Source organism: Elgaria multicarinata, chromosome 6 (assembly GCF_023053635.1).
Source record: "Elgaria multicarinata webbii isolate HBS135686 ecotype San Diego chromosome 6, rElgMul1.1.pri, whole genome shotgun sequence".
In the NCBI taxonomy this organism is placed as follows: Eukaryota; Metazoa; Chordata; class Lepidosauria; order Squamata; family Anguidae; genus Elgaria; species Elgaria multicarinata.
Window position 1 is genome coordinate 28,203,700 of NC_086176.1, and position 72,089 is coordinate 28,275,788.

At 41.6% G+C, this 72,089-nt stretch overlaps 2 protein-coding genes across 3 annotated transcripts; one reads left to right on the top strand and one right to left on the bottom strand.

Annotated features, from left to right (window-relative positions):
- Positions 1–20,789: 20,789 nt before the first annotated feature.
- On the bottom strand, positions 20,790–28,124 carry LOC134400398 (nexilin-like). The gene is made up of 5 exons (XM_063128730.1): positions 28,083–28,124; positions 25,818–26,560; positions 23,187–23,327; positions 22,560–22,674; positions 20,790–20,882 (listed from the first exon to the last, which is right to left on the bottom strand). Exons 1-5 carry the CDS (start codon positions 28,122–28,124, stop codon positions 20,790–20,792), a joined length of 1,134 nt encoding a protein of 377 aa, XP_062984800.1.
- Positions 28,125–34,459: 6,335 nt separating this feature from the next.
- Positions 34,460–59,624, top strand: LOC134400697 (E3 ubiquitin-protein ligase RNF38-like). Of its 2 annotated transcripts, none has more exons than XM_063129188.1 (11): positions 34,460–34,718; positions 41,589–41,782; positions 44,496–44,706; positions 46,138–46,305; positions 46,749–46,919; positions 47,611–47,772; positions 49,479–49,585; positions 50,667–50,751; positions 52,019–52,140; positions 53,547–53,646; positions 56,020–59,624. In XM_063129188.1, the coding sequence occupies exons 1-11, from the start codon at positions 34,581–34,583 to the stop codon at positions 56,080–56,082; spliced, it is 1,521 nt and encodes a 506-aa protein (XP_062985258.1). In that variant the 5' UTR covers positions 34,460–34,580; the 3' UTR covers positions 56,083–59,624. The 2 variants fall into 2 exon arrangements, with proteins under 2 accessions (XP_062985258.1, XP_062985259.1); XM_063129189.1 differs by lacking the exon at positions 34,460–34,718 and adding an exon at positions 35,986–36,112.
- Positions 59,625–72,089: the final 12,465 nt, after the last annotated feature.

Below are 72,089 nucleotides of genomic sequence, written 5' to 3' on the forward strand. Positions count from 1 at the left end.
AGTTCTGACATGAGCCAAACTAGGCTTCCTGTCATGCATCAAGCAACAAGGTGTATTGTTAATCACACTACTCCAAGTAAGATTACACAATACATTGGCAGCTCTAAAAGCTTCTGCCCACAGACCTTTTTCTGCTCCACTGTCTTGCATTAGACTATCTTTTTTACTTTGCAGATAGCCAATTCTGCTCTCAACGACTCCATTTTGCCATGGGGTTTTCGGATTAATAAGCTTGTGTTTGATGCCAAGCTTATCACAGAATTTGTGGAACTCATTCGACACAAACTCCCCTCCATGATCACTCTGAAGGACTCTAACTTGTTTAAAAAATCTTTCTACGTATCTTAACCAAGACTTTAAAGATTTTAAACAGTCACTTTTCTTCTTAAGAAAATAAACCCACGAGTACCTGGACTAGTCATCCACTAATACAAATGCATACTTAGCACCAACAAAACTTGTTTGAAAAGGTCCACATAAATCCATGTGCACTAAGTCCAACTTTTGTTTTGCTCTCCAATCCCTGGACTTTGGAATATCCACAATCTTTGACTTAGCCATTTTACAAACGGTACAATCTAGGAACTTGTTACAGCTTTTCAATTTATTTATTTATTTATTTATTTATTACATTTTTATACCGCCCAATAGCCGAAGCTCTCTGGGCGGTTCACAAAAATCAAAACCACAATGAAACACCCAACAGGTTAAAAACACAATTACGAAATACAGTATAAAAAGCGCAACCAGGATAAAACCACACAGCAAAATTGATATAAGATTAAAATACAGAGTTAAAACAGTAAAATTTAAATTTAAGTTAAAATTAAGTGTTAAAATACTGAGTGAATAAGCTGGCGACGAAAGCAGTACAGTGTAGGCGCCAGGCAGACCTCTCTGGGGAGCTCGTTCCACAACCGGAGTGCCACAGCGGAGAAAGCCCTCCTCCTAGTAGCCACCTGCCTCACTTCCTTTGGCAGGGGCTCACGGAGAAGGGCCCCTGTAGATGATCTTAAGGTCCGGGTAGGTACATATGGGAGGAGACGTTCCTTCAAATAACCTGGCCCCAAACCGTTTAGGGCCTTAAATGTCAATACCAGCACTTTGAATTGGGCCCGGACCTGGACTGGCAGCCAATGAAGCTGGAAAAGGACTGGTGTAATGTGATCTCGCCAGCCAGTCCGTTAGTAAACGTGCTGCCCTATTTTGTACCAGCTGAAGCTTCCGGACCGTTTTCAAAGGCAGCCCCACGTATAACGCATTGCAGTAATCCAAGCGAGAGGTTATCAGAGCATGGATAACTGTAGCTAGGCTATCTCTGTCCAGATAAGGGCGTAGTTGGTATATCAACCTAAGCTGATAAAATGTGCTCTTTGCCACTGAGTTCACCTGTGCCTCAAGTGACAGTTCTGGATCCAAGAGCACCCCCAAACTACGGACCTGATCCTTTAGGGAGAGTGCAACCCCGTCCAGGACAGGGCAAACATCACCTCGCCGGACAGATGAACCACCCGCTAACAGTACCTCCGTCTTGTCTGGATTGAGTCTCAGTTTGTTAGCCCTCATCCAGTCCATTACCGTGCCCAGGCACTGGTTCAGAACAGTCACTGCCTCACCTGGGTTTGATGAAAAGGAAAGGTAGAGCTGGGTATCATCCGCATATTGATGACACCTCAGTCCACATCTCCGGATAACCTCCCCCAGCGGCTTCATGTATATGTTAAACAACATAGGGGATAAGATAGAGCCCTGCGGAACCCCATGGCTTAGGAGCCACAGCACAGAGCAATAATCCCCCAGCACCACCTTCTGGAATCGGCCATCCAAGTAGGAGCGGAACCACTGCAACGCAGTGTAACGGAAGTCTGAGTTAATCAGCCCTTCCCAAGGGTCCCTCCAGGGTATTTTCCCCAATTGTTCCCGCCCAAAGAACCAGTACTTCCTTGGAATAAAACACACAAGCACCCGAAGTAACCAAGATAAAAAGTTTATTGTAAAAATACAACCACTAAATAGGCACTTGGTCGGTAGCAGCTACAAACAGATAAATAAAAACGGAAAATAAGAGGGAATAGGGGTAGGGAATGGATAAGGCAGATATAAGTCAGGCAAAACCACCCATAAATCCATTCATACAAGAACAGACAGTCTGTCCACTAGATTTCCCTTCCCTGGTCAAACCGACCAACTTGCCTTCAGAAAAACCAGCTCGCAGCAAAAGTACGGCTCCCTAACGCTCTCCCAGTTCCCCAAATGGGGCAACCGCAGACATCCATAGCCTTGGGGCTAAAGACCTGCCCCAGCTTAATCCCATCAGCCTTTTATCTATTTGTCTCTTAATGAGGGAGTCGGCTCTTTCTTCTCACACAAAGCCCAATTAGCCCAGGCAGGAGATAGCCCCCAGGTGTGAAGCCTTAGCCTGACCTCGGTAGTTTAACTCCCACTTTTTCTCACATACCAAAAGCTGGGTCCTGGCGCCGGTTTGCACCATAAACAAGCTGGCCAGATTCCTCCCATAAACATATCAAGTAGGTCCCTTCTCTATCCATCACCACTATGGTCTACTGCCTAACAGGAAGACAAGGTTTACTACCTACAGAAAAACAAATTACTTCGGAAACAACTATATCCCAGGACTTATTGCATTTTATAACTTTCCCAGTCCTTCACACGCAGTACCTCCAACTCCCAGCTCAGACAACCTATCCAGAAGGATACCATGGTCGATGGTATCGAAGGCCGCTGTTAGGTCCAGGAGAACCAACAGGGTCGCACTCCCCCTGTCTCTCTCCCGACAGAGGTCATCCCACAAGGCGACCAAGGCAGTTTCCGTTCCAAAACCAGGCCTGAAACCCGATTGAAATGGATCTAGATAATCTGTTTCATTCAAGAGTGCCTGGAGTTGTCCTGCAACCACCCGCTCAAGCACCTTGCCCAGGAAAGGGATATTAGCCACCGGCCTGTAGTTGTTAACATCCTCCGGGTCCAGATTAGGCTTCTTCAGGAGTGGTCTAATTACCGCCTCTTTTAGAGAGACCGGCACCACTCCCTCTCTCAAGGAGGCATTTACAACCTCCTGGACCCAGCCGTTGATTCCCTCCTTATTTGATGTAATGAGCCATGAGGGGCAAGGTCAAGCACACAGGTGGTTGACCGGACTTGTCCAAGCACCTTGTCCACATCCTCGGGCCTCAATAACTCAATAGCTTAAATAATTTAAGCTCTTCAGTACACTCATCAGTTTTATTAAGTACCTTGATGTTAACATGTCCCATTCTTCTGTGCAACAAATGCACACAGCCATCATGAGGAGGTGTGTTGCTGACCAAACGATCTGTCTGTGCCACGTACAGCTTTTCCCCTTCATCTCCTCGCTCCATATGGAATAGACCGTTCTTCTTCACTGCTGTTCCTTGCACCACTCCGTCACGCTCCACGAAACATCTGTCTCCCACGAACTTCACTGTGAAACCGAGCTCCGTCAGCGTCGACACACCGAGCAGGCAATACTTCAACTCCGGCACGAACAGAACATCTGTCAGCCTCATCCTCAAAGAAGACACAGCGCAGGTTCCTCTGCCAACAACTTTGGCCACTTGCCCGTCTGCCAGACTGACTTCCTTCAAAGAGGTTTTCTCCACTTCATCAAACAAATCCTTCCGATTACTTATTGTTCTGCTACACGCAGAATCTATGAGCCAAACTCTACCACACTTATTGGAACCTAAAAGAAAACAAACTTTCCCTTCTTGTGCTTCCACACAAGCGGTATTAGGTTTCAGACTCATACGGCATTCATTTTTTACATGCCCAATCTTGCCGCACCGAAAGCATTTGAGCTTAGACTTCCACTCCTTCCTTTTGCCTCCGACAGAAACACTTTCAGCTGCTTCTCCTCTCGGCAATGTGTTAACTCTTTCATTTCCAGTCAATTTGCATTGCTGGACCTCAGCAGCTCTCCTTTCAAGCCTTTTCTGCTCTTCTCCAAGTAATCACTCATAGACGTAATTCAGCATCAGATTTTGCACTGGAATATTCTAAAGAGTTGTCCCTAACACATCATAGGAAGTTAGCAAACTTGACAAGATAATATAACATGTTTTCGTCAGATAATCGCATACCACAGGCACTCAACTGGTTAAAGCAATCTCTTAACATTTGCAAATGCTTTGTCATGCTCCCATTCTCAGCCATCCTGGTATGATAAATCTGCTTCGTCAAGGTAATTCGATTCCCAGCCGTCTCTCTCCAGCCCGAATCTGGCTTCTTGTAACTTGAGCCCGTTATTCCGTGTCCTGCACTCTGGGAGGATCGAGAAGAGATCCTGGCCCTCCTCTGTGTGACAACCTTTCAAGTATTTGAAGAGTGCTATCATGTCTTCCCTCAATCTTCTCTTCTCCAAGCTAAACATGCCCAGTTCATAGAATCATAGAATAGCAGAGTTGGAAGGGGCCCACAAGGCCATCGAGCCCAACCCCCTGCTCAATGCAGGAATCCACCCTAAAGCACCCCTGACAGATGGTTGTCCAGCTGCCTCTTGAAAGCCTCTAGTGTGGAAGAGCCCACCACCTCCCTAGGTAACTGGTTCCATTGTCGTACTGCTCTAACTATCTGGAAGTTTTTCCTGAGGTCCAGCTGGAATCTGGCTTCCTTTAACTTGAGCCCGTTATTCCATGTTATTCCATGTCCTGCACTCCGGGAGGATCGAGAAGAGATCCTGGCCCTCCTCTGTGTGACAACCTTTCAAGTATTTGAAGAGTGCTCTCATGTCTCCCCTCAATCTTCTCTTCTCCAGGCTAAACAGGCACAGTTCTTTCAATCTCTCTTCATAGGGCTGTGTTTCCAGACCCCTGATCATCCTGGTTGCCCTCCTCTGAACACGCTCCAGCTTGTCTGCGTCCTTCTTGAATTGTTGAGAAACTGGACAACTTAGAATCAAAGAATAGTAGAGTTGGAAGGAACCTATAAGGCCATTGAATTCAACCCCCTGCTCAATGCAGGAATCTACCTGAAAGCATCCCTGACAGATGGCTGTCCAGCTGCCTCTTGAAGACCTCTAGTGTGAGAGCCCACAGCCTCCCTAGGTCATTGGTTCCATTGTCCTAGTGCTTTAACAATCAGGACATTTTTCCTGTTGTCCATCCAGAATCTGGCTTCCTGTAACTTGAGCCCATTATTCCATGTCCTGCACTCTGGGATGGTCAAGAAGAGATTTGACTTCATAGAATCATAGAATAGCAGAGTTGGAAGGGGCCTACAAGGCCATCGAGTCCCACCCCCTGCTCAATGCAGGAATCCACCCTAAAGCATCTCTGACAGATGGTTGTCCAGCTGCCTCTTGAAGGCCTCTAGTGTGGGAGAGCCCACAACCTCCCGAGGTAACTGATTCCATTGTCATACTGCTCTAACAGTCAGGAAGTTTTTCCTGATGTCCAGCTGGAATCTGGCTTCCTTTAACTTGAGCCTGTTATTCCGTGTCCTGCACTCTGGGAGGATCGAGAAGAGATCCTGGCTAGGGGTGTGATCCGCTCTGATTAGGAGCGTAGAAGCAGTAGCGGATTGGCCTGCTCCGCCTTACCCAGAGGCGGAGTAGGAGCGGACCGCGAACCCCCTAGAAGCAAGGCGAAGAGAAGCGGCCATTTTTCGGAGCTCCTAGTTCAGGCAGAGCGCTCCGGTCGCCATCTTGAAAACATTTCGCCATAGGATTGCATTGCGGCAAATAATCGCGCATAACTAGGTTGTTTTTGAAGCTATCATTCTAGAAATTCTTGTGCTCAGAGAGTCGTGGATGGGGGTCATTTTGAGACCACTCTCACCTCTCTGCGTTGTCTGGGTCGCGTGCTATATTTTTGTGAAAATCGGGTCAACCGCGCGGCTCAAACTGCGTTTTCGGCTTTTCGCCCATAGGATTGCATTGAGGGAAAGAATCGGGGATAACTGGGGGGGGGGGTTTAAGCTATCATTCTGAAAATTCTTGTGCACAGAGAGTCGTGGATGGGGGTCATTTTGAGACCACTCTCACCTCTCTGCGTTGTCTGGGTCGCGTGCTATATTTTTGTGAAAATCGGGTCAACCGCGCGGCTCAAACGGCGTTTTCGGCTTTTCGCCCATAGGATTGCATTGAGGGAAAGAATCGGGGATAACTGGGGGGGTTTAAGCTATCATTCTGAAAATTTTTGTGCACAGAGAGTCGTGGATGGGGGTCATTTTGAGACTACTCTCAACTTTCTGCATCGTACGGGTCGCGCGCTAGAAGTTTTTAAAAAATCGGCGGGAAAAATACCTTTTTCAAAGGGCTGAGGGGCAGAGTCAGCTCCCGGTCATGATGATCCCAAAGTTGGAGGAGGGCATAGGCAAAACAGGTAACTTGGGATTCTGGGAAACTTCTCTTTCTTCATCTGAACGGGCTTTTCCCCGTGTTTTTTAACACAGTAGCCCCACCAAATGCACAAACACAACCTGAAATCATATACTAAGCCAAGAATAAGAGATAGAAACACAGCACTGCTCCCCACCCTAACCTTGGTGAACAACTGAATAGATGTGGTGCAAGGGGATGAGCTCCCCTAGGGCATCTCATCGTGGACGTGCCCCCACTCTCTCCTGCACTGGAAGGCCATTAGAGCCTTCCAAAGAGAGTAAAACGGTGGAGCAATGCCTATCATGAGTTGAAGTGAATGGTCACTTTTCAGTGGTGGAGCAATGCCTGTTATGAGTTGAAGTGAGCGTTTTACTTCTTCTCAGAGCTGTTGGTGGCTGTCTTGAACTGGCAGCTACTTCCCCCTCCCCCGGGCACGTCCCCCTATTGCTGGTAAAAGACAGATATAGCCTTTTTAAAAAAAATCTTCTTGCTGTTTATTGAGCAACACTGCTGCTTTTAATTCCACCCCTCCTTTGTTTATTTATTGATTTATTCCATTTTATATGCATTACTGGCTTATCCTTGGCTCACTTCCTTATGCCCCCAGAAATGCCAGCTGCATGCCTGCCTGCCTTCCCTCCCTCCTCCCCTGCCCACCTCGCAGGGATGTTGTGTGTGGGGTGCCCGATTTTCAAAAATTCGCCAAAAATCAGGGGATGATGGGATTGCTTTGAAACTTGGCGTGCGTGTGTATATCCCCATGAGGTGTCATGGTGCCAAACATGAGGTTTCTAACTTGAACAGAAAAAAAGTTGTATAATTTTTTAGCTTTCAATGCAAGCCTATGGGGGGGGGAAACGGAGCTCCGGATCCGGAGCTCTGAGCGGAGCGGAGCGGAAGTGGGCGGAGCGCGGGCGGGGCGGAGCGGCCCGATCCGGAAAATGGCGGATCTGCAAGTGAAGCGGAGCGGGGGGTCCGTGCACACCCCTAATCCTGGCCCTCCTCTGTGTGACAACCTTTTAAGGATTTGAAGAGTGCTCTCATGTCTCCCCTCCATCTTCTCTTCTCCAGGCTACACATGCCCAGTTCTTTCAGTCTCTCTTCATAGGGCTTTGTTTCCAGACCCCTGATCATCCTGGTTGCCCTCCTCTGAACATGCTCCAGCTTGTCTGCGTCCTTCTTGAATTGTGGAGCTCAGAACTGGACGCAATACTCTAGATGAGGCCTAACCAGGGCCGAATAGAGAGGAACCAGTACCTCATGTGATTTGGAAGCTATACTTCTATTAATGCAGCCCAAAATAGCATTTGCTTTTCTTGCAGCCATATCGCACTGTTGGCTCATATTCAGCTTGTGATCTACAACAATTCCAAGATCCTTCTCATTTGTCGTATTGCTGAGCCAAGTATCCCCCATCTTGTAACGGTGCCTTTGGTTTCTATTTCCTAGATGTAGAACTTGACATTTATCCCTATTAAATTTCATTCTGTTGTTTTCAGCCCAGCTGAAACATCACACTGGCTCTCTTGTGCCTGCAAAGTATGCACTCTGAACACCAAGCATTGATCTCTCCCTAAGGGTGGAGCGGGGGGCAAAGCCTGCTGTTACGATGCTGCCCTTTCCACATGCATGTTCATTGCCCGTCTTCCAAATTGCCGTTGCCACATTTCTTACCTTAGAGGCCCCTTCTAACTCTACCATTCTAGGACTCTATGACAACGGGAGCTTCCCTCCCAAAGCTCATAGCAGCAATAGGGCTGGGGATTTTCAGTGGGACGGCGGGGTGGGTGGGAGAAAGCGTGTGCTGAGCACCAATTGCAGGAGCCTTTCCCCTCAGCCCATCCTCTTCAAAGCACACACCTGTGCCCAGAGCGGGCAAAATGCTGCTGGCATAATTTAATCAACCCCTCCACCTCATCATCTAGGCCCAGAATTTACCTTGTCCTGGCTGGCTAGCTTTTGCTGCCCATTAGCTGCGTCACTCATCAGCGCTGATGATTTTCTCCTAATTTCTTTGGTACCTGCAGCAGGAGGCCGCTGAAAGAAACGAGAATGGGAGTGAGAAAAGTGTTCCCTCTCTGAGGAAAATATCTTTTTTCCCCTTCAATATTTTATTCAAGATAAAAATATATTTACAGTTATTTCTGCAAAGCATGATTACAGTCATTAAAAATACTAAAAAGTTTTAACAGTAAAGCATTATCTTATCTATTTTATATATCTATGAGCAACGTGAGCAAACAGTCCCCCACTTCGGCTCTCTTAATTTGTCTTAAAACAAATTTTAATTCTTTTGTTCTTGTTTTGGAATTGAGCTCCAAGGTTGAGCTTCAAGCCAAATATTTTTTAATAGCTATCAATCTTGTTTTGTCTGTCCTAAGGCTGTCTTTAAACATTGCCGAAACAAATAATCGCTATCTACAGCTCACTCTCAGTTTTAAATATCAACGTTTTTTCTTTTTCTTTTTTGCTTCCTACTGTACGGAACATTAGTTTGCCAATTTTTAAAAAACACAGTCTTCTATTTTCATCTTTTTACCATATTATCCTTATTCCGGACAATACAACGGAGCACACGAGCCAAATTAGCGGTTAGAGGAGGAAGCCTGGCTATCTTGCCAGAGCAGAGATTATGGCCACAGCTAGACCTAAGGTTTATCCTGGGATCATCCAGGGTTCACCCCTGCCTGAGCACTGGATCCCCTGTGTGTCACCTAGATGAACAGGTTTGACCCCTGGATGGTCTAGCTATGGCCTAAGTCTCTGAGGAAAATATCTTGAGTGCTTGTAAGGGCAGTTACCCTTTATGCACAGCTTCGCATGGCTTGGGATGGACCTTCGTTTGATACAGCAAAGACTTCAGAAGTGAAGTTACAGAGCTGACAGCCATGGGCCCATGATTAGGGTGCCTATATGAAAAGGAGGACAGGGCTCCTGTATCTTTTAACAGTTGTATTGAAAAGGAAATTTCATCAGGTGTCATTTGTATTATATGGGGAACTTTCCTCTTCATCACCACAGTTAAAGCTGCAGGTGCCTTGCCCTCTTTTAAATCTGGTCACTCTAGTATAGCTCCTGTACTTTAACTGTTGTGATGAAGAGGGAATTTCACCAGGTTCTCCGTATATACAAATGACACCTGCTAAAATTCCTTTTTCTATGCAACTGTTAAAGATACAGGATCCCAGTCCTCCTTTTCATAGGGTCACCCTAGTTCCATGATGTCTGCGCAGTCCGAGCGAAACGATGCCCACTGGCACCTCTAGCCATGGCTCCTGCCCTGGTGACCCCAAGAGCCCCCTGAGGGAGAGACGTCTGCCCATTCCACTCCCCTTAGGGGTGGCTGGGGGAGGTCTGCCCCGAAGCAGCGGGGAGGAGCAGTCCTATAACTGAGTCCCTCGACCTTTTAAACCCCCCCCCCCCAGCTTTAGACTATATGGGCTGCAAAACTATGTGCTGATTGGAGAAGTCTGCTCACAGTGGCTGAAGTTATAACTGCAGACTTCAATTAGATCAGCCTTCCTCAACCTGGGGCGCTCCAGATGTGTTGGACTACAATTCCCAGAATTCTGGAAGATGCAGTCCAACACATCTGGAGCGCCCCAGGTTGAGGAAGGCTGAATTAGATGGATACATTGACATTAATTAAAATTAATTGATGTGTTAAATAATAATAATAATAATGACCCTGAAGTGCACACCCCAGACCCCCCTTATTATGCATGCCAAGTTGCAGGTGTCTTGGCCCTGGAGCTAGATTTATACCCCTGCCTTTTTAGCCAGAAATAAGCTCCCAAATTGCCTCGTGCAAAGAATCGGAAATAGAAACGGTTACGATTAGTTTAAAAACGTAACTGTAAAAACACAATGACACAAAACCTTCAGTTTGTGAAACCTGAATACTTTGCTCCCCCTTTCTCTCTCCTTTGCTTTCCCTCTTTGAACTACCCTGTTTAAATTGTGTGCTTTTCAGGTTGTCCATTGGTTATCATGATTTAGGGTGCAATCTTATGCACGTTTAGGCCGGGGGGGGGGAAGTCCTACAGCTCCCAGCATTGCTCGGGCATGGCTGGCTGGAACATGCTGGGAGTTGCAAGACTTCCCCTCCCCCCCCCGGTCTAAATGTGCATAGGGTTGTGCCCAAAACATCCCATGTACACTGATGGGGTTGGCATAATTGTCATAGTAATAATAATAAAACTGTTGCTGCTGCCGCTGCTGTTGTTGCTGATTATATAAAAGAAGAAGGGGCATCAAGGAAGAACCTTCCAGATAGCATCTGGATATCAAGTTTCTGCCATGTTGGTTCAGCATGTTGGTACAAAACCCTCTTGAGGGTGTATATTATTTATAAACCCTTTTGTTCACTATGCCAGTGAATTAGCAGAATAGCAGCGGTTCTTAACTATGAAAGTCAGCAAAGACCAAATTAACTTCAAGACAGAGTCTGTTTTGTTTGGTACAAAAATAAAGTATTTTACTGATAGAAAATAACACAGTTTATGGCAATACAAATTTACACCAACATACTCACACACTTGGTCATACACGTTACAGCAGGGCTCACAGCAGCAGAGAGGGAATATTTTAATCTGGTTACAAAGCTCCAAAACTCTCTTTATATACACTTCCCTGAACAAATGATGAAACCACTAATTGGCAATGGCAAGACAATTAGACTTTTGCATCATCCCAATAATTCAATAAAGTCCACCTGCAAACTTGACCTTTAAGCTGATTGACTGATGCTGAGTCTTCAGTTTCTTCCAGGTTTTGCAGGCTTGTACAAAGATATGGAAATCACAAAAAACCAGTCCTAATTCAGGACTCCAACATCCCTTCTTTTTTGGGTTTTCCACTATTTCACCACGTTACAACATTTGTACAGTTAATCACATTTTTGGCCCTGCCTGAAACCTAACGTTTCACAAATCTCCCAATGTTTGATGGCTCCTAACGGTTTTGTAAAGACGTCTGCCAACTTATTCTGGGACTCACAGTAGACTATGTGTTTTAAACTTTAACAGTCACTGGCTTCACCACTGGGACCTTAAAGTCCTTTATTGCTGGATCAGTCAAGTAACTTTACCACTCACCAGCACCATACTTAGCCTTTTTGTAATTCGCCACACAACTCTTGCTTCTTGGAACTTCCATGATTTTGGCTTACTTCCAATCATCAACATTCCAACGTTGCTTTTCTATCATTTGCACAGCCAATGCCAATTTGAATCAAAATAGCACAAAAATTCTCATCTGACCTCTGCAGAAAAATTTCTCCAGTGCTCCAAGGTTCGAGATACCTTAAGATTCCCTTAGACACTCCAGGCTGAAATTGTTTTACTACATAGAATAAGCACAAAGAGTAAAGCATATGATTTCACAGTAGAGAAAATGACGTTAAAGTCCCTCCCTATCCTGACTAAATTCCTTGGCGACTAGTTTCTAAGAAACTCTGTTTACAAGCGGCTTGCTGTTAAAAACTTCTCCTCAGTGGCAAGTTAAAGACTTCTGTCCCGGAGGCAAAACCTTCTTCTCCAAAAACCTCGTTGACTCGAAGACTAAGAATTAAGCTCACAGCTCATATTACAAGCATGTATTCCAAGCCTATGAGGAGGCACGCCTTTGTTTTGTCTTTGAGACCTGCGGGGGATCTGCACCTCCTCCTCCTCCTCCTCCTGTTGTTGCTCTCTGTCTTCTGGCTCGGTCTGAGTTGCTACAGGTCTACTAAAAAAATCTAAATCTAGTAAAACTGACGGATTATCATGTACCGATTCCCAATTCTGCTCAGCAAAGGAAGCAGATTTTGAGACAACAATTCTTCCTCCTTTGTGCAAAAACCTCCAACTACCATTTTCATAACCAACAAACATCATTTTGACTCCCCTGGGTCCTAGCTGTCTCCTTTGAGCTAAAGGAATATTCACAATTGCATAGGATCCCCAGATTCTGATGTGTTTTAAACTAGGATTTTTGCCAAAAATTAAGAAAAAAGGAATATTGTTAATGGCTGAAGACCACGTTCTGTTGCACAGATAGTTTGCAGCCATAAAAGCTTCACCCCAAAGCTTGGGATCTGCTTTGGCATCCTTCATTAAGCATTCCATTTTCGTTTTCAGCACGCCAATCCGCCGCTCCACATTCCCAGCTTGCCAAGACGCCATGGGATCTGTAAACTTATGAGAAATCCCATGCTTTCTGCAAAAATCAGCAAACTCTAGACTTCTAAACTCGCCCCCCCCGATCCGAACAGAAGTTCTGTATTTGCCTTTGCAAAGATCTCTCCACCTTTTTAACCCATTCCTTTACTTTGGCTAGACACTGAGACTTTTGCTTTAACAAATATACCCATGAATAACGTGTTTTGTCATCTAAAATGACCAGGGCATATTTAGCTTTCCCATAACTCTCTGGGAAAGGACCAGTCAGATCTAAATGTATTAGACCAAGAATGTCCTTATGTCTCCAGTCTCTTACACGTGGAATATTGGCTACACGTGATTTTGCCAACTTACAAACGGAACAGTCAAGGTAATTCTGGCAATTTTTTACTCTCACATCTTCAGCAATCTTGAGAGTTTTGCCCAGAGATCTAAAACAAGGATGTCCAAATCTCCTATGAAATAAATGTAGGCAATTGTCATGGGGAGAAATGTTTTTGTAAGTCATAGAACTTGAAGAAATATCTTCCTCTCCACCTTGGCTCTTGTCCAGGAAAAACAAACCGTTTTTTAAACTGGCAGTCCCCTTCAGTTCTCCATGCCTGGAAATAAAACATTTCCCCTCCTCAAAGGAGACAGAGAACTTTTTCTCCATTAGATTTGACACACCTAAAAGAGAATGACTTAAGTTGGGAACAAAAATAGCATTAGCAAAGCTTTCGTTAAGGACAGGAATATGGCAAATTCCTTCTCCCTTCACTTCCTGCTTTGAGCCATCAGCAAGGAAAATAAATCTGTTAGACGTGACTCTGAAGTCCAGGAAGCTTTCCTTTCTAGTAGAAATAACGGAATTACAAGCTGAGTCTATCAGCCAGATAGCTGAGCTTCCGTTTCCTTCCTCCTTCGACATCTTGCTCACTCCGGCTGTAACGAGCTGTGCTGACTTCTTTGAACAAGAAGCATTTTTCCAGCGATGCTCAGAAACTTTCTCAGGTTGTAATCTCACTCTACAGTCAATTTTCTTATGTCCAATTTTGCCACATTTCCAGCAAACAATTGTTTTTTGTGGCTTGTGCTTTTTAGAAACTGAATAAGCAGATTCAGTCTCCTCCTTTTTCACAGTCCCGGTCTTAACCCCTTCAGAACCAGACCATTGTTGAAATGAGTCTGCCTTGCCGTTTGAGCTCACGGCTTCTCTCTTGGAATGTCTTTTCTGTTGTTCTTCTAATAATTTTCCGCACACATAATTCAGGGTTAAATCACGGACGGTCACTCCCTCTAGGGTAGTCACCAACACGTCCCAAGACGTTGGTAAGCTAGACAAAATAATATAAGACTTCATTTCCTCTGAAAGAGTCAAGCCAGCCGATGCTAAACTTTGGAATATTTCTCTCAGCTCCTGCAAATGTTTGCCAATATCTCCAGACTCTTTTAGCATCGTCCTATACATTCTGCGTGTTAAATTTATTCGAGAACCTGCTGTATCTCTTACATATACTTCACGCAATTTTGTCCAGATCACATGAACAGCATCCTCTCTATTAACATAGAATAGCTGATCATTCCTCATACAGAGGATTATGTGGGTTTTAGCTTTCTCTGCATTACGATTCCACTCTCTCAAATCAGCTGCACTTAAATCTTCATCGGGTGGGTCTGTAACCACTTCCCACAGCCCTTGGTTCCTTAAACTCATTTCAATCTTAAATGACCAAGTAATATAATTTGTGTCTGTGAGTTGTTCCATTTGTGTATTCATTCCTATTTGAAGTGCCATAACTGCTAATTGGTTGTTTTTTCCACCCTTTTGTTATTTGAATTTCCTTTTTGGGAACTGACCGGCTTAACAACCTCAAAATCCCTTTTCAAATTCAAAAATAGCCTTCTATCAGACACCGTGTGACTTTGCAAGACAAAAAGCTTTACAAAAAAGCCTCTTCCTTTGTCTAAATCCCAACGTTCTTTAGAAAAAGCAGCGCTCCAGGGCAATTAGTCAACGCACGGCTTCTCTGTCTTATCAGGTCCTACTGTTTCTCTGTTAAGAACTAGAATTATGTCCAGACTGTTACTGGGCCATAACCTCTTGAGGGTGTATATTATTTATAAACCCTTTTGTTCACTATGCCAGTGAATTAGCAGAATAGCAGCGGTTCTTAACTATGAAAGTCAGCAAAGACCAAATTAACTTCAAGACAGAGTCTGTTTTGTTTGGTACAAAAATAAAGTATTTTACTGATAGAAAATAACACAGTTTATGGCAATACAAATTTACACCAACATACTCACACACTTGGTCATACACGTTACAGCAGGGCTCACAGCAGCAGAGAGGGAATATTTTAATCTGGTTACAAAGCTCCAAAACTCTCTTTATATACACTTCCCTGAACAAATGATGAAACCACTAATTGGCAATGGCAAGACAATTAGACTTTTGCATCATCCCAATAATTCAATAAAGTCCACCTGCAAACTTGACCTTTAAGCTGATTGACTGATGCTGAGTCTTCAGTTTCTTCCAGGTTTTGCAGGCTTGTACAAAGATATGGAAATCACAAAAAACCAGTCCTAATTCAGGACTCCAACAAACCCAACATCGGTTGCTGTCTCCTACTCTTTGTCATCTGTTCCCTGTAACTGAAATTTGGATTGTAAGCTCCTAGGAGGCAAGGAGTTCTCTGTTTGGAATCTATTAGTCAAACAAAACTGCTGTGTATGTTGATGGTGTAGTACAAATCAAATAATAATAATAATAACAAAGCATAACGAGAGATAGAAAGTAGTTGGGCTGGGGAAAGGTGTGCGTGTGTATATAGCAGAAGGTGCAGTCTAACATTGCCCTGCTGAATGCTGCGGCTTTTGTGAAGAATGAGGGAGGGTAGATTAAACCCCCTCCTGAGTTCCTGTAGGGCCTTTAGGGCAGGAGTGGGCAACAGATGTCCATCCAGATGTTTTGGCTTAGAAGGACAGCCAAATAGTGAGGTGTCATGAGAGTTGTAGGCCATCTGGAAGGCCATAAGTTGTCCATCCCTACTTGTCCATCTCCTTCAAGAGTCCTCTTGCTTCCACACCTATCATCTTCTCTACCCTATGGTATTCCAAAGATACCATAGGGTAGGGTTTGAGTAGGTTCCATAGGGTTTGAGTAGGTTCCATTGATAAGTACTCTTTGAGTCCGATTCTGTAGCCAACTGCGAATCCACCTAATAGTTGTTCCTTCTAGCCCACTTTTAGCTAGTTTGTTAATCAGAATGTCATGTGGTACTTTGTCAAAAGCTTTGCTGAAGGCAAAGTGTGCCTTTAGTGCAGGACACGGAATAACGGGTTCAAGTTACAGGAAGCCAGATTCCAGCTGGACATCAAGAAAAACTTCCTGACTGTTAGAGCAGTACGACAATGGAACCAGTTACCTACGGAGGTGGTGGGCTCTCCCACACTAGAGGCTTTCAAGAGGCAGCTGGACAACCATCTGTCAGGGATACTTTAGGGTGGATTCCTACATTGAGCAGGGGGTTGGACTCGATGGCCTTGTAGGCCAGTTTAGAATCAAAACAACCAGGTTGCCAGAGTGGGCCCCTGTCTATACGACGGCAGTATTGCTGCACCTGGCGGAGTGAGATGGGGTGCAGCTGCATTGACACTCCTTCCCAGCGTCTATACTGGAAGGAGCGTAGTTGCGGGTTTACAGGCACTGCCGCCGCTGTGCCTGCCCACCCGAGGCACCTCAGAGCAACTGCACCCCCTCCTCTCTGGTAAGTGGGTTTTTTTTTTAAATGGGAAAAGTTTTTTGACTGGGGGGAAGGAGGGGAGATGCGACCCTTCGCACCTGAAGAGTAAAAAGTTAAAAAATGGGGACAGGGAAGGGGGCGGGGGAGAACGGGGCAGCCAGAGCGAGCTCAGAGGTTCCTCCCCCCTCCGTGGTGTTCCCAGCAGCGGCAGCTGACTCCATGCTGCCCCGTTCCTCTCTCTCCAGCTGCCACTGCCGGGAGCACCGGGGAGGGGGGAGGAACAGGGTAGCTGGCTCTCCTCCCTCTGAGCTCGCTCTGGCTGCCCCATTCCTCTTCCCGCCATCTTACCCCTTTCCCCTTTAATCCCCATTGAAAAAAATTAATCATTTCTAAAGATACCAGGGTTGTTCCTGCACGAACGACCCCCCTTCCCACAACACACAATCCAACTTGAACATCCATCTAAATCTTCAATATGTCAGGATTTATTGCAGCTACTCAACTGCTGAAAGGAAAAGTGCTTTGCACGTTTTAGGAGGCTTTCTCTCCCTCACCTGTTCCAAGACTAAGCCCTAGCGCCAAAAACAGGTTCTGGGACTACGTGGGGCTGCCTTTGAAGAAGGTTCAGAAGGTGCAGCTTACACAAAATGCGGCAGCTTCGTTGATAATGGGGACCAGGAGGTTCGAACATGTAAGACCGACTCTGGCCCACGTGTATTAGCTCCCCTGTATCTTTTCAAGCCTGATTCAAGGTGCTGGTTCTAACCTATGAAGCCTTACATGGCTCGGACCACAATACCTGACGGAACACCTTTCCCGACATGAACCTACCTTGACACTAAGCTCAACATCTAAGGTTCTCCTCTGAGTGCCTACTCCAAGGGAGGCTCAGAAGACAGCAACAAGGGAGAGGGCCTTTTCTGTGGTGGCCCCCCAGTTCTGGAATGATCTCCCCAACGAGGCCCACCTGCCACCAACATTACTGTCTTTTCGGCACCAGATCGAGACCTTTCTCTTTTCCCAGGCATTTAGCAATATGTGATGAGTTTAACAATCCAGGATCTGTTTTTAGGTTTGGCTAACAGTTGATATATGTTTTGTGTATACTGTATGTTTTGATCGTTTTAAATTTTGCATATCGTTTTTAATTGTTTTAATCTTATGTAAACTGCCTAGAGAGCTTCAGCTATAAGGCTATATAGAAAATAATAATAATAATAACAACAACAACAACAATAATAATAATAATAGGGATTCCTATCTCAAATTGAGTCCTATTTCAGGAAATCCCACTCTCACTGGAAGGGATGGGAGTTCTTATAGAACTTGATCCCATAACTGATGTGATTTATTTTATTTATTTAGGGCATCCAGTCTTCATCGACAAAGATGAATGGTAACATGTCAGACCAAAGTGAAGTATAACCTGGAAGGGAATGAGCTTGCCTTACCTGGGCTTCTAATCCTTGATTTTCCAATCTTTAATCTTTGGGCTCTCTACACTCAAGGAAGGGGTGAGTTCCTTGCTCCTAGGGCTCTCTCTCCCCAATAACTTTGCCAAGGCCTCCAAGCCTCTGCAAACAAAGGACATGAGGTCACTGCATTATTTATGGCATCATCAGGGGGTGAGGTGATGTCAGTAGGCAGGGGAGCCCTCCAATATCACCTGTATGCCGACGATACACAATTATATCTCTCATCTCCGGAACTTTCTCCTGATGTTCACGATCGTATCTCGGCATGTCTTTCAGATATCTCAGCCTGGCTGCTTCATCGTCGTTTGAAACTTAACATGGCAAAGACTGAATTGCTTGTTTTTCCTCCTAAACCCTCTCCTCACCTCTCATTCTCTCTTACTGTCAACGATGTCACGCTTACTCCGGTCAAGGAAGCTCATAGTCTTGGCTTTATATTTGACTCCTCGCTCTCCTTTACTCCTCACATCGAGGCAGTAGCTAAATCCTGTCATTTCTTCCTGTATAATATTGCCAGGATTCGACCATTTTTGTCTGTCTCTTCTGCCAAGACTCTCGTTCACGCACTGGTTATCTCTCGGTTGGACTACTGCAACCTTCTTCTCTCTGGCCTTCCCTCGTCTCACATCAGTCCGCTGGTCTCTGTCCACCACTCTGCCGCTAAGATCATCTTCTTGGCCCGCCGCTCTGACCATGTCACTCCACTTCTGAAATCTCTTCATTGGCTACCAATTCACTCCAGAATCCAATATAAACTTCTCCTGCTGACCTTCAAAGCTCTTCACGGTCTAGCTCCTGCCTATCTCTCCTCTCTCATCTCACACTATCGCCCCGCTCGTGCTCTCCGCTCCTCTGATGCCATGCTTCTCGCCTGCCCTAGGACCTCCACTTCCCTTACTTGGCTTCGTCCTTTTTCTTCTGCTGCCCCTTACGCCTGGAACGCTCTTCCAGAACACTTGAGAACTACAAACTCAATCACTGCTTTTAAAACTCAGCTAAAAACTTTTCTTTTCCCTATAGCCTTCAAATATTGAGTTTGTTCTGACTCTATACTGTTAGCTTCTCCCTACCCGGTGCCTGTTTACACTTCCCTGTGCCTGTTTGCATTCTCCTTCCCTCTTTATTGTTTACTACAACTTATTAGATTGTAAGCCTATGCGGCAGGGTCTTGCTACCATGCACATTGATGGTGCTATATAAATAAATAAATAAATAAATAATAATAATAATAATAATAATAATAATAATATTACTTACCTGTCCCAAGGCAATGGGATGGGCTTGTGTAGAGGTGAGGGTTTCCATTGATCATCCATTGATTTTTTAGGGATTTTTTAAAAATTGAGGTTTTAAAATTATTATTTTTTAAATCGTCATTTTTAAAGATAAAGAGCTGAAAGTTGGCACCATGATAGCTTTTAGGTAGAGCTTTAGCTGTACCAAATTTGAAACAGATCTGGGGGCAGTAGCAAACCCTGTTAACAACAACAGCAGCTTGCAATGAGTGAAGATACAGTCAGAAAAGATATTTGAGGGAAGGGGAGAATGTAACACACAGAGTACAGCAAAAGCTTCAAAGTACAGCAAAACCTACAAAAGTAGGAGTGAGTGAAGTTAATTTCAGATACATTGAATCTCTCACTTGTTCTTTATTTCAGTGATTTTAACATTAAGATGTTATGTAGAACAGATTTGTCTTAAATGTATGCTGTAAAATCAGACATGTGACCAAGGCTATGTTCAGGTGGGCACGCCCCCTTGGTACTGGACACGCCCCCTTGGGGGCGACCATGTTGTCCTCCTTTTTGGTTTCCAAAAATGGTCACCCTAATTGAAACAAATCAATTGAGTGCAGCAGCGTGCGTTTCTGCCCTTTCAAGTCACGTCCCCGAGGTTAATGCCATTGTTACTTGCAGGGTATATTACATTATTGTGCCTGCCTTTTCACATCTGCTGCTATTTTTGGACATCAGACTCACGCTGTTACAGAACTTGCCCTGCTGTTGAATTATGGCATTGTGAGATGATAGCTACGAATATGTGCCTGAACATTTGCAGAGAAAGAAAAAAAAAGGGTGAGACTCTAAATGGCCCCAAACACTATGAGAATTAGGGGGACTGAGATACTTGGTGAAGGACTTTACTGGGCAATAATTGGATGTTGACATGGAGGTGTGGAATATTTCGCCACTATAAGTTGAGACATGAAATAATTGTGGGGGAGGGAGCAAATGAATGGACGTCCACACTCGTCTTTCAATGAACACTCCCCACATATAGATTCCCACATATATTTAGTATATTTAGGGATATACGTAGATATTTAGGGACACGTATATTTAGGGATCTCTTCTCCACCTGCCCCCATCTTCCCCTTCCTCTCTCTGTCATTTTTCTAGTACTTCTGGGGTCTCCAGCATGGATTCTCCAGCATGAGGACTCCAGCGAGTGTTCCCCAACATGGGGTCTCTCTCTTACCTTTCCAGTAGTTCTGGGGTCTCCAGCATGGTGCCCTTGGGCACCAATGTGCCTAAAGAGACCTCTCTTGACACCAGCTAGGCTTCATGCCACTCCTAATTTTTTATTTTTCTTAATATTTTTTAAAATTTATTTTAATTTTTTTTTAAATTTATAAATTTATAATTTTTAAAAAATTTATTGTTTTACTTGGGTTCGAAAGAGCAGATTTGTGTTTTGGAGCTCAGATCATCTTGGGAAATGAGTGTTTTGTCACTGGCCATGTCCACCATGGCGGCCATTTTATGAACGGGCAAGCCCCTCCCCCTTGGCAGCCATTTCGTGGTAGTACCAATGACCGAGTCTCAAAATTCCAAATTTTGGTCCACCTACCACAAGGACTCTTGCAGGACATGGATCAATTTGTAAAGGTCTTTTTTTCCCTTTAAACATGGGGCATAAATTCTGTAAATCATCGGTCTTTGAGATTGGCTGTCAGTATGAAGCGTTTAGATTGGCCAGGCATGGTATAGCTAGTAAGAAGCTGGCCCAGTCAAAGAAGCAGGATTGGTTGAATGCTGCACTGCAGGCCCTTGTGCCAGCTCCATCAAGCCTCCAGGAATCTTTGGACAGCAAGGACCCTGAGCCCAGGGCCGGTGCTACCATAGAGACCACTCAGGTGACCGCCTAGTGCGCCAAGCTAAGAGGGGCGCAGCACAGCACTGCCAGAAGAAGAAGGTCGCTGCCAGAAGAAGAAGAAAAAGTATGTGGTGAGCTCGACCTTGGTTCAAACCACCCTCTGCCTTACTCCCGAGGAAAGGGTCGTACTGCTCTAACAGGAAGTTTTTCCTGATGTGCAGCTGTAATCTGGCTTCCTTTAACTTGAGCCCGTTATTCTGTGTCCTGCACTCTGGGAGGATCAAGAAGAGATCCTGGCCCTCCTCTGTGTGACAACCTTTCAAGTATTTGAAGAGTGCTATCATGTCTTCCCTAAGTCTTCTCTTCTCCAAGCTAAACATGCCCAGTTCATAGAATCATAGAATAGCAGAGTTGGAAGGGGCCCACCTCTCTCCTCAAACAGGCCGCGATGTCCAGGCAGGCGGGCAAGCGGGACTCCCAAAACTTAAGTACCATAAATACAGAGAGCACTACAGACTCTAAGAGTACCTAACAAGTCTCCCTGGAAAGAACAAGAACAAGAACTAGAACAGAACAGAACTCACAATCCCCTCAGTCATGCCTTTATATATCACTCCTCCCCCCTCCCAAGACATTCTAACTCCGCCCACTCAGGCCAACATTCTACAAACCACAGACTTACAAACAGCAGACATACCTTTGGGAATTGACTTGTGGGGTGTAACGCCACAGGAACCTCTAGTCCGTGGGCCAGAAATGGAATGTGGGGTCCCCCCCGCAGCCTGCCATCTTCTTCCCCACATCCCACCTTCTCTCCTGGCAGAGAAAACCTCTTATTTCATAGAATCATAGAATTGAGGAGTTGGAAGGGACCTCAAGGATCATCTAGTCCAACCTTCTGCAATGTGCAGGAAAGCCAATTAAACCATCCATGAGAGGTGGCTGTCCAGCCTCTTCTTAAAAACCTCCAAATATGGAGAACCCACAACCTCCGTAGGTAGACTGCTCCACTGTTGTACAGTTCTTACCATCAGGAAGTTTCCCCTTATATTTAGTCGGAATCTAGGTAGCTGTAACTTATACCCCTTATTTTGGGTCCTAGTTTCTGTGGCTGTGGAAAATACTTCTTGTTGACCACCTTCCCTGTGGCATCCTTTTATGTACCTGAACACTGCTAACATGACTCCCCTCAATCTTCTTGTCTCCAGACTGAACATCCCAAGTTCCTTCTTCAGCCTGTCCTCCTAGGGCCTGTCCTCAAGTTCCTGTATCATCTGTGTTGCCCTCCTCTGAACCTGTTCTTAACCTGTCAATGTCCTCCTGGAAATGTGGAGCTTAGGTCCCTGCTCTGAGAAGCTTACAAATCCAAATGGATTCAGTGTGCGTGTTTGTGTCAGGAGGAGGTACATAAGCTTCCACCCCCCATGACAAATCTGTGAACAGCAACCCACTGTATCTGGCTCCATCTAGATAGTGGGCAGGTGTTCATGAGCGTTGCCAGCCATTGTGGCTTATTTAAACTACAGTGGCCAGCAATGACTGTGCGAACCCAGCTAGTGGCTGCTACAACCCCTCTATAAGCCCTGCAGAGAGTGATCCAGGCCACTAGCCAGAAAGGGCAGCCAATAGGGCTTCTTACGCTTTCTGGTTTTGCCCCCTTCCTGGGACTGCAGAAACGGTATGTGGGCCAAGCACTTGGCAGATCCCAATCCATGCTTTTTGGTTTTCGAACTCTCACCTCGGTGAAGAAAGCCATCCCGACTATCCTCTCCTTGTTGTCAGAATGGCGCAAGTACGCGCTGGCCTGTTCGAAGGTCACTTTGAGGTGCACTTTTTTGAATGTAAACAAGGTCCTGGAAGAGCAAACGCAATTCTGAATGTTAGCAAGAATTGCTGCTCAGGTCTGCTAGACCCACAGCGGGTTCAGAGCGGTGCTCAAATTATTGGGGGGGGGGAAGGAGGGGTTCTAATTGAAATCCCCAAGCCACACCTCCTTTCCCCCCAATTTTAGTCAAATTGTGCCCCCCATATACTTCTAAAATGGTAGCTAAAGAAGCCATTACAAGGGAGATTGGCTCCAATTTGTCTGCCCCCTGCTGTAATTAGAGCATTGATGAAGGCCGTGATAAATGAAATCCCTTCTTAATATCAGCTCTGTAAGGGAACGGCATGGGTTAACTGGGATAGGGGCACATGGGGGTTGGAATCTGGAAACAGAGCTGGGTTCTGTGCCTTCACCTCGACCTTTTCAAGGAGCTGTAGTCTACCCTTGGCCTTAACATCCGTAAAATCCTCCCCTTTTTATATCGGGGAGGGTCTGCAGCTGAGCGCTAGAGAACCTACCTCCCAACTTCTGGTTTCTTACCTAACCAGATAGAAAATGCCTTCGAAGAAGTTCTCGATTGGACTCGACAGCAAGTCCCAGCAGCGTTGCACCCCCAGAATGTTGTATTCCTTGATGTAGCCGGCACACGTAACCAGGTTTTTCAGAGCTTGCACGGCGGTGCTGAATCCAACAGAGAGAAAAGTATCACCAGGAGCCATTTGGCCTGAGGGGCCTGTGGTGTTACACCCCACAAGTCAGTTCCCAAATGTATGTCTGCAGTTTGTAAGTCTGTGGGTTTTAGAATGTTGGCCTGAGTGGGCGGAGTTAGAATGTCTTGGGAGGGGGAGGAGTGATATATAAGGAAATGACGGAGGGGATTGTGGGAGACTTTTTAGGTACTCTTAGAGTCTTTAGTGCTCTCTGTGCTTAGAGAAATTCTAGGAAATTTGTGGTTCAGGGTAGAGAGTGCTGTCTTTGGAGTGTGGTGTGCACATAGTTGATGTATATTAATCAATACAGATAATAAAGAAAGCTCAAGAGTGATTGTGTGAGAGAAAGGAAAGTGTGTATGTGAATGGGTGAAAGGATTGGATGAAAGGTTTCAAAAAGGTTTTTAAATGTTTTAAACAAAGCTTGTGAACTTTTAAAAATAAATGTCAATTATTTTGTTTTTAACTACCACAAAAATCCCACGTGTCTGTTTGGCATTTATCATCTGAAGTTTACACATTTAGCACCCATTCTGACAATAATTCACCTCAGCACATATAACCCACAGTGTTTTATTTTATATATTGAAATCCTTCTCCATTTAACCCCTTTCTCCACATAGTTTGGAGGAAGGTGGTTTTTATCCCTTGCCTCAGGCATATCAAGCGGTGGTGCTTGGCTTGAACAGGGAGTAGCCGCGGCCAAGCTTGGTGTTCAGAGCCTGTGTCGTGGCAGGGCTGAACACCATCTCGCCTCTCTCACGGGTGTCAAGCAGAAAGAGCCACATTTCTCTCTAACAGCTTCATCACACCAGGGTTGTACTTTGCAACCACTGTGAATTGCGTGCAAAGGACTCCGAAGTTTTCCAGCTTATAATCAGCTTTGACTGTGAAGTACTCCCAGGCATCCTGCTTTAATTGTGCTTTAAAGCCAAAAGAACCAACCTATTTTGCTACCTGTTTAGGAGCGAATCATTTGTTGTTCTCCGAGCGGCCACTGCTCAGTATTTTAACACTTAATTTTAACTTAAATTTAAATTTTACTGTTCTAACTCTGTATTTTAATCTTATATCAATTTTGCTGCGTGGTTTTATCCTGGTTGTGCTTTTTATACTGTATTTTGTATTTGTGCTTCTAACCTGTTGGTTGTTTTATTATGGTTTTAATTTTTGTGAACCGCCCAGAGAGCTTCGGCTATTGGGCGGTATAAAAATGTAATAAATAAATAAAATAAATAAATCTTAATTTATTGTTTTAATCCATTTTAATCATTTCTGTAAGCCACCTTGTGAGTGCCATTTTTTGGAAGAAAGGTTGGGTACAAATCAAATGAATCAATTAATCAGTGCAGAACGTGCAGCCTTTGGACCAGCGCGGCCTGCAGAAACTGCTCTCGGCTTGGCTTTATGCCTCACCAGGATCGCTAACAATTGTCTGTGATTTGGAACAAAGGGCTTGTTTGCACTTGCTCTTTTCCTGGGATATGTCTCAGTTCCTGGGATAACGTCACAGCACATGCCTGTTTTTGTTATTTATTGGTTACGTAGCACCGTCAGTATTCATGGCACTTTGTAGAGTAGAAGATGACAGGTCCTTTCCTCGAGGCGTTCAACAGCTGTCAGCGTTGTTGTTGTTGCTGCTGCTGCTACCCGGCTGCAGAGTTCCTTTGCTTACCAGGAAATGAGTTTAAGGGGGGAAATGTAAAAAAATCATAAAATGACCCAATCCAATTCAAATTTAGTATGCCTAAAGTTCTCCTTAATATCTATTATTGTGCCAATTTTGATGTCTTTAAAGCTTATGCTGATGTAAGCATTTGTTTAATTTTTCTTTAAAATCCTGTTCCTGCACCCGTGGCCGCTCAGAAGATATGCTCGAAATCTGGTAGCTAAATATTGCACTTTTGGCTTAATAGCACAATTAAAGCAGGATGCCTGGGAGTACTTCACAGTCAAAGCAGATTATAAGGTGGAAATCGTCTGAGTCCTTTGCACACAATTCGCAGTGATTGCACAGTATAACCCTGGTGTGATAAAGCTCTTAATATATATGATTTACTTAAAAATACCAATTCCTAAACCATGATTTCCCAAGCAGATATGAATTCAAAATAGTGTAAACAATAGTTTTGATCACTATTGTCTTCAAGGAAACATATTTTAAAATATCTCTAAGCAGTAACTGAATAGTCTAGGGCCAGATCTACACCAAGCAGGATATAACACTTTGAAAGCAGTTTGAAACGGTATATGTGTGTGTCCTGGGCCTAAACAGTTGTCACTACTGTTATAAACAGTTATAAAGGTTATCTGGTTGAGCTTTTATATTGTATTTTATATTATGGTTTTATACTGTTGTTTTATACTTCGAATGTTTTTATAGATCCCACTGCCCCGTCTTGCAGTCGCCACGTTAGGTTGTCACGCTAAACCATAGTTTATCTTGACAAGAGCAACTTGCATGTTTCCCTTTCCTGGCACAACTGCAAAGGGATTGGAAGTTTTGCTCCCAACCTCCTCTTCCTCCTCTTTTTTCTTTTGCAATGTTGCATCAATTTCCTTTTGTTCAAATTGCATGCGTTGCAATTTTTGCTCTTCAATTCTCCTCTGTTCCTCCTCTTCCCTTGCCTTTGCCATTTGTTCAAATCGAGCCTTCATGTTGACCTTGTGTGTAAATGGAGCTTCAGATTTTGTGGCTGGTTTCACATCCACTTCATCTTCCTCTTGAAAATTTTCTGCTTCCCTTTCTTTTATTTCCTGATCCATAGTTCTCCTCCTCGCTCTTTCTTCTTCAATTTTTTTCTGTATTTCTTCTTCAGACAACTCCCCAATTTTTTCAAACTTTTTCTTCAAATTCTTTGCTTGAATTGAACCACTTCTTTTTAATTTTATTAACTCCTCATATTCCCTGCTTAACTCAAAGGCTTCACACTCCTCCTCCTCTCCCATTTCTTGGCTGAGCTGTTCAAATTCATGCTTTTCCATTTCCAGTTTTTGTCTGCGCTCTTCTGTGCATCTCTTTTCCTCTTCCATTTTTTGTCTCAGTAACTCTTCAAAGTTAATTTCCAGTTTTCCAGGTGTAAGAGATTCTTGAGATACAGTTTTTGACATCAGTGAAACTTCATCATCTGGGCCCATGCTTTTTCTTGCTTCGGCAAATGCCCTTTTCTCCTCTTCTATACACCTTCTGGCTTCCTCCCCTGACTTTCAAATCATGTTTATACAAATAAGAACATATTTACAGCTGTAATCGTATTAACCCAGAACAGGAAGTGAAGTACTTTCCATTCGTTCATATTTTAAATTCTCTTGCAGTGCTGCCAGTAATAATCACACATGGAATTTCTGATTCGAGTCCCCACCATTGACTGAGCATTGCTCTCTGCAGGATATGGTAATCCTATCATAGGCAGAGATATACAATGTTCCTGCTCTGTACTCTCTTAAAACATGCCCTTTTGATTCACATATATTATGTAATATAACGCTTGTAGAGATCACAGAAACAACATTCTCTTCCACCACATTTAGTCTCTCAGTTAGGCATCTCCATTGGCTTTTTAATCTCCCAAACACCCTCTCAACAACATTTCTGACATGGCTAAGACAGTAATTGAAGTGTGACTGTTTACTACTGAGATTCCCACCAAAAGGTTTCATTAACCATGGGCATATTGGATATGCCCCGTCCGCAACAATCACTGGTCCAATCGTGTCACTCCTCAAAGTCCACTTAGGTGTGTCTGTCAGAAGTGCACCTGCCTCTATGACCTCGTAGAGTGCAGAGTTGCTGAACATATAGGCATCATGGTTACATCCACTACAACCAATTTCTATGTTGATAAATCACCCTGTATGGTCTGTTGTGCCTTGTAGCAACATAAAGTAAAACTTTTTACGATTGATGAAGTCATTGCCTTGCCTTATAGGGGAACATATTGGGATGTGCGTCCCATCCACAGCAGCAAAACAATATTTGAAGCCAAGTTTTTCAAACCCCTCCAAAATCTAGGAAAAAATAAAATAATTTAGAGAGACAGAGAACACAAAAGAATATTACATTAAACTTAGTTGTGGAGACAATGCAGTTTCATCTAGGAATAATTTAATATTATGCAGTCCTATCTCAATTTAAAATACATTAATGATGAGTATAATTAAATTAACACATATATATCTATTTAAAAGTATTCAAAGAAGTGCATGTGCACAACCTTCTTTCATCTTTTTTTTTTTTTAATAATAGTTTTACCTTTGGAAGGTTGCTGACATGGTCTGTCTCAGCAGTTTGTGTTCAAGGGCAAGACAGAACTCCATGAATACCATTGCTACGCTCAACCTCCCCACTCCAAACAGATCCGCTGCATTTTTGTAATATCCAGGATTTGCAAGTTTCCAAATAGAAATCGCCACCCTCTTCTCAATCGTTAGTGGTTCACGCATTGCAGTGCGTTTGCGAAGAAGTGATGGCATTAAGAGGGCAACAATTTCAAATAATGTTGATCGAGTCATACAGAAGGTGGCAATCCATTGTAAGTCACTCCACACTTTGAGAACAAAGTTCTCCCACCAATCTTTGCTGGTGGGTATGGCCCAGTAGCGGTGGCATACAACAGGCATATTGATAAATCTAGAAATGTTGGTCATGTCGCTCAAGTTGAGATTAAAACAAGCCACAAGGTATAAGAACCTCCTACGATAGGGTTTGTAGAAGCCAATACGAGACCTCCTCATCAAGATTGTGCAAGACGTTGATCACAGTCTCCATGGCATATAATGCCACGGAAATCAAGTAAAAAAACATTGAAATATTTACATTATGCTCTTTGCCAGCCATGCTATCAATCCACAATACACAATACTGAAAACTACCTCTCTCACTACCTCTTGAAATCCAATTCAAATAAGGAGCATGCGCATATATGATGGAAAACTAAAGCCCGCAGAAAGCAGAACAATGGAAGTAGGTGGATCAAGGAAATGACAGAGTTAAGAATAATAGACAATGGGGTAACAAACAGTGTTGCCTGGTACAACGTAACAGATTAAAGTATTTCATGCGACTGTGCCCCGTTACGGAAAGTAACGGTACAATGAAAAACAGAACAACAGTAGAAAATAATGTAATAACCAATAGTGTAGATTCCCCCCCAGGTGCGCTAACGCACATGCACAGGCAACATATTAATTTTAAAAAAGGGTTCTCGGGGCAAATCAAAGAATGGTTCCAACTGGAGGTGCACTAACGCACATGCACAGAACAGCTATGACACCGGGAGGGGGGAACTTGGGGGCCAATCAGGGACATCCTCCGCTAAGCCCGCATATTTTAAGCTAACAATACGAAAAAGGATGGGAGATATAGGACTTGTGAACCGGCAAAACACAACGACACACAGAAAAAGGAAAAAAAACGTGCAATGAAGATATTATTATTTATTTATATAGCACCATCAATGTACAAATGTGGCGCATTGTGTTAAGTTTCGTGTTTAAAAAACAGCGCGAGGTGGCGCCTCGACGACATGTAGATCCCCCCCCCCCGGTCCAATATTGCCTTATAAAGCATCTAGTGTTACTACTAGAAGAGATCTCCCTCTCATTATATAACCCAACCTACCAGCTACTGATATAATTAACAAACACGCCTGGGTGAACTCACAGGAGGGTTCCTCTAGCAATTCCATGAAGATAGGCCCATGGGAGAGCTCTAAATACTTCTGAATGAATGAATTGCTATTTAAAAGTCACAAGGAAGAACACCCGAATGTACTAGGTTGGTGTTTAGTTAATGGGGAATCATTCCTGGATTTCTCATACTATTATCACAATTTAGCAAGGTCTGTTTTGATCAGGTAAGCTTCTGGTCTTCCCCCATATATGGAATCTTTTATTATTATTAACAGCAACACATAATAAATCATATACATACATAACACAACATTCCTCTTATTTCTCAGCTATACATTCTACTTCTTAACTAACTCACATTAATAAGTGCCCCCCCCACGCTTGGGATCTTATTCTAATTTCCAAAATTGCATTGAATCTTCTGGAGGTGTTCTTCCTCTCTCTTTTAAAAATACATGTTCTAGGAACAATTTCCATATCGCTTCAAAATCATTGTTTTTTATTATCCCCCCTCTAAATCTAATATTACATGTTAATTTGTCATTTATAGCAATAGCCCATATTTCTTTATACCAATCTTCTATATCATAATCTCCTTGAACCTTCCAATTTCTGGATATCATTAACCTTGCAGCTGTTAACAGGTTCGTTATTAATTTTTTCCATCTGATTACATTTAAGATTTCCATACATTGATAGCAATGCTACAATTGGTGTTTCTTCTAAATTCATTCGTTATTTCATTTATTTCTCTATACACCATTTTCCATAATTTTTGTACATGTTAACAATTCCACCACATATGTATATACGTTCCTTTCTCCTGACATCATCTCCAGCAAAGTAACGTTCTCTTTATTTATTAAGTTTAATTTTATTGGAGTTAGATACCACCTCCAAATTATCTTATAATAATTTTGTTTTATCCTTACAGACATATTTTTCAACACTGTTTCCATATCCTCCCCCAGTCCTGTTGCTCTATTTTCTCATTCATATCTGATGATTATTATTATTATTATTATTATTATTTATTTATATATCACCATCAATGTGTTTCCCATGCCATCCTAACAGAATCTTCTTGAGTTTCCATTTCCAATAATATCTTATATATTTCACTCATTAATCCTTTTATCGGTTTATTTTCTTCTTTTTCTTTCTCTTTTTGTAAAATCAAATCCTCAAATTTAGTATTCTTTCTGCAATCTCTATTATCCTTTAGCCATTTTTTGGTCCATTGTTCCATTTGGATACAATTGAACCATGATATATTTACCCCTTTTAATTTTTCTTTTATTTCTTCCTTAGTTCCCATCTTCTCCATCCAATCTCTTATTTTAAGTACTTTCTCATCTTTTAATTTCTTTACCAATCCCTCTTTTAAATTTTCAGGAAACTCCCTCATTACCACCACCGGTGTTATTGGGGAAATGACTGGAACCCATATATGGAATCTTTCCACTGGAACTATTGTAGCCGCTTGTAGTTCCCATGGCGACTGGCAGCAGCATTACATAATACCATGCTCTGTTATAGCTGCCAGCAATATTTTTTGGGCTTCCCTTCTCTCTAGCACTGGCTGCTATTATGAGATATGCTTTGTGTAGTATGTGTAGTATCCCTCAGGCATAGGGACCATACGGGTGAGCTTACCTGCTCAGCCTGCCACTTGCCTTTAGACTACCAGGCAATAACATCAGAGTCTTTTCATTGCTGGATTCTTTTATTACTAAAACTTCTTAGAACAGTGACACTAAACTCCCTCAGCAAGGCCCACAACACCAACTGACAGAAACAGAGGCTCCGCCCAGACCTTCGATGAGGACCTGGAGACTAGCAGCTACAGGCCTCTTAAAGGTATATACATCCACATATCACATCCCCCCTTCTCCATAAAAACAATAACTTTTGTTCAATTAAATTTTAACTTGTCAATCTCAGCTCTTCACCACTATCCCATAACATAGTCCTTAAACTTTGCTGGTAGTCTCACTTCTCGCCCACTCCGTGTCCGTTTGATTCCATCTGCTGTTACATCTGACGATAGCTCCAGCTCACCTTGAGGTCCTTCTGGCAAGACCACTGCCTCAGGGGATGCCAGCTCCTCTACAACCCCTAGATCCACATTGGTTGCACTCACAGGGGAAAAGCAATCCCTCCTGAGGTGCCCCCTGTTCCTTCTATAAGTTTGACCTTGGGGAGTCTCCACTACATATGAGCGTGGCTCTCTTCTTTTCTGAGCTACTGATGCTGGCATCCAACCTAAAGTTGTTTTCAACCTGACCCTGTCTCCTACTTGCAAAGGTGGAAGAGGTGCTGTGTGCTTGTCATAATATGCTTTCTGCTGCCTCTGTCGATCTTGTAATCTAGGGTGCGCTCCACGTGGCACCCTGGGCTTCAGGGCAGATGTAATAGCTGGCAGTGTGCTCCGTAGTAAACGTCCCATGAGCAATTGGGCAGGAGCAAAATCTAAACCTGTTACTGGAGTATTACGCAGGTTCAACAGAGCCAGATATGGATCAGCGCCATCTTGTAGAGTTTTCAATAGCATGTGCTTGATGGTTTGTATAGTACGTTCTGCTTGAACACCAACTGACAGAAACAGAGGCTCCGCCCAGACCTTCGATGAGGACCTGGAGACTAGCAGCTACAGGCCTCTTAAAGGTATATACATCCACATATCACAGTATGTTTCAACAGTTGCATAAAATGTCTTTTTTCAGCCTTATAATAATTACCAATGCAAACTTTCTATTTTTAGGAGAAGAGAAGTAACTATTTGATTGTCCAATGAGTTGAGGGAATCAATGAGGCGTGTGTGTGTGTATTCAAAGTGTTCAGACCCAGTTAAAGATATGTGATCCTTAGGTTGTTTTGGGATTGAGCAATCAAATATCAGGAATGCCAACAGGCACACAACTGCGTAACAATTTTAACAATACAGTCAAACAGTGGTAATATACAGAGTCAAAGTAATGACTTCTATTTTATATAGTGCTCTCAAACAGAACAATTCAAGTATACAAAATTATAAAGATGACAACACAAAGCAAAACAAGGCAGGACAAGGCAATAGTTGCTTCTTGTAAAACCTTGGCAATAAGATACGACAGACTAATATACTGTATTATTAATTATGACAGGATTCCAGTTATCTATCTTTTCCTGTTTCATCAGTTCATTTCAGACTTCCTCAGATGTATATTCTTTCAAGTCTGCCAATAAATAAACATTACTTAAGTAAATAAACTGCCTGGATGACAAAATTAACTTTCAGAACAACGCAGATTCCATATATGGATTTCATGTGGATAACACACTCACCACTGCGTGCCGTCAAGAGCCGTGGGGGTGTCGACAGGAGATAGTACTCCCTAAATTGCTTCCATCTACCAGATAGGGAAATTCTTTCTGCATAATAAAAAAAAATTATTTAGCTATCTAGTGAATTTATGGAGACCTACTACGGAGGAGAGTTAAAAACATCAAACCTTATGCCCCGGCTGAAAATTCATTAGCTTCCAAGCGGTGAAGAAACGATCCATCAGCTGATCTCGCTCAGGCTTGTTCATTAATATATGAGGCTTAAAGGTACAATAACATAGCAAGTAATATGGTCATGTTAATGAAAGTTGATGCTCAGTCAAGCCAAATAGGTCCTAATTAATGCAGGTTGATGCTCAATCATGGATTCACTTTCCAAGAAAAGATGATAATTCTAGGCTAACGTTTAAGCCATGAGGATGGACTGTGTTGAGTTTGAAGATCCATTCGGCTTCTTTTCTTAAAAGAATTTTGTCATGGTTATTCCAATTATATTTGTGCGGATATATTCTTTCTATAACGAGAAACCAGAATTCATCATATCCGTGAGCCTTTTCAATGAAGTGTTGAACCATTGGTGCATCTGCTACTCTATGTTTTAATTTGGAACGGTGTTCCTAGATGCGTATTCTAATGCTCCGTGAGGTCTTGCCAATGTAAAGAAACCCACAAGAGCAAATAATAATGTAAATCACCCATTTGGTTGCACAGTTAGAAAAGTGGTGCAATTTGAAGAGCCGTTGGTCTCTGGGGTGTTCAAATATCTTGGTTTGTAGATCGAGTACAGAAATGTTTTGGGATTGAGTACAGAAATGTATTGAATGGATCTGACTTTTGCAGTGCTTGAGTGCTCAATCTTTTGATGTACAGCAGCTGTATAAAATTTCATTCTTTTAGAAGCAAAGAAGAAAACTAACCACTTTGAGGCCAAATTGGGCAACTTCCTTCCCCCACCCCCCATCCATTACCTTTCAACTCCAGTAAAGAAAAGAAAAAAAATTGGCCCTTCACTGCCCCCAGTCTGCCTCCATGCATTATATGAGTTTTAAATTGGTGCTCCTCTTGGGGTTAAAATAGATTATGCTTTCCAAATTCATTTCCTCCCATTTCATCACCACGTTGTGCTGTAACTCAACCCATTTTCTAATCTATGTTGTTTATGCTTGTGTTTGGTGTGCTCTCTGCCTCCCATGCCAGGTGAAACCTGACCTCTGCTTAGTTTTCAAGTTCCAGCGCAATCCATTAAACACAGAGTAACCAGGCTGCTGAAAATTGTGCTGTGCTGTAGGCTGCTCTTACAAAACGAACAACAATAAAATCCAAATCCATAACTTTGGAGATAAACTAAGCAAAGCGCGGTGTTTAGTGTTCCTTTCACCCAGCTTCTAACCGTCACTAACTGTGCTGAGGACAGCATTTCTGTTGTAGGCGTTGCTCCGTTACATGAGATGAAACCTCCCTGCCAAATAGTCCATTTATTTCAATAATATTACTTTCATTAGTGGCTAGCCGCAACTGCCTTTTGTATGCTTAAAAGACAGGCTTGAAGAAAACAGCCCTCCCTTGCTGTTCATCTCTTGCTCGAAGGTATACTGCTGGTAACATGGAGGTTTCATCTGGAAGGAACTAGTGTCTGTCGATTCCTTACTGGTCGAGGTGACAGCTGTGTTAGGGAAGAGGAGGGAACTGCAGCTACAAATTGAAACTAAAAACTAGCCTTGGCTCCGCCCTCTTAAGGGAAAGAGGTTCTGAAGAGAGGACCGTTCCTAACCACGTGTGCAGGCGCTACAAGAAAATGGCTTTTTAAAAAAGGCTACTTCCTCAAGCGCGTGCGTGTGATTACCCTGTACGTCACAGCGCTGACGTAAAGGAGACCTACCCTCTGGTGGTCTCCGTGTAGCTGAGCTAAAACAAAGGAAGAGTCTTCTGGGGGGTGGGGGGGGGAGAAGAGTAGCCAGGGTGCCTGGAAGGAAAAAAGGAGGTGGAGCATGAGGGCTCTCAAGAGGTCTGGCTGGCTTGGCGACCGTGATTGGTAAGCCAGGAAGTCAATTGAGGTGACGTCACTGTTTTCCTGCTGGCTGAATGGTAGGTGGAAGGGCTTCCTTAGGGAGGGGGTGGGGCCAGAGCATCATGGAGAGTGGCGGAGGTGGTGGGCTTCGTGGATGTTGGCGGCAGCCGTGCAAGGGAAAAGCTCTGAGAACGCTGGAGGCACGGTCGGGCGCTCATTGAGGAGGGCAGCGTGGTCAGGTCCTTTCTCCTCCTTGTGATGAGTGGATGGAGTCGCGCTGATTATCCCGGAATCCATTGCAGGGGGTGGCGGCGGCGGCGTGGAAACCCGGGCCTGCTGATACAAGCGGTGGCCGCCGCCCCCAGGCAGGAAGAGTTCCTCCTTAGCTCCCCTCAGGTACCAGTGCCTGTATGGGAAAGATGAAGAGATGCCTCCCCCCTCCCCGGCTTTTCTGCTTTCGTAACCTGATCCTTCCTTACCTACAGATAATTAATTTCCTCAGGGCTGACCAGGGTGGGGTGGTCTGGTCCAGTCCTTTGGGAGATGCTCCCTCCTGGGAGGGGGCTGCCTGTGCAACGCTCTTAACCTCGCTCTTAAACTCTGTGCAGTTTTCCCGCCTGATGTCAGGATGGGGTTGTGATAGTTAAGGGAAGGTCTCTAGCGGAGATGTCCCCATAAGCAAATATGGAATAGAAAACAACAAAAGTAAGACATGCTGCTTTATTGAGAATTCCAGTGTGAGGAAAGAGCACTTATTAAAAGAAATGACACCAAATAGCCATGGGCAGTTTTGTTTGTGGCCATTAACCACCCCCTCAACTGGCGATAGAAATGTCTTGGGACTCCAGATCTTTTGTCTCCTATCCACCCTCAAACCACCTTAATTGTGTATTGTTTGTTATACCTTTGCAGAGGATATGTTATAGAATTAGACTGAAACATGCATTTCCACACCTTGCCTTACGTTTCATTTTTTTATATCCTATCTTCAGTGTACATTGTGCTTTACAAAGAGCAGTATAAGCGCACGCACACACGCACGCACACGCACACAAGTAAGAAGACAGATCCTTGCCCTATGGAACTTACCATATACATTTTGATGTACAGGAAAGGGAGGAACGGGAGAGTCAAGGAGATTAAGCTAAAGTTTTTTGACTGTCTACAAGCTAACCAGTCATCCTTTTGTCTTCTTGTATCACTTTACTATAAACTGTCCAAACTAGGTAATATAGCTAACAGAATTACTAGAAAAAATATGCCTTAAACAGGGCAAGGAAAACCAACCCACTGTGGCCACTTAAAAGTGATTTGACATGAAGTACCTTACTGAATCACACTCCAGTGGTTTTCTTCAATGCTGCTTGCAGGATAGTTTCAAATATTTTTTCCTAATACTGTTACAAGTGGGATCTTGTCTGTGTTTGCAGGGATATCCTTTGTAGAAATGTGTGTTAGTGAAATGTGTCTCAGTGAATTATCTCTTTTTTCTTTTAATTACTGTGATAAACTCCCCATTCTTCTCTAACTCCTCAAAGCGGTGCCAGCATTTCTTGAACGCTTTAAAGGACAAATATGTAATCAATTCCCGTGAGCCATCTTTGTGAGGAAGTTGGGATTTAGTAAGCACTTGTGTCTTTTTTTAAATTTGTGCTTCTGTCTTTTTAGTAGCCATTTTAGTCTGAGTGCAAAAAGCATTTATATGTTGTTCTTCTGAAATAGGTGGAGTGGACAGAGAGAAAACATTGGAAGGGAGAGGAAAAAGTATTCAGTGAAGAATGAAAAGAAAGGTTGGTGTGACAGGAGTGTAAGGAATTGTATGACAGTGTCTACATGGATTATGGAAAAGCTATACAATTTCTTTAATTGCATACCTTTTCCTGAAAAGACACATTGCATACTTGTATAAAAGTTAGGTCAATTTTGCAGAGTTAGTCATGACTAGGTTAGGTAGCACTTATTGCAGGTCAGATCGAGGGATCTGCATTTTGAAAGACTTGTGTCTGCATTTTCATGTTTGCCACTCTTTTGATGATAATGGCAATATGAGTTGTACAGTTTTAATAATCTCTACATAATTAGATATAATAATAATTAATAAAATTATTTCTTATCCGCCTCTCCCTTTGGATCGAGGCGGGGAACAACATTAGTACAACAATATAATATAAATCAGATACATGAAATTAATCAAAAGAGCATATTAAAGCCAATACAACATAAAAACAATCAAACAACTTAAAATTCTTGGTTTAAAATTCTTCTGGGTAGGCCTGCCGGAAGAGGCTAAGAGAGTTAAGTATAATATATCGATAGTATCTCTTCGAATCATTCGTTACATTTTCTAATATTCATGGTTCTATTATTCACTTCAAAGTGTTCTGGGGCTTGCTATATTTTAATGCTTTTCATATACAGAAAACACTTCTACGTAGAAAAATGCTTGGGATTTTATTTGCACGCCGCCCCCAAGATCCTAGTGATATAGGGTAGGATACAAATGTTTAAATGAATAAGAACAAATGCATAAATAAATAAATAAGAACAATGTGGGATTTACGCAAAAACAGTGCAACATGTGAAACAGCAAGGGGCTGTCTGAGAGCTGGGGTTTGCCTAGATGGGTGCTTTTCCCCGTGGTAGCTTCAGAGTGGTGGCAGGTGATCTACATGATCCAGGGGCAAAACCCCAAAGCTCTGCTCTAAAGTCGGGCACTTACCTTGACATTTTTAGCTTGGAGCGAGGCTCCGCACCTGTGCGGATCCTTGTTAAGAAAAAATAAATAAAGGGGGGGGTTGGATATTCTGCCAGGGAGGGAGCACCCCATTCCTCCCTCCTTGTTCCCCCATTTAGCTGTTAATGCGATCCTTTGCATTTACAGCTTTTTAAAAAACACAACCAAGTCAGTCCAATTTTTTTAAAAAAGAAAACCCTTAACCTTAGAAGAGGAGACGCAGATGCTCCCAGGCGCCCTGACCTGCCGCGTGTGTGCTTGGGCGGGCAGGTACAGTGGTGACGGCAGCGCCCAGAAAGCCCGCAACTGCGCTCCTTCCAATGTAGATGGTCGGAAGGAGTGGCAATGCAGCATCACACTGCCTTGCGCCACCCCGTGCTGCATTCCTGGACGTTGTCAAGACAAGGGCCTGTTTAACTGTAGACATATGACAAAGGGCACCGGCTAGAGAAGTTTTTCAAGTGATTTGCAGTGAGGGGAGGAGAGGAAAGATTGGTTGCGTGAGCAACTTTTCACTTCCGCAACTGTTGGATACCGCCCCATACAGTTAAGCACATGTTGGAAACTGCACCCAAAGATGGCTGTTTCTACTGTATCTAAGGACATGAAATCTGCTCCAGTGAATAATTTTTGTTAATGCATTTTTTTTTTACAAAACTAACTTTGCTAACTTTCTCTTCATCAGTGAAAATCTTCATTCAGAACAACCTGACAGACACAGATCACATCTGTGCAGTTCACACTCATCTTACTAATTGCCTGTCCTATAATACTTCATTTATATCTGCATTTTAGAAGGTTTATGTATTTGATTTATATTGCATTGTTGTATTTAATGTTATTCAATGCCTTGATCCAGAGGGAGAGGCGGGTAAGAATTTATTTATTTATTTATTTATGCAGTATAACAACATAGAACATGACATCAAAACAGTCAGTTGTTGAATAGCTCTCCCACAAATGATCTAATGTGACGTTCCTCCATCAGTTTCAGTTATACAGATACAATTAGGGGAAAATAAATTATTGGAGGAGGGTCATGTTCTTTTTACTGGATCCAATATAGGCTTTCAGAAGTTCTAACAGAGTTAGAGGGGACTTTCTCTATCTTGTTGACGGTGTTTTGAATCGCAGGCAGGATCTACACTACTGCTTTATAACAACATTGACAACTGTTGGGGCCCAGGACACATTCCATATACTGTTTTCAAATCACTTTCAAAGCGTCATATACTGCTTGGTGTGGATCTGGCCTCAGTCTGCATTCCAAATAAATACATACAATGTCTAGTTTAATGCTAAATTATAGATACCCTGTCAAAGGGGCATGCTGCAGAGACGAGAATAGAAGTTGTATTAAAGGATTTCCTTGCTGCACTTAGCAGTTAAGAGAGAAGGGATACCTGACTAGGGCCAGATGTACAGTTAACGTCATTTAGTAACGAACCCATAACGGTAACACAATTTCCGTCTTGCGCAGTAATACGTTGTAGGGAACACAGTGTTAATTGTTGTGGTATTTAGAATCACTCCATTAGTGTAAGTTACATGTTCCTTATGCTGTGCTTCTTAACTGCTCCTCCTCCAGATGCACTTTTTGACAGGTCCCCCCACTTCCTCTCTCTGCCCCCTCACTGGCTCACTCAGTACCCACCTGCTATAGTGGCTGCCCTCAACACCACACCAATCCCCCACATAACAACAACACAGCACATGCTTGCTTTAGACAGGGGAGCATTTTAAAGAAGGTGTGTGTGTGTGCGCACTTTTATAAAAGTAGTGTGCCTAGGATTGGGTGGGGGCTACTGAGGAGAGGGGGGAGGAGGAGGAGGAGAGAAGGAGCACATTGCTCCTTGTAAAATAAGAAAGTGAGTGAGTGCTCAAAAAATTTTTAGGAGCCTAATATAGGAAGGAGAACAGAACTAGAAGGTGCTTTTTCCCTTTCATCAACGGGGCGGCAGCAGTTAAAGCCAGCGAAACTCTGCCTGTTTTAATCACAGTGCTCAGCAACCCCCTTCTTTGCCTACCCAGGGTGATCACCTTTTCCCCAGGAGTAAAATATGAGAATGTAGTGTTTTTTATTTCTTATCCTGCTGTTGCTTTTTTCTTTCTTCTGGGTAGGCTGGTTTTTTAGAATTGTTTTTAAGATTATGCTTGTTGTTACCGCTTTTTTGCAAATAATAGAAGAGGTAGGATAGAATTTTTCAAAATCAGTATTAGCATAAATAGGATATTTATTTATTTAAAACATTTCAAGGCTATATTTCAGGACAAAAGCCCTCCCAAGGTGGCTTATAACATTAAAATTCATAAACTCCTGATACAATAATAAGGCAGTAGACATTCATAGAACACATACCAGCAATACAACATAACTAAAAACTCACAGCATAAATTGCAGCTACAGAGCAGGACAGTCCAGTAGAACATATATATCGGGAAGGCCAGAGTAAACAAGTAGGTAGCTAGGAGAAAGTTGTTAGTAGATGGGTATGTAGCATTTGAGCCACCATGGCTTACTGGCCATATTTTTCTATTTATAAAGCAAACACTACAGTGTTTTTCATTATAGATTTCCTCTTAAGATCTGTACAATTAAAATTCTTTAAGATTTTATTTGAAGCTCTAACACTTAGTGCATGTATTTCTTCATGCACTAAGTCTACTAGCAAAAACTTATGCACAGGGTTAGAAAAAGCCTCGCACTTGGGCTCTTAGAAACTTGAAATATATTTTAAAACATTTTCTCCTTGATATATTTCTTTTCCGCTTCAATTTGAATTGTTGCAGTACTTGTTCAAGAATACTAAGACTTGATAATGTCTAATGTTAGTTTCCAAATGGAAGTTCCTATTAGTGATCAGAGTGAATTGTAAAGATATAGAACCAAGAGCTTTTTCTACGTAAGGCATTGTGTGCTCATGATTCCTTACTCGTGGTTATTTACAGTTTCTTTAGATGACAACATGACACTCCAGTTTTGCTTCTGGCTTTTAAGAGCACTTCCTGATATTTCCTGCTTGTGTGATTGGAGTGGTGGAAGTAATGGACTATGACATTTATTCATATGCTTTATTCATCCAAGGATGAAATACTGGGTCCTTCATATAAATGTTTATAGTTTAGTTTGGGCCAAATTAAGTATTTGTTCCCTAAATACTTGTAGCCAAATGTTTTCTTAATTACTAACTACGTTCTGATCTTGTTTGTGTAAAACCATTTCTGATCACTCAGATTAAGCTGCTGCTGCTGCTGTTACATCATTAGTGCTGCACATATCAAAATTTACATGCTAAACTAAAACACAAGAAAAATGCAAAACGTTAATCCCATATGTAACCTGATTAATGTAGTTGAGCACAGTGGTTCTGGTCATGCAAGTATACTGTTTGTTTTTGTTACTGATGTTAGAGGAACAGTAACTGCTTACCTTTCCCAGCTGCCATTAAGTGACCTGAAGGTGCGCCATTATTTGGTGTCAGTGGAGAAGCACTGACAGAATTGCCTGTCCAAAAGCACAGTCCTTTCGTGCATTGACATCAATTTGCTAATGTTTTATGAACGTGGACAGTGTCGACCACATTGCCGTTTTGCACATGCCTTTCAGTAACACACCTCTGAATGCTACTGAAGTAGCCCCTGCCCTTGTCGAGTGTGAGCATACTCCAGTTAACTTCAAGCTCATAAGCAAGGATGATAGTTCGCACCACCCAGGAAGCAATCCTTTGTGCAGATATCAGGATTCCCTTCTTTGGTCCACCATCACAGAAAAATAAATGTGGGCATCTAAGGCCAATAGATCTTGAATCCAATTGTGTATATTTGGGGCTTTATTTACTTTCCAGTGTTGTAGAATGATACACTTATCCCATTAATGTAGATTTAGCAAACCATGCAATGTGCCTCTCTGACATGTTCCGGCTGCTCAGAATGTATCCCACTAAGGCATGGGCATCTTTTACATTGAGTTTATATAATTGTGTGCTGTTTTTTAAAGCTGCAATGACTTGTCAAGGATCACCTCTTACAGAAGAATGAAAGCACTACTTGGTTATATACATTTCAGAGCTTGTAAATATTGCATTAACAAGGAAATAATATGCAAGCTAATTTTGGCAGACCAAAATTTAGGTAGTCTAGCATGTTAAGATGGAACTTCATCTGACTACAGCTTCTTTATAATAATTTACCAACTAGAGTCCACTGGCATGAAATTTGTGTTATGCAAGCATACTGCAAAAAACGGAACAAAAACACATTTGCATTCTGTTCCCTTAGCTTTTGTAAACTGATATTTTTGCATAAAATACTTTGCAAGAATCCATAGGAAACAAGGGTTTAGAGGAGATGGCCAATAATCTACAATCTTACTGGAACAATGAAACAAGTAGATATTTAATATTTCATTTGTTGGCTGGAAATGTGTGCTGCCTGGTTAACCTATTAATTAATTTATCTCTGAAATGATAGCCTTAATGCTATTCTGGGATATCCATCACTTGTGGATTTATTTATTTTTTCCCATTGTACAGAGTGAAGACAGTCCAAGTCCCAAGAGACAGCGCCTTTCACACTCAGTCTTTGACTACACAGCATCAGCACCAGTTCCATCACCGCCAATGCGACCATGGGAGATGACATCAAATAGACAGCTTCCTTTAGCTCGATCAAGCCAACATCACTTCTCAGGGGAACGATGCAACACACCTGCACGCAACAGGAGGAGGCAAGTTTTTGGAAAAGTTTTAATAAGTTAGTCTTCCTGACTGAGGAAATTAGCTACACACCTATCAAGCTGTTTATTTTTACCTTTTTTAAATTGATTTTTTTCCAACTAACAATGAACGGTAACAAATCCAAGTCCACCACATGTGAGTCAATTTCTTTACAGTCTTTCCAATCACTCAGGATCTCTATTTGGTACAAGCAAGAATACCTGATAAAGTTATCATTCACCATCCTAATAGATTACTCCATAGAGTTCAATGTGTCTTAGGAAGTTGTTGTGTATTCTTCTCAATATTAGTGATTTGAATAAAGGGGTGCCATAGTCCATTAAAAGTGTCACTTTCTATTTGGCCTTTTCGTACCTGATGATGTTTAGTGAGTTTCTCCATTAGTGTAGAGTTTCTCCATTTTTTTTTCCATATGGTAAGAGAAGTTCGTTAGCTGATTTCCAGTTACCAGCTATGACCGACCTGCTCACTGTCCATAAAAAAGTCAGGAGCTCTTTATGACTTATATGTGTATTAGAGTCCATATAAAGAGATAGTAGTTCCAGTTTTGCAGATGGTGTTCTATCTTGTTGTAACACTTCACAGGCAAAGGCAAAGACCTGGCTCTAAAGCCTTTGCACCACTGGGCAGTCTCACCACATATACAGGTAGGTGCCTCTGGTGGCTCCACACCTCTGACAACTAGGATTTCCATTACAGATAAAATACTACCGGTGTCTCATCTTCAATGCATTTTCTTTAATTCCATGTGACACAGACTTCATAGGGACCTTAGAACATAATGCTACCCAATTCAGGTTTTTTTCCCCCACATGCCATTTTGCTCCTTCTGCCTTACCGATAACTATGGCATTTAACATCTGACATGCTCTTGCAATTAAACCCTTTGTTTCAGATTTTGCCCAAGCCACTAAACTTTCAAATCTGTTTAGTTGAGAGCACAACCTGTGCCTTTATGGCCAGCATAGATATCAAATGAAGAATTTGGTGTAATTGGAACCACAGTATATCGTCTCATAATTGTTCTCTATCTGTGTTCCAGTTTTGGTTGCAAGGGAGTGAGTCTATATAAACCCTTTCCCTCCCATTTTGCAAACAACTTAAATTTGTCTGTACAATAGAAAAGTAGATGGTATGAAAAAGGAGGGCCTGACCCGAGAGGGCCGTTCTCAGTCACAAGGTGCCTGCTCAGGGCCAGAGAGGGCGGAAGAGCCTGGTGCTTGATCCCTACCAGAGTCATGTGATTTTTTTTGAAGTCTTTTTCAATTCTGAAGAAGAAAGGCTGGCTTTGTTTGAGGTTTTATGCTTTTTTGTTACTTTTTGACCAGTGTAAGCGCCAAAGATCGATTCATAGTGGATTGATATTGTATACTCGAAGTACAACACTGAGAGGATGACACTGAGGGGATTACAGCAGGCTCTTGCATGGCAAGCAGACTGCATGAGGTCAAGGATGGGGTAGCTGCCATTCATTTTGGTTCCTCAACCAAAGCGAGCGCCCATTTCCAAAGTGGTGATTTTAGGCCATCGGATCAGGTTCTTCTTGATTGTTTCAAGAAGGCCTTCAATAATAATAATAGTAATAATAATAATAATAATAATAATAATAATTTATTTCTTACCCACTTCTCCACTTGGATCGAGGCGAGGAACAACAATGAATATAAAACACATTAAAAACTGATTAAAAACATAACATACATGATTAAAACATCCTTAAAACATCCTAAAATATTAGATAAGTGCAAGCCTCAACAATGTGCCCCTCTCTGAAGCACAATAGAGAGAGGGAATTGACATTGGAGAGCGGCAACTTTGCCCCAGAGCGACCCTAAGGGCACTTTCAAAAAGGTGCCCTGAGGGCCATATGCCTGTGAGGGCGATTGCAAGTATCGTGAAAAACAAATAGAAAATAAAAATAATGTGAAACTCTGATAGGTAGAGAAAAGATAGAATAAAACCTCAGATTTGAGGAAAAACACTTTCAGATAGAGAGAAACTCCCTAGCGAGGCACACTCAATAGCACTTGAAAGAGAACTGAGGGAAAATACTTCACTAGGTTAAATAGAAATTACTGGGAATGGCTGATGAACTTTGAGGTAGAGAAAGGCCCCCTACCAATCCGGAACTGCTTGGACTCCAAGGCTCTCAGTCCACCATAGGTATTTTTACAGAATTGGTGCTGGATCAGATTCAGATGCTGCACTAGCATTAAATGGAAACAACAACAACAAATTAAATAAGGCCTTTTAAATTATATTTTATGCCTTTTAAATATTTAACATCAAAATTCCCTAAAATAAAAACATAGGATATCCCCCCCCTACTTATCCGCCAATAATAATGAGGGGGGGGGGAAGCAGCTTGTCCCCCTCTGGGCAGGCCTGCCCCCATGTGTTAAGTTCATCTTGTCTTTCACTCCTGTTTCTCAGTAATTGGAGTGTGTGGTAATTTTGGCATTATTATGTAGTCAGAGAATATAGATGGCTGCCTAAGCTATACTTTATTAAAGCTCCCAGTTTTTTTTTCCCTGAGCAGCTTCTATTTCCATTTTTTTCCTTTCCAGTCTTCTATTTGCATCATTAGAAAATGACATTCTAGATCATTCTGATTACAGAAATTTAGTCAATCTAAAAGAGAAAATTGCCATGTATTTGAAAGAAAAACCAACAAAAAAACCATGTCCAATTGATTATTTACAGCCCTCCCGTTAGACGCCAGAGAACAAGAAGAGATCGATTGTCTCGACACAGTTCCGTTAGCCAAGATGAAAACTACCGTCTTCCGTATGGACACCAACAAGCAATAGAAGAACCCAGAGCCTTTCACCCACCGAATGTATCTCCCCGTATGTTGCACCCGGCTGCTCATCCATCACAGCAGAATGCAGTGATGGTTGACATTCATGAGCAGGTATGATGAAAGAGAGAACAAAGTTTTCCAAATTTCTGGTACCTGTGTGTGTGGGGGGGTGGTACACTTATCTTAAACATGCCCAAAAGAACTGCCTGGCTGTCCTAGGAGGAAGTTCCCTTATGATTCTGTGCACCTTCCTGTTTTGGGCGTGCCTCCTCAGAAGCTGGGTAACTCTAGCGTGTCTGCACTGAGATTTATGGAACAATCTAATCATATCTGGTGCAGAGACATGGCAGAATTACCGACCCTCAATGGAGGCTTTTTAGACAGAGGCAAGGCCCAAGTAGTGCATCATTTGCAGATGTAGTGGCTCTCTTCTTGGTCTGAAATGATTTCTCATGGCCTGCTAGTGTGCCTTAGCACAGAGCTTTTGAATTACTCCCATACATGACAGGTGTCTTGAGGACACCAAATCAAAAAGTTAAGAGAAATCATAAAAGTACATTGTTTTGATCTTTCATTAAATGCCATAGGCATATTAAATGCACTTAAATATATTTAGATATGATATGCATCTCAAATATTTAAACAATAGAAAAGGCTGGACACTGATCTGATGTCCTGCTATGTCACAAAGTCAATCAAGCATATGATTTTTCCATAATGTAGCTTTTGGTATTAATAATAATAAAAAAGTCTATCAATTTTGATGTAATGATATTGATACATAAAGCATTAGTTTATTCAAAGAACCAGATGCATTGTAAAATCAATTCCAAAATCAAACTGTCGTCTAAACACCTGCGGTCCCTCCTAAAAACATTGCATGTCACCATGAAGGCACCTCCTCCCTGGACAGTGGATTTAGGACACTCTTGTGTAATGTAGTAAAGCGGAAGATGTAGTAAAGTGGCAGGTTAAAAACCTCATATAGAAAAGCCATATAACTCCTGCAAGGCTGGGGGCAAAGGACCCTTGCTTCTGCCATTGCTGTCAATTGGTTCGATCCAAAATTTGATTGCCGTCCAATAGATGTTCAGTTGGCAATAGGTGAATGGTGAATTTGACCAGCATCCCAATGCTGGCATGTAGTGCATTTGTGAAAAATCAGGATTTATTTATCTAGGCATCAAGACTATTTACAAATATTGTAATGGGGAGCTGGAGATTTTGCCCTTTTTATATGTGCTGATCTAGTACCGCACTAGGGTGCTCTTAATTTATGCTGATATGACTTTGCATCTTTTTATTTTTGTTTACTATTTTTATTTTATTTTAAACTTACCTATTTTTTTCCACTTACTTTAGCTCATCTTTTTACTTGTGTTTTATTTTCCTAACTATGTCAAATTGTGATGGCTTATCGCTTTTAGCAGTAAAGATTTCGTTCATTCATGATCTCGGATGCTTTCATGCCTTTAATTTGAAAGTTTGATCTTTTTCGTTTTGTTCTGACCTGCTGAAAGCTCCGTATGTTCTTCTTCACAGATCCACCAGGGCCCAGTCCCTGTTTCGTACACAGTGACCACAGTGGCGCCCCATGGGATCCCACTTTGCACAGGTCAGCACATACCAACTTGCAACACGCAGCAGGTCCCAGGGTGTTCTGTGGTTTTCAGTGGGCAGCATCCCCCCATCTGCAGTGTGCCTGCCCCAGTAAGTAGTTCTTAAAAGCTTCTCTTCAATATCAAGTTAGAGATCACTTTGGAGGCTGCATAAGGTCAAGAAATTATTTTCTTAGAAATAAGTTGCTCTTAGTTTCATGAGACTTACTCCTAAGTAAGAGTTGATAGTATTTTATCCTTCATGTAAGAAATGAGTGTTATGCCTATTCTACAAACATTAAGAATACTCTATTACTGGGGTTTTCCCCATAGACATTCTGAGTGTTAATTCACTAATGTATTTAGGCAATTATTTAGAAAGTTAGACTGTCAGTGGTGGTGGTCTAATAGTATAAAATCTGTCAATATTTCTTTATTAAAATTAACATTATCACCATATTTTGATGGTCAGGGCAGGATTCATATTTGCACGCAATTCGCAGTGATTGCACAGTATAACGCTGGTGTGATAAAGCTCTTTCTCTTCTTTTGCAGATGCTTCAGGCATGTTCCGTTCAACACTTACCAGTTCAATATGCAGCTTTCCCACCCCTTCTTTCTAGTGACCCATTTCTTTTGCATCCTCCGCACCTTTCTCCACATCACGCTCCGCACATACCACCTCCAGGCCAATTTCTTCCCTTTCAAACGCAGCAGACACGGTCGGTAGGTATTATTTTAAATGGAAAAAAATCTCCGAACTTCCTGTAAGGAATTGCTTCTGGACGCTGTATTTACGATTGTGTGTTTTGATTGGCTGTCTAGAAGAGAAACTGGATGTGTTCAGCAAAACATCTTGAGGGCTTTTGCAAGTGAGACCAGCCCCTAGCAGTCTGTGACCTGCAAAATCAGATCTAGCCTTTACTTCAACTTCCGTTCTGCTAGGAAAATAGAAGAAAAATGGAGATCAGTCTTTATGGCTTTCTTAAACTCAGAAAAACTATTACGTTGATGAATCTCTCCTGGCAGGCCATTCCATAATCTGGGAGCGGCAGAAGATATAAGTACTGGAAGAAGTAAATATTCTCACTTGCATGATACTGGGGAAAAAAGTTGCATAACGCATGTCAACGTATTAATATTGAAATAGGCAGCAAACATTGAATTACAACATTTATTCAGTATCAGAAGGAGACACTTTAAAGTATGACAAGCGTTTATTTCAGGCAACATACTAAGCATTTTCCCCACCTCTACTTCATTTTTTTAAAAAATCTGTCCACAAGATAGTATGAACATCTGTACTGTGTAATATCTATTCAATACATATAACAAATAACTATTTTTGGTGAATACAATAGCAAGTATATCTTTAAAAGGTTAAATATAGTTCAGTTTTTCTTTTGTTTTTCTTTAGCCTCTTCAAAGGATAGAAAATGAAGTAGAGTTGCTTGGAGACCATCTTCCTGTAGGAGGTTTTACTTATCCACCTTCAGCCCATCCGCCGACATTGCCTCCCTCAGCCCCTCTTCAGTTCTTAGCGCACGACCCTTTACACCAAGAGGTGTCCTTCGGAGTAGTAAGTGGTGGTTTTTCAGTAGTTTGCCATGATTCATTTTGCAATATGCCTTCACACAGCGCATAGTTAATTTATGGAACTCACTGCCACAGGATGTGGTGATGGCCACCAATCTGGATGGCTTTAAAAGGGGGTTGGATAAGTTCCTGGAGGCAAAGGCTATCAATGGCTACTAGCCCTGATGGTTGTGTGCTATCTCCAGTATTTGAGGCAATAAGACTGTGTGCACCAGTTGCTGGGGAGTATGGGTGGGAGGGTGCTGTTGCACCATGGCCTGCTTGTTCATCCCTGGCCGATGGCTGGTTGGCCACTGTGTGAGCAGAGTGATGGACTAGATCAGTGGTTCCCAAAGTGGGTGGTACTGCCCCCTTGGGGGCGGTGGGATTGCATAGGGGAGTGTTAAGAGGCAAGGGGGCAGCAGGGGGGTGCTCAAGGTGGTCTTTTCCGAGAAGTGCCTCACCAGAAGGTCTTAAAACCCAGGGACATTTTTATGGGAAAAGGTAGTTTGGTACCAAGCCACACATCTATTAATACAATTTAAGAAGAGTCCTTTTAATGGTTAATTGAAATGTTTCAAAAGCACCAAAATGCTAATGAAGAGACATACCCTGCTTGGTGTGCCCTGCCACGCTGGCTGCAAAACAGATTACTAAACGTGGTGATTTAAGACTCATGTTAAGTGACTTTAAATCAGACATTGGGAAATGGGTATCACTTCATCAAGCCCATCCATCACATTAAGAATTTACAGAATAGTGAGGTACTCTACCACCCAGAGAGCTTCTGCTATGGGGCGGTATATAAATGCAATAAATCAAATCAAATCTACCCTAGTTACTAAATGTGATATCTTATATACTTGCTAAATGGCTATCAGACTTTGAAAAGATGATATCACTGGATCAAGTTCATCAATTATGTTTAATTGAATAAACTAAAAAAATGTAATTGGATTTTGAATAAATATTCAATTAATTGTTACTGTTTTGAATTTTATTGTTATTATTTTTCTTAGTGGGTCATTGAAAACCGCTATTCTGAATAATGATTTTTATAGTGTAGGGTAGGGCATGAGTTTGTGGAACCAAGTGGGCGGTGACCTGAAAAAGTTTGGGAACCACTGGACTAGATGGACCCTTGGTCTGATCCAGCATGGCACTTCTAATGTAAATCTATATTATTATTTATTTATTTATTTATTTATTCTCTTTTCTCACTCGTGGTGGTTTTTCTAGATGAACATGGCGGGCTTTGCATTGTGTTTTGGTAGCCCCAGTTTCTGAAGGTTTTCTGCATAGTTTTTTGATGTGATGCCGGTGACTGATGTGACTAACGGAATAATAATGACATTTTCCTGTTGCCATAGTTCTTTAACCTCCATAGCCAGTGGTGTATATTTTTCTGTCTTTTCCTCTTCCTATTATTAATATTATTCTTATGAGGTGATTAAAATTAAGTACTTCAAAATGTGCAGCTGTTGAAAATTAGAAAAAAATTAGCAGTGTGTTCCATGAAATTAAAATAAGTTTATTTAACAGACTTAGTTCATCAATTTGTGAAAGTCAGAAACTGAATTGTAGAGCTAAATGAAGATATACTGTGGTGAAAACTCTTTTAAAAATTTAGTGCTAAACCGAAGTAATCTCATTTTACATATTAGACTACTAAACCATTTCCCGTTCCTTCTTCCCTCTTCCTTGTTTCAGCCTTATCCACCATTTATGCCTCGAAGACTCACAGGACGTAGCAGATTTCGATCCCAACAGCCAATCCCGCCTCCTCCATACCATCCCAGCCTATTACCATATGTGCTGTAAGTCTGTTTTGTTTTAACAGCCTACCTTCTTCCCTTGCTTTAGGATGGATGATGCCATTTTACTAAAATGACAGGCATATAGCGGCCCCCAAAGGAAGTCAAGTATTGTCATTTAAAAATAGCGGAAATGCTGTTTTATTGTGAATTCACCTAACGCAAAATCATAAATAAAGCAATTCAATTGATCATAAAAACAGGAATGCAGACATATAAGGTAACAAGAAGGGCCTTCTTCCATCATAAATACAAGAGATGTTTTGTGAATAGACTCACAGAGCTAAAGAAATAATTATTGTAACTGTGAGGCACTTCTGCCATGGAGGCCCACCTGCAACATACCTTTGTATCATTGTGGCACGAGGCAAAAACCTTCCCCTACCCCAGTTTTTCAATGCTCTACATTATTTTATGCTGCTTGATGTTTGTTTTAATTCCACTGACTGCTTTTATACTGTTTTTTATTGAGGCGTCTTTCCTGTTTTTTAAAACATGTTCTACAAATCTATCGTATTTCTTACATATAAAAATGATACATCGTACTGTAAGAAGGAACAAGACACACTCCACAGTAAAGAGAAGAAAATAAATAAGGGCATTTTTTCAACAAACGTCTTTATCTGCTGTTCATTCCTTGATCTTCTATAATAAGTTAACTTTGATAAGATTGCAATGTTCCATATTCTACCCTAGCATTCAGATATTGTTGGAGGACGAGCTTTCTTCTTATACACATTTTAGCTCTTTTGTATAGTGGCATTTTAATGCTTTCGTATTAATCTGTTTTACTATAATTTTAACCTTTTTTTGTAAGCCACCCTGGGAAGAATGTGGAAGTTAAAAAAAAAATCCACATTCTAAAACTGGATTTACACACTTGGATCTCTGGAAGTATAAACATGTAACATAATGTATAAAACCGCAGGGGAGCCAATTTTATTGTAGACTTACTTGTGCAATGATTGGCATAACTAGAATTCAGATTGATCTATTCATGCAATTCAAAACGTTGATACTTTTAAAAGCCTGCAGACTTTTTGGCTAGTACTAAAAGATGATATGATGCTGGCTCTCTCCACAGATCAATGCTTCCAATGCCCCCCACGGTTGGCCCTGCCTTCAGTTTTGAGCTGGATGTAGAAGATGGTGAAGTAGAAAACTATGAGGTTAATACTTTTGTGAACTGCCCAGAGAGCTTTGGCTCTTGGGCGGTTTAGAAATATAATAAATAAATAAATGCTATATAAATATGCCTGAGACTTGATTAGGTTTCTTAATTTTTGAAATGGATTTCCTTTATTTGTGAGGTTACAAGCAATGGTTGTGTGAGTGGAAGGCAGCTCACAACATTGATCTTTCTTCTCTCTCCCGCCCCCCGTAACTCCCCAAACCCCACTCCTAATGTCAGGATTGGGCCCACTACCTCTACAGAGACTGTGGGAACTGAATCTGAACCTGAAAGGGAGGAGTACAAAGAGCTGAGGGAGGAAATAGAGATTCAGGGAGACCGCAAGAGGCCCGTCTAGGTGCAAGAGAATCAAGTGGAGGCAAGCCCAGCCACATCCTCACCAGTGGTGGCAACAAAGAAACTCCAGGGCAGAGTGAAAGGAGGTGGAGCTGTCCGATACAAGCACCCAAGAGGGCGAAACAAAGTGAGGCGGTCCTCCAGATTAACCCATCCCTGAAGGAGGGACTGGGAAAACCTCTCAGCTTTTGTATGGCTGGCCAGGCACCAGAGTCACAATAAGGCCTATACTTGTTTTGTAGTGCTTTTAGCAAGAGGTCTTTAGGTAGCTTGTTGTTGGTTACTAGTAGGATAAGGAGGCCTGCAACTGAAAGAGCTGTTGAACAGATCCGTTTGCACAATAAAGGCCATTCATGTGCAGATCTGCTATTTTGTTTGGCCACAGACATGCCTGGAGGACTCCATCATTGACACCTAAGGAAAAGGGAGAAGGGTCCCCCAAATCCATTGGTGTTGAGTTGTGGAAGGATCTTATGAAGTGATCTCAGGAGATCTCTCCCACAGCCCTCAATGAGAGGGTTGCAAGGGGAGAGGAAGGGAGGAGAAAGATTGGTTGCTTTCCATTCAACCAATCATTGGTACAAACTGTTACCATTAGATACAGGTTAAAGGCTGCTAGACATCTGATTACTTCTTAATTACAAAATACATTTTTCTAGACTGCTAGACTTCTAATTACTTTCTAATTACAAAATACAGTTGTTTCCATCAGTATAGTTATGCTAAGTGATTTCTAGGATTTTCTTTATTGCTCAGAATTGAACATGTTGTTGTACGTTAACGCGCCTGCATGTATTCTTGGACAATTCAAATCCTGCACTCAGAGTCTGGTTTGCTCAATTGCTCCTTTTTATATCACATAAAGTTAAACTGTGGGTGGGTTTTAAAAGGTTGGATTTCTTTTCTAGGCACTTCTGAACTTGGCAGAAAGACTGGGAGAGGCCAAACCAAGAGGTCTGACAAAAGCAGATATTGAGCAACTTCCATCTTATAGGTTCAACCCAAACAACCATCAGTCAGAACAGACTTTGTAAGTACTTTTTCCCCTTGTTGAAGTTTTAGTATCCTCATTGGCTGGAAACCAGCACAGCAAAGAACTGCTATATACTATCACAAATTATTTCCCAGTATAGATGTTAGTTAACTTGAAGTATAAGGTGTGCATGTGTGTGTTTAACTTCAGTATTGGGAGTTGTGATGCAGCCTGCCCTGAGGTACGTTTGCCTCCACTTTGGTTCAGCTTTCCTCAAGCTTCAGGCCCTATATTCCCCAGGTATAAGAGACACCCAGTGTGCCCAATTGATTCCCTTTACCCACACAGGAGAATACTATTGATAGCGCAGAAAGATGAACAACATGTGGAGTTTTATATTTTAAAACCAAACAAATTAAAGTTTATTTAATACAGGGAGCCTGCCAGTTGCCACAGTAAGAAATAAAAAGGGGTGTAAGAAGAGGGTTTTTTGTCTCTTTGGCTACTCATACCTGTTTATGCAAGATTTCTGGATGTGAAAAGTAATCATCAAGTGTTTGTATCAGTTTTGCCTTTTGTATTCTTGTGTTGGGGGTGGAGGGAGCTGATACTTGCTGCGCTACAGTGAGCCATAGCCTACATTGCCTTGTTCTGATGTGAATACCACCTCTCGCTGCTTGAGATGAATGTTTAAACAACATTTACTACATGGAACTGATATGGCAAATCATCTCTTGACTTCACCACTTCTAAAGTAGTATGGCAAACAGGTCTTAGCTGAGAAAATAGCTCTTCACCCTCCCTCAGTAGCCATAACATCACCCTGCCTTCCAGTTGGTAGCTAGACAGTTGTCAAAGATTTTTGTCACTTCATTTTCTCTGCAGAACAAGATTTATTGTTTATTTTAATCTCTATAATGCACGACCAAGCAAAGTCAAGTGGTTTGTAATCTTCACTCCTGGAAAAAGCTAAGCTATCTTGCTGGTAGAGTGGATGTTGATGCTAAAATATGAGTTAATAAGAGTTGTGATGGGAAATTAGCCATTAAAATTTCAGCTCAACTGTGCACTTGCTACCTGACCTTTGGCAAGTCGTTATTCATCCATGTCTCTTTCTTCACCTACCTTCAAGATTGTTGAGATACAACGTACGGAAATGCTTCGAAAACTCAGAGCACTATATACACACACATTATTTTACAAGAAGATTTTTTGTTCTGGGTTAGCATTGTTAAGGACTTGTTCTGCCCAATCTTGCACTGTACAGTAAAACTGCAGTCTGTTTAAAAATAATATCTGCAAATATCTGGCACTGCCACATCAGCATTTACACCTCACAGAAAAGTACTGCAGTTATTTCATATTTTAAAATATCTGCATACTCATTTTCAGATATTGTAAAAAAAAAACCCAAACTTTTGTTGCTCTTATTGAAATAAGGTGTTCCACAATCTTTCTTTTAGGTGTGTAGTATGCATGAGTGACTTTGAGTCAAGGCAACTACTTAGAGTTTTACCATGTAACCACGAGTTCCATGCCAAGTGTGTCGATAAATGGCTTAAGGTAATGTTCCATTTTTAGAAAGAAACTACAGTAACCTAAATTCATATTTGTATTGCATGTCATCCCTTCTCAAGATTCAGACAAGTCAAGAAAGTACTATTTTGCAGCAATATTTCTCAGTATAGCAACATTATATATATATAAAAATAGACTGTACAGACGATATATGTATGAATAGTCTATTGTACTGCTTACAGTTATTTAAGATGGGGCTTTTTATTACTGAAAAAGAACAGGTTGCCTTGGAGAGCTCTGTCTATAAGCTCCACCAAAATCTGTGTTTCCAAGAATGTTACTGAATATATTTTAAAAAATAAATAAACTAATTTGTTTTAAGGTTAAGAAGGAGCCAGCAGGAACAAGCAGTGTCATGACAGAACAACAATGTACACAAGATGAAAAATATGGGAGTATAATTGAAGTAGGAAATTAATTATCAATTACAGAGAATGTACTGAATTCCATTGTGTCACTGCAGTGGTAAATCCTAAAATATCAAAACTGCAAGTGGTAAAACCTAAAATATCAAAACTGCAGGATCTTCTCAGACTTTATACCCTGAAGACTATTAAACTTATGCCCTTGGGATGCTCATAAGTCATATGCTTGTGACAATTTTGTGGATTTTCCGCATTCTTATACGTTACCGCTAGATGCCACCATTTCTTTCTGCATAGCACAGAAAAGAGCTCCCCAGTAGTAGAGAAGTGTAATTATATTCTCCAGTAGATTCCATGTGAATTTTGCACACTGACTTACTTAGATCCCAAGTGCCCTGTGCAAGCAGAAAGGCACTTCCATTTGTGCATGGGAAGGTCTTCAATTTTTTGCAGATTACTCCTTCCTACTGCGACCTTGCACTTTGTTCCATCTTTTTCTGGAGGAACCAACTTTCAGAGGGCTGCAACAGGAAAGGAGAAAGTCCCGTTCCCTGAATAGAACTTTGTTCACGGAAATTAGGATCCAAGTCACCATTTTATGAAGAGCCACTGCATATTTGAGAATTTTAGAAGATGTTGCAATAATAACCATAATAGTACACTGTTTATGCCTACTAGAAGTCCCACTGTAACCATGCCAAGGAGAACATTTAAACTAGTATCTTACATGGCAAAGTCACCCCTAGCAGACTTTACTACATCATAAAACAATGAAATAATTGGCCCCATGTGATGGATTGTATTATTTGTATCAAATGTAGTAGCTCACTAATACGTGAGTGAGAGGAAAAGGTCTATGAGTCTATAGTGGATGTACTGGCTGCCCCAGAATGCTGCGCTCCAGCCTCTCCTCTTCAGCCTCTTCCTCTCCTCTGAGTTTTGCCTTCGCGAAGACAGCCCTTCCATGTGGCTCCTTCTCTGAAACTGGAGGAGGAGGAATGGGATGGCTGGAGAATGGGGCACCAGCAAGGCTGACTTAACCCTTGCTGTGCCTTGCCGTGGACCAGGTGAGCCCTCCTGGTACAGGTGGTGGCACGAGGGGTGGTGGTGGCACACATTTGCTGCTCTTTCTACTCCTCGCCACCTCATGCAGGAGCTTCCTCCCGCTTCATGATAAAGCCGGCTCTGTGAGTCACTGAAACTGATGTGTTCATCTTGTGAAGGGGTTTATGTGCCCATCACAAGACTGTGGGTTTTCTACTCTTTGTACACCTCCCAGAGAGCTTCAGCTATGGGCCGGTATATAAATGTAAATAACAATAATAACAGTATTGGATGTCTGCAAGAGAGAAGCCCGTGTACCCAGGCCATGGTGCTTTCCTCAATCTGGCATCCAACTAGAACACCCATCACTGCAGTCAACACACTCATTTCTATGATGGGAGTTGTACATCTGGAAGGTGGCAGGTTGGGGAAGGCTCTACTGTGGGTAATTAGGGTTCCCAATCCCACAGAAACCTACATGTGTAGAGGTTTCGCATATAAGCTTCCCTCCTGCAGGTTCACCTTTCTGTGATGGTTTACTCACATATACAAGCTGTCCCTTCGACGCTTCGGTCAACAACTGCTGGATGTGTTTGCCATTGGTCTTGTTCTCTTTGTGCTGCTGTAGAAAGTAATGCTTGCAGTTCACCATTACAGAGTATTCCAATTAATACCAACTTAATCACTTTTAAAGTTAAGGCCAAAACAAAAAACCACCCATAGATCCAAGTCAAGTAGCTATCCTATTAATTTTTCTGAAATTCCCCTGAGTTTTGATGTGGGTTTTTCCTCCCCCCTACCTTGCTTGGTTATGTCAGAGTATGTGGTTCAGTCTATAGTGACCTTTTTCAAAACTCAACTTAGTATATTATTTTTCTACATTAGTTAGTATGTAATGCTGAATGGTCGTAGCTCTGGCAATTCAATAACACCTGTTTCTCTTTTCTAGGCAAATCGTACCTGCCCTATTTGCAGAGCTGATGCTTCAGAAGTGCATCGTGATTCAGAATGACCAGTCTAAGAGCACAATTATACTTTGGGTGTTCCTAGTCACGTTTGTGTGTGTGTGTATATATATACTACATATATATATGATCTCTGCATTGAACTTAACCTGTGTGGCTTCCGGCCTTCCCTTTTACACAAAAGGGTCAATGGACCTTCCTTTGCACTGTGTGTGATTTAATCAACTATAAAGCTTATCATTAGTCTTCACAATTATGGGATTGTTATACTAACTGTGTGATTGGAACTCCAGCTTAATTTCGTGTGTGCACTAACATTCCCTGGTTTTTGTGTGATCATTCCGAGTGTTGCTGCGAGATTACAGTGGAACGTGATCTTCTAGCATGTGCTTTTATATTAAAAAAAATGGTAGTTCCAGACAATATAGCAATCTACCTTATATAGAGCCTTCAAATACTGTGAGTGGGAATAAATGGTGTGGGTGGTTGCGTTGATCGCAGGGTGTCTGTGTGTCTGCGGATGAGCAAGTGTTTGGACAAGTGTGTGAGAGGACTTATATACCAGCATGTACTGAGGATGTATGTGTGTAGTATTAATAATGCTGCAATGTATAATCTTGTGTATTATTTAAACAGTACTAGTACTGTACACTGGTTTCTTTCTTGCACACTGAATGCTAAGGATGCAGCATTTGGGATTTCATCCCCCTCCCTATGTATTTAATAGTTTAAAAGGCTTTTTTGCTTTTATTCAGACAATTATTATGCTTCCCATTAATTGGAGATATTATGTCTGTCATAAGAGCATATTGATTCCCCAGTTACTATAAATAATTAGCCTTATTTTTAGGCCATTGTCTTCAACTGGTGGGTCAGGAACCACTACTGGGTTGCAGCCAGACCTAAGGAACAGCACCAACTCCACCATGTAAATAGATAGTAAGAAAGTAAGAAGTGGGTCCCCAAATGTACGTTTGGACTAAAGGTTGATCCCAGGTCTGAAGACTACTGTTTTAGGCTGCAGAAGTTGCAGCATTGCACAGTCAGGTAGCAATATTAAAAAAAACCTCAACTCGTGATTGAAAGTTGACGTCCTCTCTGCCTTTTTAAACCTTTCCAGCCAATATTGGTTCTTTTCTGTCGAACATTGAAACTGGATTTTTATGTGAAATGATAAAGATTCCACACCCCATTTTCATCTTGTGCAAATGCTTCTTGTATTTTTGGCAAAATAGCTCTTAAATACACAATTTAGCTTACGAACACTGGCACTAACACTGCTTGCCATACACAAGCAAACAAGTTCAATTAATTTTAAAGAGAGAGAATCTTTCCTTTCCTTTTTTAAAAGCATTCAACTTATGAGCAAAATCCAATTTTTAGCACTTTTCTTAGAGGTAGAATATGTGAGTTTCCCCCACCCAGCTATGGTTCCATGTTAATACTTTACTACCCGGCAAAAATGTTACAAGATCCAATTCAGGTTGCTGTACTTCGTAGCAAGCTTTTGTGTGATGTCAAGGCACCCTCAGTGTCATAGGGGTAATATGAAGAATATTCATATTCAAGAATGGACAAGTCAATGAAAAAATAATACGTGCTATGAGTCTGGAGTTGTTCTTCTTTCAATTGCCTTCTGGAAAAAAAATGGCATCACTTAACATTTTAGACTCGGAGTTTTTAAAAACAACAACCAATACACTACTATCTAGAAATGGCTACCAAAGTTCTCCAAAAGATGCACATTTGTTTGTGAACTCTTCCATTTCTCTCTCCCATGTTTTAAACACCTTAACCTTTGGTTGCAACAGCACAAAAACTGCAGCTAGCAATATTGCTGCTGCCAGTTGGCTTTGAGTTTCTCTCTGTGTCCTTTCTGGTGCTTTCGTATGCTGCTATATGTTAAGTCTGTTTCTTCCTCCATAAAAGTGTTGTTTGTGAATCATCCTTCCTTCTGAAGGCTCTGCTTGACCAATCACAGCTTATGATTCTACAAAATTAAAAAGCACAATTCTCATTCACTCCGCCCTGTTTCAGATACTGTATGCCTCTGTATAGTATCTCGACGCCTTAGACTGACCATAGTGTCAAGAACTTAATGCTCATGACGCAGTTTTACATACTGTGTGACAGATTTACAAGTCTTACAACTTTTCCCTCAATGTACTCTTAAGAAATTGTCTCAACATGTCCAAAAAAAGAAAAAAGGTTAAATTGCACATAGTAAACGTTTATTTTTTTACGCTAACAAAACCATGGGCTGGGAGGTGCGGTGGAAAGCCACACCTGTTTTGCAGTACTTTGGGTCTTTTTTATATTGCTGGACAAAAAGTTTTTTACCTGTACAAATCCAATCATAACACTACCACACTCAGAGTCCACTGTCAAAGCATAGAAACAAAGCACTTCCTTTCTCTAAAAGAGTGACAAGGCACATATTACCCAATTCCAGACATGTCTCGTTCGCCCTGAATCACGATCCTATTGCAGTGCGGTATCTGTCCTTTATTTCCCCAGTTTAGTTGAGTAAGGCTGATGATGTACGGATAGGGCTGCAGTAGGGATGACCAAGTTGTTTTTTGCACTCTTGTGGCTGATCTACTCTTTGAATGGCTTTTGTTTGTGTGGGACTCTTGCAAATGTGTACAGATTTGCTTCCTGTTGTTAAGTGTGTATGCGGCCACATGTGCATGAGTTCTGAACCAGCTCAGGCTACTTGCGGTGGAATTCTTAATCCATTGTTGCTGGCAGAAGCGAAGGGGATTCATACTTCGCCATGAACTGCCATGTGTTATGCACATTTGTGCATCTAATTCCACAGCCCTCATTGGTGCTTGACCGCACCAAATTACACTGGGTAGCCTTTTCCCTCTTCCTTATCCCTACCTCTCCCACTAAAGGAAAAAAAGTTGGCTTTATCATGTTGGCACTGCTGGGGTTTTATTTGCATGTATTGTCAACTTCATTTGACCTTTCCTGGCCTTTTTCTTTAATGGGTATAAAGGCCTTATGGATGTCTCTAAGGTCTTACTTCGTAGCTTTCTTTACAAATTATTTTGTGCAAAGTAATTTCTTTTGTATAGTGTTTTTGTACAGTCTCCAGAATGTGATATTTGTTGCAGCAGTTAACATTTCCATTTCTTGTATTATCTGAGATTTACTAACTCTTATTTTGCTTTCCAAAAACTCATCACAAACTTGGTTACTGGTAGCCCTATCTAAGAGAGCTGTGGTTCTCTCTCACCTTCTGTCCCCTTTGGTACCTTCTGTTACCTCATTTTGCTTATTTTGCGTTGCAAATTTGCTAATGTTTATGAAAGCCTATTGGTTTTGTTAGAGTAATATTTGACGTGTTTCCTTTCAAATCATACTCCGTTGTATTGTTTAACATGTAGTTTTAAATGTATTATAAATATCTGTAACCAAATCATTTGAAGGCTTGATAAATTTTTAACAAAATTTGTACATTTTTTATGAGAGTTACTAGTAATGCTTTTACTAAGTAGTGCAATGAATTTTTATTTTTAATCCCTGTGCCCAATTTTGGAGTTGAGAGGGTTGTTCAGTAATAAATGTATGATGTACACTTCTACAACTACGTGTAGCTTCTTGGGTATAGCATTAGTTCTCCATAACCTGGTCATGTACAATTAAACCTAAGAACATTTACATTACCGGTTTGAGCAAGAAGCCGCTATGGATCATGCCTCCCCCTCCTCACTGCCCTGGACAAGGCAGGCAAAATGTGACCAGGCTTTTGACCTAAATCCCTCAGTCCTGACTCCTCCTCCTCCTCCTCCTCCAGTAAATGTCTTCAGGACACTTGTTCATCAGGTATCTCACACTTGCTACTGCCCACTTACGGATGTGGGAGCATCCTTTAGGCATTGCACGCCTCCCTCTTGTTTTCCGTAGCAAAATAGACCCCTTTTTAATCTGACTTTGTTTTAAAAGCTAGAATGTGCCGTGATCCCCTTCCTGTCCTCTCACTCCAGCGCTACGCCAGGGCAGAAGGTGACCTCCCATTGGTCACTGGAAGCTGGGGGAGGGGTTGGGCCCAGCGAGCTGAATGGCTGCCAGAAAGCTCACATTGCCTCCTGCATTGGGATTACTGCCTCAGAGCAGCAAAAGCATGTGTTTTTATAAAAGCAGGGGCCAACCTGTCACCATCAAGGCAGTGCCTATGTTCCTCTCCTATAGCACGCTCAATGCTGAGGCTATGAAGTAAGAGAAGAGGGAACACGAATAATTCTCATGGGAGCCTAAAATAATACTGAATTAGTGAGTGTTTTAGTGAGGTTTTTATGTTTTTTTAATTTTTTTGTATACCTTTAATGTCTACTATTTTTAATTGTTGTAAACCGCCCAGAGAGCTGGGGGGCGGTATATAAATGTAATAAAATAAATAAATAAAATAAATCGTTACTGAGGGCTTTTTGAAGAAATTGTTAATTGGAGTGCCTCAGTGAATTTTGATAGAAGCCTATCTACTCAAACACAAAAACTTTTTTGTTGCCCTAAAATAATGAGATAACAAAGTAAATATTTTGAATATTTCAGCAAAACAGTCACTGAAAGTATGTTGATTACTGGCATCCCAAAATTAGCGTGCCTAGTATGTTTCCAGTGAAATCATGTTCCTGAATGCTAATGCAGAGCATGTAAGACGTTATTCATGGCTTGAACAAAAGAAGATGTTATGGCGTGAGTTTATATGAGGTAATCAGAGTCAACTGCAGCAATGTGAGAAAATAAATTAAAGGGACCAGTTACTATTTAAGGTACAATCTTCAATATGTCTGTAAGATGGGGTCCAATTCATATGAGGGAAACACATAAATGTAATGGCTGGTGGGGAAATGATGATGATGAAGAAACTGAATTACAGAAAACCAGACAGAACTAACTTGTCATTTAGGTCCTTTGGGACCATAGAATTTAACTTCAACATCCAGAAAGCTTCCATCTTAGCCAATAATACTGTCAGCACAGTACATTTGAAAGGAATCTGTTGTATGTGTTCCAAAGCAAAAAATAATAATTGCACTAACAATTCAGGTAGAAGACTTGATTTCATAAAGTGGGTGCTTCCTCATTCTGAGTGCATATTTTGCTTTTATGCTCAACAATCCTTAGCCTGAGTAGCCCGCATAAAACTTAGTATAAGGACACCTGATGGAGGCAGATTACATGATCCGAACTGCAATTAGTAAATGATCTCTGAAAGTGTTTTTTTTTTTTTTTACTGTCCACTGGATTGCAGTACTCCTACATCTGTAGAGATTGTACAGTGTCCACACCAATAATACTGATACTGTGAGCACAGGGAGTGCTGTAAGAAAAATCTGTGTGGACCTGTCTGTCACCCAAATTAGAAGTCTTGCGACAACCCACAAGTGGAAGGGGAAGCTGAACAAATCAAACTGATCTCTAGAAAAGTATTCTCTCATTTAACAGTCTGGGTCAAGATTTTTTTCTGAATCTTCTGAGCTGCATGTTGATGAGGAGACCTTTCCTCCCCATTCCAGGTAGCTAGTCCTCTTTACCTTGTTATTTCCCTTAAACCAGAGGGCCAGAATGAGGCACATTTCCCTGGAGCATTCCCTACTGAAGGGGGACTCTAAAAGGGCATCTGCATCAGTATTTTATTGTTCTTGACACATTTCGAGAATATGTTCTATCAAGAAAGACTGAAAAACATAATTTAAAAAATCTTTAAAAGCAAATGTGCATTTCTTAAGAAGAGGTCACCAGAAGTGGAGCTAACTACATCTACCTTGCTACACAACCTTCTCCCTTGCAAGGTCTAAGTACACTTAAGCAATGCGTAAATAAATGTATAAATAAACGGAAGAATAGTGTCTGGGTGTTTTCATGCACACTTGGTTCTGCATGGTATTGTGTGACCTCTACCTATCCTTACAACTCTTATCCTCCATTCAGGCACACCACTCCTTGAAGAGTTTGGTCACAGAAATGTAGCTTGTGTTCTGAAGATTCTCAGGAAGACTCAGCCTAGAGAAAATTGGAGTTTGAAGTGAAAAGGGGTTAGGAAAGGGGCTGTGGACTGTGGAGCATGTAAAAAAAAAAACCTGCAGGGAAGCCCTTTTACTTTGTTTCAGAAGGGCTGAGTGCTGCCTCAATTGATTCTGCGCTGGAGGAGAGAGAAATCTCCCTGCCTCCAGAACCACTTGTGAGGTTTGTCTGGCTGTGCTGTTTCCTGTGCATGCTATATCTCTGCCACTCTTCCAGACCTGTTTTGTGTGCTACTGGACGTAATTGCTAATTGGGAAAGGCCAATTAGCAATGGCCCTTACAAGACTAAAAATCTCTGTCTGGTAGGCATCACTGGGTTCCATGGTCCCCTCTGCCTGTGGTCCCAAGGACACCTCCATGCCCCAGAATTGGTTAGCAGTGTTGCTTCATCCCTTCAGACATGCCTGTATGGCCTGAGAACATCATAAAATTGCATGACCCTTTCACATTCCTAGGATTCTCCTCTATCCCCTCTGGAGCTACCTGCCTTAGCCACTTCCCACTTGGATCAGACTTCTTGCTGGACCTTATCTCAAGGTTCCTGCACGCCAAGCAGACACACCCAGGGAAGAATTGGGGAAATGGTGGGCGCCACGATCCAATAAATGAAGGGTGGGAGCTGGATAAACAAGTGTGAGGCTCCCCAGGCCACGTGGGTGTGGGGGTGTAAATGTAAATACATACATATAGCAGCAGGTAACATAATATTTGCTTGCAGCATAGATTTAACATTTGTTACCACACTTTGGATATTTGAATATACGACAAGGAGCTTGATTTATCTCAAGGCAAGACTGTTGGTACCAGTCCTGACATGTTTCCTGGCACAGTCCATGGTGTCCTTTTTGGGGTTCCTTGCATTGATCACCCATTAAGTACAAAGACCAAGATGATGTATTGTTGTTGTATTGCTGAAGACAAGAACTGGATTGTAGAGAATGCTCCTTTCGGTAAATTTCTAGAAATAGGACTATTAAATTGCTTAATTTCTCTCTGATTTATTTGCTTCTTTATTGTCTGCTGTTGACTCTGAATTAAACTTGGCTTTGGAAGAAGTGATTTGTGCTTGAGAAGTTCATTTGCAATCCACTGCTGTACAGGGATCATAACTGCTGGGAAAGAGACATACAAAAACACCACAATTGTAAGAGTCCTTCTGAACTGGTATAGTGTTGCATGAATGACCCATTCTGACCAATCGACCGGTGAAGCGGACTGCATCTCTATAAATGTTTGCAGCATGTCAGTGTACTTTGTGGCAATACTGTGTGTGGAATCAAGATACAAAATAATTTTCCACTTGAAGAAAACTATCATTAATATCCAATAAGAACTGTGTGTATTGCTGGGAATCAGCCAGATGTCCTTTGCCACAACGTCCGAGTTTATTCTAGAGACTGCATAATAAATGGACTGAAGACACTCACTTCAACATCAGTATTTATAACAGTCTCTAGATTTCCTCCCCTAGTTTTTAGGAAGCCCTCAACGACAGTGTCTACTAGCCAGTTTTGATTCATAAGACACTTCAGGCACGTCTACACCTAAGGGTGTAGACGGAGGGACGGGGGAGGATTGTGGACTTACCTGCTTCCGCGATCCTCCCCAGCATCCAAATGGCAGTGCGATGTCCCAGAAGGGAAGACGGACGTCGCGGCCGCCATTTTGTTTTTTAACAGGGCAGACGGAGTGCAATTGTGCTCCACCAAAAAGTAAATAAATTAATTAAAAGACTGAAACCATTCCCCCCACCCCCCATGGGCACAGAGCCTCCCCATACAGCTCCGTGCCTGTTTTCAGAGCCCCATTACTTGTGGGGAGGAAAGGAAGAGGAAGGGGGCTGCCACACCGCCTGCAGTCCACGGGATGCTCCTGGGACCACGGGAAACATAGTGTTTTCCATAGTTCCCAATATCCTGCGGAAAGTCCGTTACCATCCCCACTTGCCCACAGGATTCCCTGTGCGTCATATGGACGCACAGGGACCCACACGAGACCAGCCCGGATTTAATGGGTGGTGTAGGCATGCCCTTTGTGTTCTCTGCGTTGATGTAGACTCTTTGAATGGTTGTATTTCTCATGTATGGATAGCCTCTCAGGGATGCCCAGGGAACTTGCAGTTTTTTTCAATTTGGTTTTCTTGAGGGCGTTTCTGGGGGCTACTTGAAAACTGTCGGGCTTCTGGTTCAAAATCGAAGTCAAAGGAAGGTAATTGACTTTCCTTGTCAACAGGCTTATTTTTATTTGCCTCCTTTCTCTGTTGTGAGGCATCAGTTGTAGTATAACTATGTATCAGAATAGAATCTGGTGCAGTCAATATGGATAGCTCATCCTTTTGTCTTGGTTTCTTTCTTCCAGATTTTCCTTTTCGTCTGATCATCTGGAGTTTTTTCAATGAATAGATTACTTTTGACTAATGTAGACTTTTCCCTACAGACATCTGTGCTGCCATTATGTGCTAGCATGTCCTGAAACTGTTGCAAGGACATGTTTCTGCTGGGAATAACTTTACTACATATTCCTTCTTGCGTAATACTCTGATAAGGAAACAGTCTCATTGTGTTTGTAATATGCGATTTTGCTGTATTATTAAATCTGCTAGACCTTCTGTGCTCTTAGATTTATGTTCTCCTCTTTGAAGTTGAGGTACATGTTCTGTCTCTATCTTTCCCTGCTTTATAAAATATATAATCTGATCTAAAGGAACATAGTCTGCTGGAAACTGTATTATATTAGGTTTTAATTTTCCGCTATTATGTTCTTCTATGAGGTGGTAATTTCCATTTCCATTTCCTCTTATAATTTCTTTTTGATAAAACTAGCTGATATACCCGGCGTTGCTCAAGTACCTGAATATTGTTTGTAACGTTTATTTGATAAATAAGAAATAGCTCTGTGACTTATTCATCTTTAAGCTGCTAGGAGTTTTTATTTTTATTTTGGTTGAGTTAGTAAATTATGATATGAGAATAAAAGGGAAATTGTTTTAATAAGAATTCATTTAAAATAAGAGCTTCTTGATAAACTACATTTTCTGTTTTACCAGTTGGTGCTAAAAAATGCAAAAGTAATTATTATCGCTTACTCTTGAACGTATGATGTAGAACTGCCCATGAGAAGAGCAAGGAGAACGTAAGTTAATTCCAGCAACTGACAGAGCTTGACCCTTGAGCTTTGTTGATAATAATTGCGAAACAAACTTTAATAGGGAATTGTTGTCTCTTGTATTTAAAAGGGTAGTGGCTGGGTATCATGGGTTTGTGAAGATAAATGCTCTTTTATCTTTTGTACACCCTGTAATTATTGTCACTTAAATAACATTGGATAGTAATGTAGTCATTCTCAAGCACGTCCCATTGCAAAGCATTTTTTGTTTTGTTTCCTTTTTTTCAAATTTCTTAGTAAGATAATTGGTGTGTCAAGTTTTAAAAATAATGTACATGGTGGTATTCTGGGTGGAGCAAGTGAATTTTAAATTTCAGTGGTATAATGAACTACTTCATCTTGATCTGTAACAGTATCTACAGATGTATAGATTTTTTAGTTACCGCTTAACTGTTTCAAAACGTAATCATTTAGTAGAAGCATTATCATTTTTTGGTGTAAGCATTGCCCATTCACATAACCATGTATCTTTGTGTGTGTGTAAATTTAAAACATCAGGGTAAACTTTTTCTACCAATTGTTCCACAGAATGAACTAAGTTTCCAATGTTTTCTGAGATCTCAATTTCATTATCTGATTCTTTTATCTCTCCGTGCCTTATTTTTAATAACAGTTTTGAAAATTCTCCTGCTAATTGGTCCAGCTAATTGGTTTTAACTGAACTCTCATATTAACTGTAAGAATTTTTGTACTTTTCTCCAACAGAAATATGACTTGATAGATGCAGTTATCTCATGTGCTGTTGTACCATTCGGAACAACGCCAGAAACAACAAATCTCTAGAAAAAACAATGGTCACTCCACCCATTAAGTTACTATGATCTCTAAGCAAAGCCAAACATGTTTCGGCTAGTATGGCCTTCCTCAGTGGCAGATTAGATCCAGTTGCTGCTTGTAGAATTCTTAACATGCAGCCAAGCTATCCAATTTTTTTTGGTGTAGCAAATAACAACAGTGCTCACTGCATGTTACATCATTTTCATCTCATGGACTATATTTTTAACACTGCTGAAAATTAAGATTATGTTGGTTCTATGCCCAATGTAAAATTCTATGGCGTAGATTATATGATTCCTAAAGAAAAAGTTGAGTTTTCAAAGTGGTACGAAGAAAACAAGTCAAAGACTTTTGACTTACAAAAAGAGTTATCCTACTATTGTAAGCGGGGTCTTAAAAAATGTGGAAAACGTCCCTTACGGGCCTTAAGACCCATGGCTTTGGAAAGTTTTGAAAGAGGCATAGGCAGGTGATTAAGGGAGTCAATAAATCACAATTTCAGACTTTTCACACTGACCAACATCAATTTTCCCCCTTTAGTAAGGAGTTGGGGGTCAAGCTTCTCTTTAATGAGTTCTCTAACGATAAAATAAGAGTCGTAACCCTTGGCATTGTGTGCAATGAACGTGCACCCCTTGAAGGCCAGTTTAGTGATTGTCTGTACACAATCTGAAAGACACGCTTCACCCATAAACATCCAACTTTTCCCCACTTGAGACCACGGCTTATTGGGCATAAATATGTCATGTGTTTCTCCTTTAAAAGCTTGGGAGTGAATAAAATTAGGGATGTGGACGCCTGTTTCTTGCATACATTAAAAAAATCATTAAAAAAATATTTTACAGATCTTTCAGACTCATGAACCCTCTGCATGTAGCACATATGTTCAGTCGTAGCAAAAAGTTTCAACTTGCACACCTTACAGTGGCTTCCCGGGCACTTATGAACCTGGTCAGCAATTCTCTATAATGGTCACCATTCTCTATAATTATACTCCAGCTTTTTTTCCTTGACCAGGTCCGTGTGCCTGTTTAAATGCTCTAGCGACCTGCATTGTATCTTACAGTTTATGCATTTATATGTCGGACCATCGTCATGTCTACAGTCCATGTGCTTTCAAGCTCTACAAAAGTAGACACATGTATGTATGAGAAAAAAGAGCATGACAATGAATGCAATAATTTTTAGTGCCAAAAAGATTTTGAATGATTTTTATGCCGTAGTATTGCTCCCCATGCACGAAAATAAAATACATTTTAGGATATCGGAGCTCTTGAGTTTTAAACAGACCCCAGCCTTTATTGGTCCATGTAGCCATCTGAATGTTGAGTTTTAAGTGATTTTTGATGAGCGGTATGTTGGTGAACACCATCATTTTCTGATCCAACTACCCCAAATCATGGTGCAATTTTCTGGCAGCATCTAACGGTTCCGCGTCTGTGGAGTCTCCTTGAGCCATAACTGCGAAGAGTCCCCCAGCAAAACAGAGAGCATTGTTTTCATTATTCAAATATACTAAAAATGCCTTTTCTTGTTGATAATACTACTAAAAGGAATAGATTTTAGCCAACGGCACACATTTTCCTATTAATAATAATAAAAAAACCATTTTGTGCACATTCATTGTGTACCTATCATGCATCAGTGTGGCCAAAGGGATTGTTTGTGCGGAGGAAGGCTTGCTACCCCGGTGCGCTATTTCCCAATTCAACTTAATCCTTTACTTTCAATGCTGCAGCACAGGTGCTTCAGCAGAAATGAAAATCAAAAGCACACCGAACAAAGGAATCCATACACACACATACACACACACACACACACACACACACACACACACACACACACACAATATATATATATATATATATATATATATATATATATATATATATATATATATATTAGTCTCTGGTTACAAAAAGTGTGTTAGTCTCTTCATTGGTCAGTGTCACTACGTTCTAATAAACCTTTTTGGCCAGTGTTGGGTTAGCAAGTTAACCTAACTGTTAACCTTACAGTGTCGAGCAAGTTAGGGCACTTACATTTAATGAGTCATAGATTACATTTGATGCCTCATTGGTTACAGGTTTTCTCTTTGTCAGCTAAGCACATGGTGTCCGCCTGAGAAATGTTCGTTTCGAATGCAGCCACTTTGGGTAGAGGGGCGGTCCTTTCATTCTAACAGCTTACATTCCTTCACAAAATGAAATTCCCTCTGCAGACATCATTGGGTTCTCCTCAAAGAAAGCACACTGGAAAATTAAGAGAGATACATAGAAGTCTCCTAGCTGAAAAGTTGTGCCGTAAGACAAAAGTGTGTTTGGTTTCAGCATTATTATCTCTTCAAATATGTTCATAATCTTAGGAAGGCCCAAAGTTACAGTCATATCAGGGACAAAGGTATAGCGACACACAAACCTAGAGCATAGTGAAGCTCATAAACAAGGTTAAATAAATCATCATTATTGATTCTGGTTTTTGTTTTGTTTTGTTCTTTGCTTCTCATATGTTTGGTTTTTATTTGTTGTGTATCTTTAGGCAGCATTTCTGTCATATGTTCAGGTGAAGCCATTGTTGTTGCTATTTTACTTGGTAAACCTTGCATGGGCCAAAATGTTTCTGTTACACAGTTTCTGACAATACAGAGGGCATGATACGTACATCGGTTCTCGTGGGATTTTTTTTTTCATATTTCCATGAGGAACAGGTGGTTCAGGTCTATCATCCTGTCCAAGATAATGGGCAATTACTTTCTCTACACTTTCAGCAGGCACTTCGTAGCATATCTATGGAACATCACTTGCTCTGCATTAATCAGCCTTTAAAAGTATATCTTTCTTACCAAAGAATCCTCCCTTGGCACCATTTATACTGATCACACCTCTAATCATCTTTTTTATGATTTTGGCCTTCATAGCTATAAACAAAGAGCTGACCGCAGTTTGGCTTAGCAGCAGGCAGAGTTCATATTTTGCCTGCTACTGGGGTTTTCAAAATTTCAAGAGCTTTGTATGCTGAAAGTTGCTCAAACTTACTCATGAACTTTACACTTATGGTATAGAAAGTCTGTTCCGCTATTCCTGCTGTGGGCAATGAAGAAGACACTACTTGCTGCCACTGAATCACTTCTAAAGTGTAATTTCACCTCACAGGTAATGCAGTCTCTGTTCTGAAACAAGAAGGGAACACCCAGGGTCTGCCTTGATAAGGGGTTTGCCCCAGGATCAATGTGCAGTGGCAGCAGGTCATTTATATGACGCAGCCATCATCGCGGAGCTGTCCCGAGGCATTCCCATGAAGCTCCAAAATAAAAAGTCAGCGACTTACCATGACTTTTTTTGCTGTGAGAAGGCACTGACGTGCATTTGTCACCTTGCTCCAGATTTGCAGCAGAGGCAGATCCCGGCCAATGGTGATCTCAATTGGTCACCCTCGGCTGGGGGAGGGGCATGCCAGTGAGCCAAATGGTTGCTGGGCCGCCTCCACGGAACTTCACATTGACAGATAAAAGTGGTTTTTTTAAAAAATGAAACGAGGCACAGGTGCACCGGGATAGGGAGAAGGGGCAGGCCAGCAAGCCAAAAGGCTCCTGGGCCGCCTCTGTGCCTCCATAGAGCTTCACATTGATAGATAAAGGCAAAAAAAATTTTTTTAATGGAGTGAGGTGCAGACTCCGCCCTCTGCAATTTCTTTCTCTTCAGCAGCAGGGAGAAGGAGGGGGGAAACAATGGGGGGGGAGGAATGGGGCACTAGGCCTCATAAGGTCCCACCATCTTCACAGGCGCGCTTGGTGGGAACATGGGAGAGGGCCTTCTTGGTGGCTGCTCCAGTGCTTTGGAACTCTCTTCCCGGGGAAGTTAGACTGGCTCCCTCCTTGATGGGTTTTCAGAAGCAGGCTAAAACTTATTTGTTCAAGCAGGCCTTTGGAGAATGATCTGGCTCTCCATCTATGTTAATGACTTATAATTTTACTGTGTATTTTACACGTGTTTTTCCCCCCAATGTATGTTTTAAACTTTGTAAAGCCGCCTTGAGGCCCAGTATTGGGCAAAAAGCAGGATACAAATATAATAATAATAATAATAATAATAATAATAATAATAATAATAATAATTCAAAACCCTCATTTCCACGCAATTCCGTTCTGTTCCGGATGTGTTCTGGGAGTTATGAGGTTAATAGTCATATAATATTGAAAGGGTTTTAGTTCTAATATTGTTCCCAAGTGTTGCTAACACATGCCACTATTTTGGAATATATATATATAGGCATAACTACAAAAGCAACTGAGAAAAAAGCTGCCAATATCATACTGCCTTCATATAAAGCTATGGTGCGACCATACTTTCAAATACTGTGTATAGACCTTATTACCATACTTTAAAAAAGATGTTGTAGGGCTGGAAAAAGGGCAGAAAAAGGGCAGCTAAAATGTTCAAAGGTCTGGAGCACCTCCCCTGGGAGGGAAAGTTATAACAGCTAGGATTGTTTAGCTTGGAAAAAAGGAGGGTAAGTGGAGAGATGAGAGAAGTGTACAAAATTATGCATGGAGTGAAGGATGCAGATAGGGAGACATTTCTCCCTCTCAAAATACTAGGATCATCCCATGATTAGTGGGAGATTCAGACAGATAAAAGGAAGCACTAATTCTCACCATGCATCATAAAACTATGGAATTCACTACCACAAGATGTAGGGATGGCCACCAACTTGGATGGTTTTAAAAGGTGCTTAGATAAATTCCTGGAGAAGGCTACTTTTTCAGGGGTGGGATTCTGACACAGTGCAGATTGTCAGGGGTTCCAGGAGCTAGAGCACCTCGACGGCTGCAGGTTGACAGCTGCACACCCAGTTTTGCCAGTGGCAGCAAGAGAGCAGTTGGGTAGGCAACTAGCAGAGCCGAATGACTATGAGGTTAATCAGACGAGTGTTTTATCACAAGCTTGCTACTGCCCACTTATGGATGTGTGTGGTCCCTTAGATGATGACGTCCCTCTCCCACCCACCTCCCACTCCTTCCGCCCATTTTTCCGTCGTGAAATAGACCCCTTATAATCCGACTTTTGAAAAAAACACGGAATGTGTCGCGATCTCCTGGTGTGTGCCGGAAAAGCGGCATGATACAAATGGCCCCTGGATGGGCCACGTGGTCTTTGTTTACATCTTTCCCCTCCAGGTAGAAAGAGGAAGTAATGAGGGACAAAAGTGCCGGTGGAGAAGCAATGGTGTTTTTTTTTTTTTAATAATTTTTTTTATTTTCTACAATACTTAAACATACACATTTACATTCACATAAAAACAACAACAACAACAACATACTACATAATGTTCAATTTGAATACAAAATCTTATCTTAATAACATAATCAAAATAACCTACAAGTGCACCCCCCACCTCGGGATCTCATTCCTGATTCCAGAATCTCATACTTTCTTCTGCTGGTGGTTTCCCACTTCCTTTTGAAAACACAAATATTAGGAACGGTTTCCAAATTCCTTCAAAATAATTTGATTTAGCTATACCTCTTCTCCATTTAATATTACTTGTTAATTTATCATTAATAGCTATATCCCATACTTCTTTATACCATTCTTCAATAGAATATTCCCCTTGAATCTTCCAGTTCCTAGCTACAATCAATCTTGCTGCAATCAACAAATTCGTTATCAGTTCCTTAGTTTCCTTTTTACATTTAAAATCTTCTTCAAATAGAGACAGCAATGCAACTTTTGGTGTTCGTTCTATCTTCATTTCCACAATTTCTTCAATCTCCAAAAACACCATCTTCCACAATTTCTGAACATAGTTACATTCCCACCACATATGCAAATACGTTCCTTTAACCCCACAACCTCTCCAACAATTTTCTGATTGCTGATTGTTTATCTTATTCAATCTAACCGGAGTTAGGTACCACCTCCATACAATTTTATAATAATTCTCTTTTATTCTTACTGACATATTTCTCAACGCTCTTTGTTTCCATAATCCCTCCCAACCCTGTTGTCCTATTTGTACCTTCAAATCTGTCTCCCAAACCATTTTACCCGAATTATTCACCGTCCCTTTCTCTACC

What these genes read in the sequence shown, in the direction of transcription:
- LOC134400398 (XM_063128730.1), bottom strand. Translation starts at nt 28,124, where the DNA reads ATGGAGACTGTGATCAACGTCTTGCACAATCTTGATGAGGAG. An exon ending in TGCACAATCTTGATGAGGAG is followed by an intron (nt 26,561 to 28,082) that starts GTCTCGTATTGG and finishes ATGATTTGAAAG; the next exon opens with TCAGGGGAGGAAGCCAGAAG. An exon ending in GTGCCAGGAAAGGGAAACAT is followed by an intron (nt 23,328 to 25,817) that starts GCAAGTTGCTCT and finishes TGTTGGATTCAG; the next exon opens with CACCGCCGTGCAAGCTCTGA.
- LOC134400697 (XM_063129188.1), top strand. Translation starts at nt 34,581, where the DNA reads ATGAGTGGATGGAGTCGCGCTGATTATCCCGGAATCCATTGCAGGGGG. An exon ending in CATCAGTCAGAACAGACTTT is followed by an intron (nt 52,141 to 53,546) that starts GTAAGTACTTTT and finishes TCTTTCTTTTAG; the next exon opens with GTGTGTAGTATGCATGAGTG. An exon ending in GTGTCGATAAATGGCTTAAG is followed by an intron (nt 53,647 to 56,019) that starts GTAATGTTCCAT and finishes TCTCTTTTCTAG; the next exon opens with GCAAATCGTACCTGCCCTAT.